Source organism: Nicotiana sylvestris, chromosome 7 (genome assembly GCF_000393655.2).
Source record: "Nicotiana sylvestris chromosome 7, ASM39365v2, whole genome shotgun sequence".
In the NCBI taxonomy this organism is placed as follows: Eukaryota; Viridiplantae; Streptophyta; class Magnoliopsida; order Solanales; family Solanaceae; genus Nicotiana; species Nicotiana sylvestris.
The window spans coordinates 45,561,420-45,633,115 of NC_091063.1; the positions used below are offsets into that span (position 1 = coordinate 45,561,420).

Sequence of the window (71,696 nt, forward strand, 5' to 3'; positions counted from 1 at the left end):
CACTGATAACTTGCAACCTCTTACGTAATACACTGTCACTAGGGCTCACATCTTATTGGGGAACATCTGAAGTGATTTTCCTGATCCACCTAGGGATAATACTATACTTCAATAACCATATTTCATTGCATCCCAACGCGATTCATCTTATGGGGGTATTCTAATCCCGTGCAATTAATGAAATCCCTTTCTCGTTAAATCATTACTCAATCAAAGGCCTAAGAATCATCCTCTTATCTATCACAATTACACCCTTATTCTACCGCCAGGGCAACATTCCATCTCTTCTAAATGCACCTAGTCTTAGACTCCTCTGGGTTCATTCAGGCTGTATAGAGTTTTTTATTCATATGGAAATCATCAGCTCCCTTGTTTTGATGGGTTTAATCCCGAGGACATACATATTCTCGTCACCTTCTCACTCATCTTTTCATATCCTTACTCCTATCTACCTAAAACCTTGTTGCTCTACAATACTTTACCTTAGGACCTACACCGATCTATTTATACTACTCCCAACCTTCCTTTAACTTGATAGCACCATAAATTTCCTTTTGTGCCTTCTCAGTTGTCCTTAAATGTAAGCAATTACTTTTGATGGTCGTTCTATCACTTGTTGCATGAATACTTGGCTTGTCCTTTTTGCCCACGAATACTATAATTTCTTGTACCTTATATGATCTCAAACATCACCTTTGATAGCTTCTTTTTTTACCATTCATTAGCCATGATAGGTGCCACTTTCTTATGGAGTGTATACAATATTGTAGTGAGACTGTTGTTACAGGATCATTTACTCTCTAGCTCACTATGCTTAGGTGGAAACCTTCTTCCTTATTTCCTCAACTAGTCTTTCATTGTAGTACTTAGGGAGACCTTCTGGCTCTTGTAAAGTTGCGAGCTTGATATATCGTACACCCGAAGGTAATTTTCGTTATTCTTACTTGCCTATAATAATCCTTAGTTACATAAATTTATGCCTTTGTGCTCGTAGGGTTACTTCTAAGCTCAAATTTTTATTGTCTCCTTAGTGACACTCTCTCTTATTTTCATAAACCTTTAAAAGTGGTACCTTTAATTGCCTCAACTCCTATCTGAATTTTTTTCAAATGATTGCGATCTTGTATCTGCGAGACTGAATTCATTATGCTGCAGTTCACTACATTTATCTTGCATGATCTATTGATTTATCCGTGACCTCTTGTCTAGCCATAACTGGGCTCTTCCTAAATCAACTACTAATTACTCGTTGGTCCATTCTCATATATATATATATATATATATATTTATTTATTTATTTATTTATTTATTCTGCATTATCCCTCTTGGGATATATCCTTTGTCTTAACTTATCTCTCATCACTAGCTCCAGATGTATCAAATGTCCATTCATACTTATTTATCAATAACATCCTGGACGGAAACTTTTACTGCCTCTCCCCGGTGTCGTGCTTGTATAATGTTCTGGATTCGCAAAATATCTGCAGGAACTGAATAAATGCAACATCATCCCTTTCTCCTTTTTACCACATTCTTCCTTTACCATTCCATAGTTAACTGAACCGCTTAACTCCGACTTAATACCATATCACACCATATTCCCCCCTTCAGGGGAGTACTAAGATTTAGTACTACGACGATCTACCTATACTTGTTTTACCTTTTCATATTCGGCGTCTTTTCACATTATCAATGAACCTTAATCACCTTATGGTAACCTTCTGTACCAGGGATAACTAAATTTCTTACGCACGAAGGTGACACCTACGGTAACTGGCACATTTAGTCCCTTAAGATTAACTCTGCTCAGAGTGCTTGCTTTAGGTAAGCGACTTCCTAAATAACCTTTAAAGGTTATTCGTCTGTTGTCTATTCTATTATTGTTTGGAGCACGATCTTTGAAATTCTCACGATGTCGACCATTATCAAATCCTCCGGTCCCTAATTCATGTTCGGTTTTATCTTGTTCACCAGCCCATACTGATTTTTATTACTCTGGGGTCTAACCTTTCCTCCTGGTAATCACGTTGAAGTCACCAACTCATTTCTCGAAATAAAAATATGATTTTATGGCTTATACTCTTTTATTGCCTTAAGGCTTGTCACCTCTTGTATTTTCCTTCACTTTGACTATAGACTCTGTCATCGTGTCATATTTTGATTTACTGTTATCACCCCTATATCACATCTTACTCATGATGCTTCATTTATTTTCTTCTTATTCTCCGGATAATATTCTTTTTGTCTATCACTTTATTCTGAAAACTTCAACAAAAAGTTCTTTCCCTATAAGCTCCCCTAGCTTCATCTCATTAGAATGCCTAACATTCTTTTTTTTTACTCGGGGCTAGAGTCATACTAAGGTAAATATTTGTCCCTTCTAGGATCCCACTGCCTATATTCTGAAATTTTTGAATATTCCAGTATTCGTATCTGATTGTACTACTCTAGAGTTCACCATCTGGGTGTCTTAGAAGGATATCTTTTACCACATTTGTACCATCTTTCGGAAACATTGGTTAATGATAACAACCTATCCACAATTTTTGGGTTACTCTAACTCCAACTGGATCCTGATATCCCATCTTTCTCTTAAATAATATCTGTTAGCTCCCATAGAACATAACTGAGATGGGTGTGGCCAATTGTACTTACCTCTGTCATTGATGAAGGTACCAAAATGCTTATATTTCTCTGCCTGATTTGAAAATATTGATAATCTTCATTATCTGGGTGCCTTGTACCCCTCTTCACCTTACTTCTTTTACTTGTTGAAACTTGTATCTAGCTTCTGAATCCCTCATAGATTTTCACCATATTCGTGAATAGATATCCTTGCCTTAAGGCTCCTTATTAAGAAGCATACACATCTTAGTACACACACGATCTGTTGAAGACCTCATATTTACTCATCATAAGTATGATGTGAAATCGAGTTCCTCTGACTCAACTCTTTCACATCCACATGTAATCTCTTACCAACTATCTTTGTGGAAGTAGGTATCGTTGTATTATGACTAAAGTCGAATTTAGGAGTTTGAATTCTTACAACTGAGCTCTACTGCACGATCTAGAGTAAGAAGAAAGAGTGACAGACCTAAATGCCCTGTAGCCTCCTGCTTATAAGTGTGGTGCACAACACACCCATAAACAAGACTCTACTAGACACGGCTTGTAGACTCCCTAGGACAGAACTGCTCTGATACCACTTCTGTCACGACCCAAACCGAAGGGCCGCGACGGGCACCCGGTGCCTTACTCAACCGAGTACCAACGTAACATATCTTTCTTATCATGTTATCATGAGTAAATGAGCTAGAAAACCCGTCCTGAGATAACAAGAATAAAACATAAGGGAATAGTCAACATATGAAGACCCAACATGATATACAAACTAATATATGTGACATACGGGCCTATAAGGCCGACATGACCATTAGTAAACTCGAAACATAGGCCGACAAGGCCATACAATTATCCATACACCTGACATATGTCTACAAGCCTCTAAGAGTACATAAAATCATAAAGGTCGGGACAGGGCCCCGCCATATCAATCAATACATATCCAAAGCATACTGACCAAATAGGCAACTCCGGAGCAAGTGGAGTGTACCAACACCTTCGCTGAGCTGATAGCCTACTAGGAGGACTGTCAACCTATCAATCGGGACCTGCGGGCATGAAATGCAGCGTCCCTAGGCAAAAGGGACGTCAGTACGAATAAAGTACCGAGTATGTTAGGCAGGAAAGCATAAACAAGAACAGTAATGTAAAGAGAGAGATAGAGGAGATACAACATGTAACATCAGAGTGCCTTTGGGGGTTACTGATATGAAATGCATAATACATATATATACATAAACTTTTTAAAACATTCGCCTTTGTGGGCATCATCATCATCATATCGTACCCGGCCTCAAAGAGGACTCGGTAAAAGCGTACCCGACCATCAAAAGGTTCGGTAGAATCGTACCCGGCCATGTAGAGCTCGGTAAACCCAACTGATCAGTGGTTGCACAATAGGTGTCATACCCGGCCGACTATAGCGCGGCTCGGTATAGTAAAATAGATACTATATATAATGCATGCTAGACTCATGGAATCATCTTCTAAACCTTTTGGAGTGACTTAAGAACATTATGGACATTCCTACCATCAATATGAACCTTAGTAGGATTTAAGGATCATACACACTTGTTTAGAATAATTTTATAAGGAAAGAACAACATGGACAACCTTAGTTGCTAGGAGTAGAGTCATTATGAAATAGCGTATCGTTTATGTTCATTTCATTTTAGACCATGCCAAAAGAAAGAAGAAAGTGCCTTAACATACCTTAAACCCGTTGAGTCCTTAATCCCTTCCAAGCAACTCTTCAAACAAGTCAACTCAATCTATCATAGTATAAGGAGATTCAAAATCAGTGCTGAGCAAAGGCTAAGTCTATAACTTAAGCTAGTAGCTCGTTTACGTAAATTTGGGCAGCATCTCCATTGTAACAAGGGCCTCCTCCAATACCATATACCAACAACAATGACCAGAGCAATCCATCAATACATAATTATCAATATCAAGACACCATATAACCACAACAAGTCACAACTACATTACGACGAGCGGCAAACTCCGATTGGAATCCGTATACCCCTTATCAATCCTTATAGACTTCTTACTTCAACATAAAAGTATCATTAACTTGATAATGAAGTCATTAATCAATGATTCCAGCCTTATACCATATATTTATAACAACGAAAATAATCCACAACTTCAACTATCCCCAACTAGCAACTTTATTCACTAGTTCAGGTCTAGCCCATCCATTTAACTTAATCAATATCAAGATAACCTTAGGCACAAGCAAGAACATAATATACATACCTCCTACAGTAACTTCAAGTCAAAATCCAAGTTATATTCATTTTACAACAACCCTTAATAGCAATACAACACCATAGAAGTGACTTAAGCTAGTCCAAGTATTATCTTATAGTTTATCATCCTAACAACTTAACCAACATACAAGCAAGCTTAAGCACAATTAGTAGGTTGTTATACTCACCTTATACAGCAGCAACAACTTGGAATTTCATCCAAATACAGCCCACAACAATCCTCAATGACAACACAACCTCAAAGAGGTGTTGTTCTTCACTAGAACTAAGTTTTGATGTTGAAATATGGTGTAATCACTTTGGAATCACTTCAAACCCTTGTGATATATGTTTAGGAGGGTTAGGAGAAGTTTGGAGACGAACTTTAGTTGAAAAATGAGCAAAAATAGGCGTCCAAATCGTTTATAAATTGAAGTAGGTCAACCACCGCCTAAGTGGGTCCCATTGGGAGCTGCTTGCGCGGTCTCGCGAAAATGCGAATATCTCTCTACTCCGATGTCGTATTGACAAACGGTTTAATGCGTTAGAAACTAGACTCGTAGACCTTCAATTTGGTAGGTAGAACAACCCATTATTCCAAGTATATTTGGAGAAATGCTCAGATACATTTGACCTAAATTTCAGCAAATTTATGAATGTAACTTGTGATGACCTTTGCCAACTCTTGTTCCACAACTTGCTTGCCTTCAAAATGTAGAAAATGAATATCATACGACTAAAATAACTCATAGAATAACCTCCTTATCATGTTAATAACCCTAGTCTCACCCCAAAGTACATGTTATAACATTCGAAACTTGTCGACTTTCGACGAAACTTATTTTCTTCAATTGGTTTAGCTTCTAAGATTTCCAACCCTCTTGGTAATCATTATTCATGATCTTAAATATTTGTAACCTCCAAGGTAACATTATTAACTTACTTTATTTGCTTCCAAATAGAATCTCATTTCCGAGCTTACATCAATGACTTACGATGTACTCTCACGTATGAAAACTTGGGGTGTAACAGACATGTACACTGACACTTACATTCAGAATATGCATTTAGGTTATTTAATTCTTCTCATAGTTTTTTTTTAAATTTTTGTGTAGTATCCAATAATATCTAGAGCTCCTTGGCTTAAATCATTGATTTCCCTTTGAAGCTGATAGAGCTTCGCACGGTTGGTTTGAACCTGTCCTCCAATTCCTCCCAGGGTTCCTTAGCGCCAATGACATATTGCAAGCTATCTGCCAAATCCTTTGAAAGCGAGTTCAAAATCCATAATGTGACCATATCATCGCAATGCTCCCATTGTTCAAAGGTCGGAGCGTTAGAATCCGGCTTTTTGCATTTTCCTGTGATGAAACCTACTTTGTTTTTCACAGAGAGAGCCCTCAGTACTCCTCTTCTCCAAGATCTGTATCCAGTTCCGTCAAACGGTACCGGCATCAATATAGACCCAGCACTCTCAAGCGGGTGCATCTAAAGGGAATTAGTCAAATCCAAAACATCGTCTTCTTTAGACATGATTCAAGCAGAGAATTACAGAGATAGAGGTAAATTTGCAGTCAAAATAGCAAAAATATTAAATTTGGGACGAACCCTAATTTCTCACCACAAATCTTCAATCAAATGAGCTAGAACTGAAATAACATTGAGAAACTGCGAGAGTGAGGTTGACATCGAAGCCTCAGCTCTGATACCATGTAAAATTGAAGTAGCAGCATGAGTTGAGCTCAGAAGGAGCTCCAATAGAGGAACATATGTGTGAACCTAGAAAGAGAAATGTGGAGGAAGAGCTTCCAGATTCTGAGAGAATGAAAACTATCTCATTGATTAATATATTTGCACGTGTATTTATACAAAATAACTAATAGCTAATCATTTCTCTAATGCTAACTAACTAATGCTAATATCACTAACTAAAAATTCTGAGTTGTAACAATTGTTGAGTTGTAACATATACATGTAGTAGTGTGTCAGTGTGGTTAAATACGTAATCTCAAAAAGGTAAAATAGTTCATATTCTAGTCTGATTAGTCGGCTCAAATGTAATTTAAATATTATTTAATTATATTTTTAATACCATTTTTTGTAATAACCAATTCTAACTATCCTATGCACCTCCACCTTGATGATTTGATCAAAGTTGCATTGATAATTTATATTGTAAATTTGTAATGAAAACAATCAATTACTCGTTATAATGCGATTTTCCAAAGGTAGACGTTAAGATGATCAACCACATAACTTAAATATCCAAGTAAGAAGAAAAAGTCATAATATTGAGCTCACTAGTCTTGACACTTCAATGTTGATATTTTTCTCTTAAAAATGTAATATGCCTATTTATTGAAATTTGTTATCCAGCTAAGAATTTAATTTTTTCAAGCTCTTAAATTTAATTTCAAATATTCTTTTTACATTCAAGTACATATTCAACTAATATTATCAAATCCGAATTCGAATCTTAAAACTAGAAAACTCTTATATTAAAGAGACTTCCTTCAATATAAGATAAGACGAGACACACGATGTAATCTGAATTAATCAAGTCAACATGTATTAAATTCTATATTGATCATGAAAAACCTCATATTTTATTTATCGTCCTACAATAAAACACAAATTCCGTATAATTAAATAAATAAACTCATTATTAATTACTTTCAATGACGTGGGCAACGTCGGCCAACCCTAGTTCTAATTATGAGCTTCTTCTGGAACCTTCTACTGGTTTCTCGACTCGTCGGTTCTTGTGGCTCTTTTCCGGACTAGTTTCTTTTCTTTCCCTTTCTCTTTCTAAAAACGTCCAAATTCCTCACAATTTCTGTTTCTTCTTTAAAAAAACTCAAGGAACCTGATTGACCATTTAAAGATCCGTTTTTGTTCAGTATTTATTGAAGGAAAACCAAATAGGTCAAAGTGAAGAAAAGAAAAGTAGAGGGGATGGGGGTTGATTATTACAAAGTATTGGGTGTAGATAAGAACGCTACAGATGATGATTTGAAGAAAGCTTATAGAAAACTTGCTATGAAATGGCATCCTGATAAGAACCCTAATAACAAAAAAGCCGCTGAAGCTAAGTTCAAACAGATCTCTGAAGCCTATGATGTATGTTAATACTTTTCCTCAAATCTTTGCATTTTGAGTTAAAAGTTTCAATCTTTTTACTTTAATAGCTTAATGGGTTCTCAATATTTGATTCGTTGTTGCTAGATTAAAGCTTCTAGTATTCATAGTCTTGCAAAAAAGTTACTTGTTTTAGAAAGGTACAAAAAAGCACTGCAAATTAGAATCTTTTATAGAAGTTAGTGTTTCAAGTTTCAAACTTTTTCCTTTATAGTTTAGTGGGTTCTTAATCTTTGATCATATCTGCTAAATTAAAGCTGCTAGAACTTTTAGTATCAAAGTTGTAATATCTATAGGGAGGCAAACAAAAGCTCTGCAAATTAAATTTGAATATTTTTTAGTTGAGAAGTGTTAGAAGAAAAGTTTGTAAAATCACAAGCTATGTTGCTCGGACTCTCCGAAAATGTCGCCGGGTGCGTGTCGGATTCTTCAAAAGCAGTGTATTTTTTGAGGAGAATCCGACACAGGTGCGGCAGTATTTTGGAGAGTCCGTGCAACATAGATCACAAGTGAAAGTAAACCGTTTTTCCCAAATAGGAAGTAGATCAAAACAAATTGTTAAACAGAGATTAGTACACTTTTCTTCAGCGGCGGAGCCAGAAATTTGGGCACAAGAATGACACACTTCGATTTGAACCTATGACTAAAGTAATTTTGAACCCCCTTTTCCCACTACACTAGTAGTTTCTCTTATGTTAAGGGATTCAACATTCTATAGATATACAAAAAGAAATTATTTTTACCCTATTTACGCAGTATACGACAAAGTAGATTCAATTGAATTCCCTTAACAATAGGTTCCTGTGTTCCTGCTTTTCTTATGCAGCAAGTATCTAAGACAGCTAATTTGTTCCAGATAATTAATCATGAGATTTTCTCTTTGATTGGAGTTGTTAGATGTTTTACAGTTAAGTGTTAACTGATGACTTATTCTTCTGCATTAGGTGCTTAGCGACTCCCAGAAAAGAGCTGTGTATGACCAGTATGGTGAAGACGGGCTGAAGGGTGGGGTGCCACCGCCAGGAGCAGGTGGGCCGGGTGGTGGTTCCCCCTTCTTCTCTACTGGGGAAGGCCCCCAGTCATTCAGATTTAATACTAGAAGTGCGGATGACATATTTGCTGAATTTTTCGGCTTTTCAAGTCCATTTGGAGGTGCTGGAGGAAGGGGACCAAGGTTTGGTGGTATGTTTGGCGATGATATGTTTGCATCCTTTGGTGAAGGAGGAGGCGGTGGTGGTGCTTCAATGTATCAATCAGCTCCAAGGAAAGAGGCTCCGATACAGCAGAACTTGCCTTGTAATCTTGAGGATCTTTACAAGGGTACCACCAAGAAGATGAAAATTTCTAGAGAAGTTGCTGATGCGAGTGGGTAAGTAATGGTTCCATACAATCTGTTTGACTGGTCAATGTTTATCAATCTTGCTGTTGAGCTTCAGCTTTCTACGTGTGATATTGGATATGTAGGTAATAGTGGTGTTCATACAGTCTGATTATCGCTTTGCTATTTGCTTGCCCATCAACTTTTGAACTTATATTGTCTGCGTGTTATGTACTATTGGTTTACGATCATCTCGCAAAACGGTAGAATCTTATCCATTCTAGGTTTCAATGTCAATTACCTGGAATTTAGTGAAAACGTTAGTTATTACTCAATTAACTGAAATACTAACATCTCAGAATTGCCTCCATCCCACTTAGTTCAGCTCGCATAAAGAACTGTCCTGTTGTATAATGGAAAGCCCTCTGCTAGGCAAGTAGTCTGAACGAGGATATCTGTCAAATGCCTGGATTTTATTCATGTAAATTTGGAATCTGGTTAGTGATCATTGCTAGTAGTTCCATTTACATTAGGATACACCAACTTATGGTTGATGTGACTTGGTAAGTTTCTGGCTAACCATATTTAGAAACTTAATAATCCACATCGCATTGCAATGTGACCTTATTATCTTTGAAGGTTCTTGGTCTCATCATCCTTATAAGAGAGCCTTCTTTCTTATATATTGATCTCATCTCTTTGTAGTCATAGGAAGGTGATATGGAGGTAGCTCTTTTATTTCTTTCTGCTGAGAAGCACTTGCTATCCCTCGATCTTTTGAATCGCTTTTCGATAAATCTAATCTTACAATGTAAAATGACGTGCCCTTTCCGTTTTTTTCTTCAAGTACTTCATTGGCCTGAGGTAAAGATAGTTGCGTGATAGAAACTAGGGATAAGGTACTAGTGTAGTGCCCTTTGACCTATCCATTTCTTCAACTTAAAGTTGTCTGGGAAATACCAAGGGTATTCGAACAGTGAAATGGTAAAATTTGTATGTCATTAGGCAACTTGTTAAAACAAGAGGCTGAAATTTCCTAATTCCCTACTTCATAGCATATTACAACAACAACAACAACATCCCAGTGTAATCCCACAAGTGGGGTCTGGGGAGGGTAATATTTACGCAGACCTTACCCCTACCCCGAGGGTCAGAGAGGCTGTTTCCAGGAGATCCTCGGCTCAAGAGAGCAACAAGAGACAATATATTAGTACTATCAATAGACTCATAATACATAACATAAATAACAATATAAGAAATATAGGAAATACGAAAAGGATGGAGAAAAGGATGTAAGGTATACTAATATCCAACAGATACAGCCCTGCATCAGTAGCTGATCAGTAGCATCCTAAGACTAACTCCTAAATGGCTAGTCTCACTCTAGTGCGCTGTAGTAATATTCACAAACTACCCTCTAACTTACAACCTTAATGCTCGACCTCCACAATTCCCTGTCAAGGACCATGTCCTCAGAAATCCTAAGTCGTGCCATGTCCTGCCTGATCACCTCCCCAATACTTCTTAGGTCTCCCTCTACCTCTCCTCGTGCCCACCACAGCCAGTCGCTCGCACCTCCCCACTGGTGCATCAGTGCTCCTCCTCTGAATGTGCCCGAACCATCCGAGTCTTGCTTCCCGCATCTTGTCCTCCATGGGGGTCACACCCACCTTCTCTCGAATATCTTCATTCCTAATCTTGTCCATCCTTGTATGTCCGCACATCCACCTCAGCATCCTCATCTCTGCTACTTTCATCTTCTGGATGTGTGAATTTTTAACCGGCCAACACTCGGCCCCATACAACATAGCAGGCCTAACCACTGCTCTATAAAACTTACCTTTTAGTGACGGTGGCACTTCATAGCATATTGTATCTATTATTTATTTATGATCAAGCTTATTAACTGTCTGTTATACCTTCTTGTAACTATTTAGCTCATTAAATCCTGCATAATTCTCAACAAAAAAAAAAGAGAGGAGAAAATCTTACATAATTTTATCAACTTCTCCTAAAAGCAGTTGACCTATGATATAATGAAGCCTACCTGTAGTGAATTTGCATTATAGGTGTAGGGGGGACCTTCAAACTCATACTGTTGAAGCAGTAGTGCAGTATGTAGTCCTTGTACATACTTGAGATTTTTAATGCATCATCAAGTTGATGGATTTTCTTGAGTACATTAGCTATTTGTAGTATCAGGATCTAAGTTCTGAATTATCTTCCATTGCGTCGGCCTTTTAAGATTCTTTTTTTGTCAGACGTGTTAGATTATTTATACTGTGTTTTGTTTAGTGGGTTTTCTTGCCTACTAAACTTATTCTGTGTACTTTTGTTGCGTGCAGCAAGAGAATGCAGGTGGAGGAGATTCTAACAATCAATATTAAACCTGGCTGGAAAAAAGGTACAAAGATTACCTTCCAAGAGAAAGGGAACGAGCAGCCTGGCGTTATACCAGCTGATCTTGTCTTCATAATAGATGAGAAACCTCATAGAGTTTTCTCACGCGACGGAAACGACTTAATTGTTACACAAAAGATATCTTTGGTTGAAGCCTTGACTGGTACTACAGTCCAACTCACTACTCTAGATGGAAGGAATTTAACCATTCCCGTCAACAGTGTTATTCAACCAAATTATGAGCATGTTGTCCCAGGCGAAGGTATGCCGCTTCCAAAAGATCCGACAAAGAAAGGAAATCTGAGAATCAAATTTGACATCAAGTTCCCTGTTCGTCTGACTACGACCCAGAAAGCTGGGATCAAGGAGCTATTGGGTTCTTGAGCTTTATGCAAGCTTAAAGCTGGTTTGTTGTGATGTGTACATATTTTCATAGAACCATTTTAAATTTATGGAATGGGGTGTTGGTTTTAGGCTTATAGGAAAGATGACACCTTAGCGAAGTAGATTTCTGCGAAATATTTTGCTTTGCATCTTAAGGGTGTTGTTCAGTGGTACCATTCAACAATAGCAATGCCATTTTTGTTTGTCGAATAAGATTAAAAATTTACATGGCAGATTTACCAGTGTCAGCTTGCGTATTGTCTGTCGTGAAATATTAGCGGTGGAAAGAAACTGTGTTGGGGCAAAAGGAACCCTTGAGAAATTTCCTCCTTACATGTAGTGAAGTGATTTTATAGAGCCTGGAGAGCAGTACAATCTCAACTAGAATACTCATGCATTTAGATGAAGCTGTTGCGCAGCTGGTATTCGAAGCCATTCTCGCAACAAGTAGTCTCTGTGATTAGCCTTATATTCTGGTTTCGATGTGTTTGTTTATGACAGCTAGCCATAAAGCTCAAATCCTGGTAATACTATTTTGAAAACTTATGCAGTACAGTTTGTGAGGGATTTAATCATTTATATATCAACTTATAGTAGCATTATAGAATGACTCTGGCATCCTTAGCTTGTTAACCTATGTTACTTTGCTAGTAGTGACCTTGTAATCAGTCCCATTATGCACTTCATTTGCTCGTTTACTTCGTCTTTTTGTTTACATTTGAGTCCCAGTTTTGTGTGTATCCTCATCAAAGAGGGCATTGAGAATATCAAGAGATGTTAAGGTGGCGGGCGATGAAAAGAGAATGAGCATAATTTCTTGCGTAGTTGAAAAATTAGCAGATCTATCTTTCCAAATTCTCTGAGTGAAAAATGAAAATTTAGATCAATATTATGGTATACTTGATTTGCTGGTGATCCTCTTCAATTGAGGTGTCAAATTCAGCTCTTTTAGGTCAGTGTTTGCATTAATTAACCAATGTTGGTTTGCTATTCGACTCCAAATCATTGATTTAAGCACTTTTTAATGTGTCAATGAACACATGAGCATGAGTGGTACTACAACTTGTTCCACTTTGACTTCTCAGAGATTGAATAGCTAGTGACGTCGCTGTTCACAAAACATGATCAACCAAACTAGGAAACGACTTGATTGTCACACAAGATATCTTTGGTTGAAGCCAGGCCACACTTGGAACGTGCTAATTCAAAAAATCGATCCCCTAGTTTTCCCAGCGACGTATATTATTTGGTCAGATCAGTAGCTTCAACGAAAATGAACTGGAAATGAGACAACATATGCACGGCATTGCCACATTAGATTACACACGATGTGATACATATGTTAGTGTAAGAGGAACTACTGTACTATTTTCAAGTTACATGCTGACTATTAACAGTTAGAATAGAACTAATGATGCTTTCACAACAACAATTGTGGATTCTTGTCGAGCGTATTCCTGTAGCTCCCAACAAGAGCGCTGATCGAAGACCTGCATTGAATTTATCCTTTGACCTTCCTCTCTTTCGCACTCATTAGGAGAAATGAAACCATAATGCCCTGTGGGTTTAACTTAGCTAGTGACTACTGCAGTGTTCATGAACTATTCTCAATCACTATACTCGGATGATGATTCTGAATCTTTATTTAGGTTTTCAACAAGTTCTCCATCCATAAATCTATTCCCTTCTTCCTCGGACCCGGCATCAAAGTATCTTTGGACATTTTCATCGGCCAATCCATCTTCCTCATCCTCTTCATCACGGTCATCCTCATAATCATCAACATCATCTCCATAGACAGGTTCAATATAATGTTCACCAACACTGTAATTAACACTGTTCGATACATGATCAGTTTTATTCCTTAAAACACCATAGTCATCAGCCATTAAATCTTCATAATCATTAGCAGTTGCTTGACCATTATCATCTTCAGATCCTGATGTTCCAGGATCACTGTCATTACCGGGTGCCTCAAATTGAGCTGCTGCTGTTTCTTCATCTTCTTTCCATTTTTGCTGACTGGGGATAGGCACTTTTTCTATAGCAACATTTTTGACATTCTTGACTGGCTTTTGCCTATTACGAACAGAGCGGCGGCCTCTTTTACGTCGTCCTTTGCCACGGTCTCGACTTTTCCAGGGTGAGAGGTGGTCAAATCTGTCATTGTACTTTGTTGGTGTTCTCTGAGCAGATTCAGATTTGGATGCACTGAGTTTCCTCTGAGATCTGCCTCCATGGACACGACCATGAGCTCCTCCTCTTACATGATTACGACCCTGTCCTGAATTAGAATGTCTGCCTCCTACCGTAACTGAGAAATCTGGTTCTAGATTTTCATATTCAAGAGGAGCTTCAGCAGATATAATCCCCGCAACTCTCTTCATATCAGCATAATTTGTTTTAAATGTCTGGCATATTGGGAAAGATTCAACGTGTAAATGAAGTCAACCAGCAGAAGCTTGAAAAACTTAATGCAATGCTCTAAAGCAGAAAAGGAAGTATCAGCTCATTGATTTGAAGCATGCAAGCTATTATTTAGTGCCAAAAACAAAGTGGGTCCTTTAAAAAGCGGAATCAGATGCTAAAGTCCTCAACATAGCTAAAAAATTTATAAGAATTTGGAAGCCAAAACCAGCAAAGCATCGACTATAATTAGGATACATTTGGTGTAATTTAAAACATTACCATGTAATTCAATAAGGGGAATGTGTTCATCAATTGTATTCTGGAGTTAGGTTGAAATTTATGTGTGAGAAATGATGGAGGCGTGCAAGAGAAATGAAATCCTTATAATAAAATTACACATTCATTAAAGTGCAAACAACCCTGAAATCTGATAAGCAGCTATCTTTTAGGTCAGAACATCAGAAAGAGATGCTTACAGTGAAATTTGCAGATTCTTTATCTTTTAGAGAATCAGCTTTCTGTTGCTGTGTATAACAGAGGGAGGAATCAAGTTCCATAAGCCTTAGTGCAACAGCAGGTGTTGTGTGAGGAATCCAAGGTAACACCGGCATCCTCTCCAGATTGGAGGTGCTAACAGCCCCCAACAACTCAGTTGTAGTTTCATAATCTGACATTAAATACTCCCTTTTGATAGCACCTTCCAACAACGTCAGAATCTAAGAGATACAAACAGGAAAAGGTGGTTAACAACATTGCATTAAGATTTAGAAAACTTTTACGGTAAATGTGCTAGAAGAACCCAATGGTAGAAAGGAAAAGAAAACAATAAGGTCACATAGGTGTGTTTTTCATTGTTGATGCTTAAGCAGTGAGTCTCAGTAATTATTATGTCTGTAAATGTTCTCTCTTTTTTTATGAAGAGATCTCTGTAAATTTTGGTAAGTTACAATTCAAGTTGATAAGAATGATCAGCAAGCAGGTAGTCCTATGTGTCATAAACAGAAATTATCGACAAACAGAGGACCTGAAGTAGGTCACCAGCTGCTGAAGCAATATGCAACTTTAAACCCCAGGATCTTCGATATACCTCTGACCAAACAGGCTCAAGAGCTTCAGGAGGAATGCAGGCCTATAAAGCAAATATCACCTTCCGTTAATTCAAAAGCTCATACAGATGAAGTCACAAGTAATATGCACGTTCAGAAGTCAATAAGGGAGAGCGCGACCAGATATGATAGTAGAAAAGAGTATGTTACCTCCATTGAAGCTAACTGCGCTCTTAGCAATCTAATTTGAAGAGGAGGTGCTGCGTCCGAGATAAGAGGGCGAAATAGGGCCTCCAATTTGTCTTTGCATTGAGCTACATGCTCCATAAAACATGAACTCTTTGCTGGACTGAATGTCGTATGACAACAACGACAGTGGTTTTCTTCCAAGAAGTAAGTGTCATAGCAATTATTACAAATACTGATCAACTTTTCACATCTCATCTTTCCATACTTCCTTGCACATAAAAACTGGGTATTAACACATTCTTCCCACATCCACTTCTCTAGATCTGCATATCTACTCAAGGCATCAGAGTTCTCCATTTTGTTCCTCCCAATCCCAATACGAAAGGAAGTTGAAGGTTCTGATGTTTCGCAGTTTGAGATACAGATTGTGCTTTTAGGGCTACCAGTTTTTGAACAACAATCATTGCTAGGTACTGTTTCAGAAGTATCCGCTTTGACGGGATTTCCAACTTTAGCTTCAGTGTACATATACCTCCTAGAAGTTTCCTTGAAAGTTGCTTCAATATTTTGAAGCATTGAATGCAAATGAGATTCTCTAATTCCACGTACATCCAAAGAAGCCATTAAAGCATTGAAGTCCTACACGTAGAAGAAATAGATTTTCACAAATGATATTTAGGAGCCTTGTTGATCATGAGCCTATAGTATTTTGGGAGCACAAACAAATGAATGTGGAGACCAATATGTTACTTCATTAGCTTAAGAAATATAACGTCGAACAAATTTAGAAAAGGGAAACATAATCCAAAAAATCCAACTGTGAAAGACAAGGGAGGAATGGCCTAGTGGTAAGGACCCTCCACCAAAACATAAGGATGGTGGTCCAAACCATCAGGAGAGCGATGTGTGAAAAGGCCACTGTTGGCTCCTGGACAGAGGCTTTTGGGATTTTTATTTTACCATATAAAAAGGGGAAAAAGCAGTATGTCTAATGATAATCCACAACTCCACATAAATCTAGATGAAGTATTGAGATAAAATTAACCCCCCCTCCCCAAAATAAATAACAGTAACCAGCCCACAAAAGCTGCTGATACAGAAGGTTGAAATGAAGAATATTTTACTACCTTTTCAGAATCAATTAGTCTCCATCTACCATCACGTAGCTCAACAAAAATCCTCCCAGAGCCTGGATCATTTCGAGAGGGCGACGTGACAAACTGCCAGTACCGGTTACGTCTGCGATCTTGACCAAGGGGCAGAGACCGATAAACAAATGTCTCTTCCGCCCTATGGCTGATATAAGCTTTCAGCTGGGAACGCGACTTTTCAGCAACATATGCAAAATGCTGGAATTGCGAATTATCCTGGCCTCCATAAATCTCTTGCATTGGGCAAGCCTTTTCTACAGCAACATTTCTAGAATTATTGGATTCATCTGGCAATTTATGCATGGCTTCCTGCTGAAGTGAACGTATGGCTGCTACATCATTGTGGCCATCAACAGCAAGAAGAGGACTTTGCCTGGCCTCCCTGGAAGTAACCGAGCAGAACCGTTCAGCGTTGTTGCTAACAGATGGATATTGAACCTTCAGTAAAAACTCCTCTTTGAAACGACGTTTATCGAGCTGCGCCTCAGCCCAAATCTGCTTCTTCAATGCAGATGCAGCTTCTAGTCGCTCCTGAAAAGATTTCACACTAGGTTCACTGATAGGAAAATTGACAAGGAAAACATCCAACACACCATTATCAACAAACCTCTAATACAAGGCGAATAGAATTCCCCTCATTTGCAACACCAATCAACGCGACAAGGGCATCTAGGCGCTCTTCAACGGTTAAATCAGAATACTCCCCTTCTATAAGCCCTTGAACCCATTTCTGACCAGCGTTGCTTTCATCAATCACTACATCTTCTTGATTGAGACTACTTGAATCAGCACCAATTGCGGCTGATTGACTACCAGAAGTTCCTATGGGTTTTAACTCTCCAAAACTTTCTGAATGCATTATTCCGGTGGAATTCTGCAGACAAACATCTCCTGGTGTTTGTGTCAAGTCAAAACGTAAAATTTCTGATACATCTTCAGTAGAATTCATTCCGTCAGTTCTGTCGGTTTTATGGGATTGAGGAGTCTCCGCGAATTTTAACTCCGAGACTAAATCATCAACCTCAGGATCATCAGCAGCATCACTTTCAGATTCATCATCCCTTTCAACCTCTTTCTCAACATCCTCTGCTTCTTCTCCATTCAAACACTCATTTTTGAACACTCGGATTTTTTCCCTAGCAGCAGAAAGAATGGCATCAGCATCAGCAGGATCTTTCCTGTACGGATCACGTAAACAATATGTTGAAGGAGCTGTTCTCTCGAAAAGCTTTGTATCTCTCGATAATGCAGCAGAAATAGACGCTTCAGGTGTCTTGCTGGTTGTCAGATCCCGAAGACCAGATTTCTTCAACCAAAAAAAAGAAAAATATAGTCAGCTAAAAGAGCAGCAGGAAACAGCATCACATGATCAACAAATTATCTAAATCTTTCAACAGCTTCCAGATAATAAGGATCACCAAAAATACCTGAATCTTTTCAGCAACGTCGAGGATATTAAGGCCCTTACTTCCCTCAAGGGAAAGAATATGAAATGCTGCAAATTTGACTGTTCCAGGTGTCAATCGATGCCTAGATCTCCGCGGATTAGAAAAACCCCTCTCTTGCAATTTGGCAACTGCTTTCTCAGCTGCAACTCCACTCCGTAAATTGGAAATGATATCTGCTCCATCATTACCCTGTAGTTGCAACCAAATTGGAGGTGACATGATAAAAGAACCCAACAACAACAACCCAGTAAAATTCCACTAGCGGGGTCTGGGAAGGGTAGTGTGTACGCAGACCTTACCCCTACCCCGAAGGAGTAGAGAGGCTGTTTCCGAAAGACCCTTGGCTCAAGAGAATAAAAAGACAAAAGGAGACAATATTAGTTTCACTACAGAGATCATAGGTAAAATAGGAACATAAAATGCAGAAAAAAAAATGCAAAGCAAAAACGATGGCTAGTAAATAGGTACTGCACCGAAAAGAGAAAATAGTAAGACACGACATTGCCACTAGCTATCTTAGACAAAAACCCTACCAGACTAGGTTCACAAAGGTACAAAGTAAGGCAAGACTCAACTACCTCCTAGCCTACAACCGTAATACTCGACCTCCACAACTTCCTATCAAGTGTCATGTCCTCGGAAATCTGAAGTCTCGCCATATCCTGCCTGATCACCTCTCCCCAATACTTTTTAGGCCGCCCTCTACCTCTTCTCGGGCACTCCATAACCAGTCGCTCACACCTCCTTACTGGAGCATCTGGTCTTCTCCTCTGTACATGCCCGAACCATCTGAGTCTCGCTTCCTGCATCTTGTCATCAATGGGAGCCACGTGCACCTTATCCCGACTCTCATCATTCCTAATCTTATCCATCCTAGTGTGTCCGCACATCCACCTCAACATCCTCATTTCAGCTACTTTCATCTTTTGGATATGTGAGTTCTTAACAGGCCAACACTCAGCCCCATACATCATGGCCGGTCTAGCCACCGCTTTATAGAACTTACCTCTGAGTATCGTTGGCACTCTCTTGTCACACAAGACTCCGGATGCTAACCTCCACTTCATCTATCCTACCCCAATACGGTGTGTGACATCCTCGTCGATCTCCCCTCCTCCGTGGATAATCGAGCCAAGGTACTTGAAGCTGCCTCTACTTGGGATAACCTGTGATTCAAGCCTCACATCCACGCCCACTTACCCAGCTCAGTACTGAACTTACACTCCAGGTATTCCGCCTTCGTTCTGCTCAGCTTGAAACCCTTAGTCTCAAGAGCCTGTCTCCAAACTTCCAGTCTATCGTTAACACCGGCTCGGGACTCATCAATCAGAACTATGTCATCGGCGAATAGCATGCACCATGGCACCTCCCCTTGAATATGGTTTGTTAACGCATCTATCACCGGGGCGAATAAGAACGGACTGAGCGCAGAGCCTTGGTGTAACCCCATTTCAACCGGAAAATGCTCAAAGTCGCATCCTACTGTCCTAACCCGAGTCTTAGCCCCATCATACATGTCCCTTATCTCCATAATATAGGGAACCGACACACTTTTTGCCTCCAAGCATCTCCAGAGAACTCTCTAGGAACCTTGTCATACGCTTTCTCTAGGTCAATAAACACCATGTGCAGATCCTTCTTTCTCTCTTTGTACAGTTCCACCAACCTCCTAACCAGGTGTATAGCTTCTATGGTAGAACGACCCGGCATGAACCCGAACTGGTTGTCAGATACAGACACCGTCATCCTCACCCTCGCTTCAACCACCCTCTCCCATACTTTAATGGTATGAATCAGAGATAAAAGAACCCACATTAACAAAAAAAAAAGGGAAGGGTACCACATTACATATGAGCTAATAAGTTAGATTCAATCTAGTCTTAATCTTTAGAGACAAAACAAACTGGGCATCTGAAGTACCTAATATACTCCCATCTGCCTAAGCCTTGATAGGCATAGTTACCCCGTATATGTATTGGCGGGAGGTGGCAGGTACCTGGTGGAATAGTCAAGGTGCGCACAAACTGGCACAAACACCACCGTTCTTAAAGAGAAAAGGAGTACCTAGTATACTAGTGTATTAAACGCTTTTCTTCCATGATCAGTACTAGAAGATAAATAGGAAAAATGTCTTGCAAAACACTAAATTAACCCAAAACATATATTTTTGTTTGGGGATCCTTGGCGCAGTAGGTAAAAGTTGATGTGTCAAGCCGCGAAAATAGACTCTCACAGAAATGCAAGGTAAGGTTGCATACATAAGACCCAATGTTGTCCACCCTTTTATGGACCGCCGCGAATAGCAGGAGCTAAGTGCACTTAGCTGCCTTTTTATTTTTTTTTTGGGATAAGTAACCCCAAAAGATACATTCAAAATCAACACATCAGTTTGCTAGATTGCTTAAAGGGAATAACATTACGAATTAAATTTTCAAGGAATTATACGAACAAAAGCAAGCAGTTAAATGGGAAAATGCTCAAGGTCGTCTTCCCCCCTTTAAGACCAAGCAAAGATGCTCAAACAGGTCTTAAGCAAACACGTGTCCTTCCACATTGAATATGCAAAAAGTTCACTGAAACAAGCCCATTAACAACCTTTTAACCTAGCTACCAGTGCAAGCTTTTTGCAAGCCAATATTGCAATCGACTGGCATTTATGATTTAATTAAGCTTAACTTGACAAGCCAATTTCTTATGGAGGAGAACAAAAGGAAAAGGAAAGGAAGATCATACCTCATTTTCATCACGTGGATATGCTGGTTCAACACTTTGTTTTTTTAGCTTCGGCCCAAAACCAGCAGACAGTGCAAATTGCCGCAGTATTTCAGGCCACGTCAGGGCATTCAAGTGGCTCTGCCAACTTCTTATGTCAAAACCCCATGCATATGCCTGTTACAAAGTACATCACTAGAACATTTCACAATGAGTGGAAAAAAAACCACATCACATTGCTAACCGGAGTAGCAACAAAGACCAATAACATATAAAAATCTACCCCTTCAACAATCTCAGGATGCCCGCCTCCAGGATTCGCTCCACTGTTTGGGTTTGCTCCTACTGCACTGGCAGGTGTTCTAGCAACATCTTCAATATCTTTTATTATCAATTTGAGAAGAGCAATATGTATCTCTGCGAGCAGCCTGGGATCCTGAAAGTAGTGTGTCCTAATGTTTCATATATGCAATTACCCTGGAAAAATTCAAAATTGTATCCAAATAAAGAAATGAGGAACTTACAAAATCATGAAATGCTTGTACAAACTCATCCAGAGTGAATGGCCAGAGACGAAGAACATCAGAAAAAGTAATTAAGAATCTCCAAACCTGGTGAGGAAGGGCAAAAGAAATCCATAAAAAATAATTATAAAAAAAGAATTCTTAGAAAGTGTCCCTATTCGTACTCCAAGCAACCCAGATGCTTAGAGGGCTCGGTTCACCATGAAATCTTGTCAAGAAATAACCCTGTAGGAGTTACATGGTTTTCATTCACTCCAGTCCAAATACAAGATTTTACTGTTGATAGGCAGGATGCAATGAGTAGCAACAGTGATGGCCATGAAACACAAGGGTTACCTATGGGAGCCAATACATTCATAGTAAGCTATGTTAGTACCCCCTGCCTTCCAAAATGTTATCAGCCTTTAAAATGTTGACATTTTAGGACGGACTTACTTTTGAATTAGTTAGAGATCTTGGTAAAATTACAACTGAAAAGCTTGAACCAAAATCGGGAGAGACCATAGCACACAATGACCTTTTTTTCCTTTTTTGTAAAAGTAGTGTTGCAGCCAACTTTCACATCGACAAATTCACTAGGTACCAACTACCAGATAACTCCGCCAATGATGGTACGGACAAATGGGAAAAATTCACCAGGTCAACACTGCTGGTATCCAAACCTTGATTCTCAACCACTGCACCCCCTTTGGGGCTATTGATGTATTCTATCATCGACATTTAATCCAAAACGCAATGGTATTTTCTTGTTCCTGAATGGTTTTGAGTCGACCGAGATTGCAGAGTTTGCCACTACCAGAGAGGGGTATCCTTTTGGGAAAACCCCAACCTCAAGAATCTAGTAAATTAAAACAAGGCAAGGACCTTCCATGCTCGTGGAAAGTAAAACTGTTGAAGGAGGATCTTACAAAATGTTTAAATAAAAGTTGAATCGTAGAATATCATGCCTTTTATACAAATAGACAACACCAGAATCGACCAAACAAGAGCTCCACCTCCTCAAAATTAAATACATAAAATGAACTGTGTGTTTTAAGAAGAAGCTAGCAAATGGTCTCACCATTAAAAGATTACCCACGTCCTCCTCAGAGCATATCCATGGCTCAACTCCAAATGGCTTTCTCAAGCAGACACTCTTTGGTGGAAATTCAATGAGCATATCTGAAGCATAAATTAATTTTGGATCAAAAGTCAGGAGCAACATATTGGTCATTTCTACTTCTCAAATATTCCTTCAAAACATGAAATAATGGAAAAAGAAAAAGGAACTGTGTTGTTCCCTTGGCTCATAGGTTTCGACTAAAGAGTGCTCATTTGAATGCAAACAGGCCATTCCAGTGTTATCAAAGGCGAAAAGCGCAAAAAAGCTCTAAGGTCTGTTAGGGCTTTAAGCGCAAAGCGTAAATAAAGCATGGGCTTTAAGGAAGAAAGGCTCAAATAGAGTAAAATTACAAATATGCATGTGTAGTCTAAGACTAATATCTATAAGCATGAATACCAAATATATGGACAAAAAAATTGAAGAGAATTTACGATAAAGTGAAATATCAATTGTTTAGTGTCACTTCTTCAGGATTATGCTTATTGGCAAGGAAAAGCATGCCTTAGCGCCTTGATGACAATACTGAAGCGCCCGTTAAGCGACGCTCAACGTGTTTTGAGCCTCGCTTTAGGGCTTAAGTGCGCCTTTGATAACACTGGGCCATTCAGTACATAATATGTCATTTAGCATGTCAATCAACTGTATCTGATAAGAGCATGATACTACTCATGCTCAAAGACCATCCACTCCCACTAATCATACAATAAAAAAGAAATAGAGAATTAAAGAAGAGAGAGAGAGAGATCTGTTTCTATTGAAAGACATCATTAGACACAAACATGCTGTAATCCGCAGGGAAAAGCATGAAAGCACTATCAGAAACAAAACAAAACAAATCATATGTAACATGGAAATTAAAGATTCACTTTTCCAAATGAGGAGAAGAAAAGCACAGTACTTCTTGACTCTTCTATGTTGGACATGCCAGGATGCACTATTCCGGACGCTAATATTAACAAAACTTTCACAAGTTTAAGAATACTTTTTTTCAAGTTAAAGAATTGAAATTCAATTACTTTAACTTCGAATGTGATGTTTTCTATATCCAACTAACTACTACACATAATATTCTTTACCTCCTTATATATTAGACAAGTCAAAGTAACATCTCAAACTATGCACCTAATCAAATAGTGTCACATGTAATGGGATGGTGAAAGTAGTATTCAGTAGTAAAGCCAAAAGCATTCTTTTCATGAAATAGCAGCACATAAAGGGCAACCCAGTGCACTAAGCTCCCGCTACGCACACAGTCCGGGGAAACGCTGAACCACATTGGATCTGTTGTATGTTGCCTTACCTTGCATTGCTGCAAGAGGCTGTGTACCAAGCTTATTTTTCAAGTCTAGCAAGTAAATTTCTGATCAATATACAAGAACAAACTTTTACTGCATGTTAGTATATGATCTGGGAACTACCTCTAAATGCTTCAAGGTTTTGTAGATTTTCACTGTCTAGTGACAAAATTGAGGGCAAACCCTTCTTTGAGGCTGCTAGCTCCATCAATTCCAGGCGCTCATCATCAACTAATTCCGTTGATTCTTTCGCAATTCTTCGGGCAGTAGCCCTTACATTAGCTGCTTTAAGCCTTGCAACCTCTTTCTCTCGGCGCATTTCTTCTTTAAGCCTCATTTTCTCTGCCTACAGGAGGTAAGGGAGGAAAATGAACTCCGTCTCCTGCCTAAAGCCATAGAAAATGGCATATCTCTGATAAAGAAATTTCAAAATTACTTACTTTTATAGTCTCTTTCTGCAAAAACTTCTCTCTTCGTTCTATTTCACGCCTTTGCTCACGCTGGAATCTCTCTTCTTCCCGCTGCTTTTCGCGGAGCAGTCTTTCTTCCTCTTTCCGCCTTTCCCTGTCTTGTCTCTCCATATCTTTCCTCAATTGCTCTTCTCTCTGAGGATAAACAATAAATAAGATTTCGAGTATTTAGACCACCTTCTACTACATTATGATTCTGTCGCAGAGGTTTAGGCCTTGATCTGAAACTTTAACATTCATTGTCTACTAGAACTGTGGTGGACTCAAATGGAAGGTTGGAGTTTAAGTAATCTGGGAGCTAGGGAAAAGAAGCTATGCAAGACATGTACATCTTGGGTTATTATGAAGAGAGAGAGAGAAGTAGGAGATATTTTCTAAAGAATTGAAACTCCGTGGTCAAGGTCATTGATTCTCTTTTGTTTCATTTGTATTTCTGGTTTAAACATAACATACCAACTGGTATAGATTGTTGGCCAGTCTTATGGGATGCTTATATACTGAACCTAGATAGTTTGTAGAGTTAGCACAATATTGGTGTAGCAATCATGAATTTTTTTTTATTTATCAAAAGAATAAATAAGATTTCAAGTAAATAACACATCCATCGCTACTCTCGACTGTATAACATTTTGTGATGAATAGGAGAGAGAGAGAGAGAGAGAGAGAGACCTTTCTCCGCAACATGTCTTGCTTCTCAAGCTCTTTCCGTATTCTTTTTTCATGGGCCTCCACTTCCCTTGCAATTCTCGCCTCTTCGCTCTGCAAGATATATGTGAACTATGAGGCCAAAACCTAAAAACAGGCTCTATGCAAGCAAAACCCTATGCAAGGAATTCATCCTTGTTACAGCAAAGCCCTATGCAAGGAATTCTGTCTACCTTTCTAGGGAAAAATTTTAAAAGATGATAACAAAATTTCATATGTAAGGTACAATATGTTTTTTTATAAGGTAAAATTTTATATGAAGGGTACAAAGCTGGTACAAAAGAAATGAAACTCATACAAAGACCAAACAGAAAAGCTGCAACTCTTTGCTTTCTAACAACTCTAGAAAATCCATGTATTAGTCCAGACTAAAAGATTGATAAGGTAAAATATGTTTTTATACACGCTCCTATACAAATTTTAAAAGAATATTAGCTTAAATAAGAAGAAGAAGAAGAAGAAGAAGAAGAGTAGGTATCTGTTGAAACCTTTCGCTTTCTCTCCAACCGTTCCTCATCATGGATGACTCTCGGCATAAACGGACTCTCCAATGCCATCATTGGCTGACCACCATAATGAGCCTCCACTTCTATGTTCACAAGAGATCTTTGGGGAACAGCATCAGCCTCTGCAGAAGCTGGAGATTTGTGACCCTGCTTCCCTTGAGGCAGAAGATTTAAAGTCGGGATCTGACCAGGAATACTGTATCCAGAGGCCACTTGTTCACTCCCATGCATAAATGACCTCCCAGTTGACAACATGGTTCTGGTGCTCTGAACTTCAATTGAACTGTGATAATGAGATGGTACAGATTGTTCATAGGCATCGCTTCTAATTGATGGTTGTTCTGGAAGAAACTGGTATTCGTGCAAAGTCCTTGTAGTACCCTGGCATGAAATTTCTGAATTGTTAATTATCCTCAGTACTATAGGAGTTAATCCTACATCTACATGTCATTAAGATCCTTCTGATCTAAATCAGAAAATGCTATACCTCACAAACATATAAAAACGACGAGGGTCTTTTGGAAAGAGCCTCTTTACTCCTCCGGGGTAGGGGTAAGGTCTGCGTACACTCTACCCTCCCCAGACCCCACTAGTGGAATTTTACTGGATTGTTGTTGTTTTTGTTGTTGTCACAAACATATAAAAACATCTTTTCCTTTTTCATTTATCTAGCTCCAAAGTTTAGTTATTTTAGAAAAAATATAAAGCAAGCATTTTATGTGCCTTGACAAGCCCTTAACTATGCTATGCTCTTCTTTCCTTCATCAGTTTGTGACTGTTTCCAACCCTTAAAGATACAAAAGCAACGAAAGGATTAAGACAAGAAAAGAAATGCAAAAAAGAGTTTAAGGAAACATACATAACTGTGTGTTCACAATCAGAGAGATGGCTAATGTCTGACACAAGTCTCGTGTCTGTATTTGTGCAACTTGGCAATATTGCTATTCAACAAATCAAGCAAGTCTAGAAGTTCAACAACAACAACAACAACCTGGGGTACAGTTGAGATCTTTCACCTAAGACCAACCTACACTCTAATTTATTTTTCAATCAATAGTAGATAAAAGGTATCAGCCTCTACTAAGAAAACAATTGTTTAGATAGTAAAAATTTATTAATGTAGTGCAAGTGGTATATAAAAGTAGAACCTAAAGGAAGATATAGTTCTCTATAAACACCACCAATTATCTAAAGCTAATAGGAACCTCGGCGAAGATTTCTACTAATGTTATTCTAATCATCTTCCATGCTTTTTAACTGATACAAGCACCAAACAATACTTTGTATGCTTCATTCTTCATACAAATGTTACATCTCATCGCGTCTCTAATCAGACTTATTACTTGTTTTATGAAAGATTGCTGACCTTGATTGAATTAACATCTGGTCTCTCATAGATTTGGGCTTCAAAAGGTCTCCCAACCGGCTTGTGCTGCATAGCTGCCACTGTTTCATGCAAAACGGAAAGCATTCATCAACTCTGAACATGCCTTCATAACATTAGGGGCTACATATGTAAGAATATACAACTGAGCAAAATAACCAACAGAAATGAAAACCAGGAAAATTGACCAGAACTCATTCTTTACACTTTCTGAACTAGCAGGAGCATATCAACTTACAGAAATGCAATACACATGAGAGACTGGTGAGACAGATATATCGACAAAAATTTGATATACTACTATGCCTATACAACTTCTACCCTCAAAGGAAATCACATATCCTTTAAGTTTATCAGTGTTCATCCAATTGAGGCTGCAATTAATTCCCTTAGGGCTAGGCCATGGAAAGCAGTCGGCATCTCTTCTTCTTCTTTTTTTGGTCTTGGAAAAGTAATATGGAAAATCAGGCAGTTTTACAGGTAGATCAACAGCACATTTTTCAAAAGAAGAAAAAGCAAAGAAGTATATTCCTGCTAATCCTCAAATAAATCCAACATAAAAGACAGTAAGGGGCCGTTTGGTTTGTGAACAAGGAATTAAACAATGATAGGATAATTTAGTGGATATATATTTATTTGTAGATATTGGGTTTATTGGACTAAAAATAGGATATAATGGTATAATATAAAACAATGTGTTTAGTTAAACTAGATAAACTTGGATAAAGTTTTAACTCCAATTTAACCTTAGCTTTTTGAAAATACTATGGGAAAATTGCTGTGGAGAAGGGCAAATGTGTCTTTTTGTTGTTCTATGCCATGATTAGTATAGGATTGTTGTCCCATTAGAGTGTCGTATAAAAATAATGCCACAATTATAGTATAAAAAATCCCAGGATCATTAATTCCAGAATCAACAATTCAACCAAAACTGGGATAAAATAATCCCCCATTTGATCCCAGGATTACTTTATTATCCTTGTAATTATGACTCCTAATTGCTGATTCATGTGCACAAAGGTGTCTTTTCTCAAGACTAGTTTGCCATTAGCACTTCTCACCACCAAAAGTTAAAAAAGCTCGCTGTATTTTAGATGAAAGGTAAATGGATATGTTACTGAGGACCAAGAACTGGAAAGTCTTTGAAATTAACTATACATGTTTTTTCCAAATAGAATGAAAATTAACTTTCATCATGCTTTAAGTAATCAACCGGGCATAGTTCCAGCAGCAAGGTTGAGGCCAGAAAAGCAATTAAATCTCCCCCATTTGTCTAATGTACCATTTTCCTAGCGGATGGTTCACATTTGTTTTTTTGGAGTCGCTTGGGCTGGGCTGAGGGAGCTTCGTAATGGCTTGTCTAGAGCCCGCCAACAAGACCCAATCCTAGCTTTGGACTTACTGTTAATGATAATAAAGCTCTAATTTCTTCTTTTGAAGATTCTAAAAGAATTACTCGACCATAAGAAGGTGGCATGGAAAGGGGACAAGTAGCATTGCCTGGTTCTTTTTTGTTTCCATATCTCAGCAAGTAAGTGATTTGTAATATAAAATCTTTATAAATTTTTATAAAAATTTATTCTCATTGTTTCGCTCAAAACTATTTATGCAGTTTCATAATTATTCAGGAACACTTGGGAGCGACACGCTGCTGCTCTATACTGTAAGGAATACAACATTTGGCCTTCACATCATGCCTCTTAGTGGATTAACATAAATGAAACTAGGAAATTTGCTTTAGAAACGCGACGTTACTTAACATGACTGTTAGTTAGTTAGTTGTTATGTAAATAAGCATAGTCCTACGTGGTTGTTATAAATAAGGGTACTTATATTATAGTTAGGGTACATTAATAATATAATTTTCCCGTGTCATGTTCTCACATGTATCAGAGCAGCAGTGAGAAAACATCTGGGAAAGGGAACCAAGCCGAAACAGTTGTTGTGCTTCAATTCCGGCGACTTTTTAGGGTTGTTTTTTCGCCAAAACCAATTTCCATCGGTGCTGTGCAAAAACCACCGCCACAAGGTCCCCCAACCCCCGGAGACCAAACCCCAGCAAATACCTCCGGCAGTCGACGCCTCACGCGCCGCCACGCCGACCGGAGAGAGTTTTTTCCGACAAGATCTACTCCACGCGCAGGCGCATGGAGCCCTTTCCGACCATTTTTTCAAAACCCTTCTTTAGAACAGTTGGATCGCCCTATAATTCCGAACCTACCCATAATTTTCTTTTTTGATCCGAGCACTTTGAAAATTTTCCGGCAACCACAATAGTTTTCCGGCAACTACAGTATTTTTTCCGGCAATTTTCCAGCAACTACAGTTGATTCTTTGTTTTATTTGGTGCTAATTTGCTAGACCTCTTTTCAATCCAACAATGTCTTTGGGAGTCGATGTATTTGGGTCTAAAAACACGGGTTCTGGAAGTTCCGATATTATGATTACCTCAGAACTTTTAATGGGAAGTTCAAACTACTTAGCTTGGGCTTCGTCTGTCGAGTTGTGATGTAAAGGTCAAGGTGTTCAAGATCATTTAACAAAAAGGGCTAGCGACGGTGATGAAAAGGCCAAAGCACTTTGGGAGAAGGTCGATGCTCAGTTATGTAGTAACCTGTGGTGATCTATTGATTCCAAATTGATTCCCTTGTTCCGTCCATTCCAGACATGTTATTTAGTTTGGGAAAGGCTCATACTTTATACACTAATGACATATCTCGTTTCTATGATGTAATATCGCGAATGACAAGCTTAAAGAAACAGGAATTGGATATGTCTACTTACTTGGGACAAGTAAAGGCAGTCATGGAAGAACTTGAGAAGTTGATGCCAGTTTCTCCTAGTATTGAAAAGCAACAAGAGCAACGACAGAAGATGTTTCTAGTTCTTACACTCGCTGGACTCCCTAATGACCTTGATTCAGTATGTGACCAGATTTTGGCTAGTCTGACTGTCCCCACAGTTGATGAATTATCCTCTCGAATACTTCACCTTGCTGCAGCACCAAGTCACCCAATGATCTCATCACAGACACTTGACTCCTCTGTTTTTGCATCCAGATAGTGGAAAATCGAGCATCTCAAACTATGGAGAACAGACGATGATGAGGTCGTTTTGGAAGATCTAAACTCAAGTATTCTTATTGTCATAAACTTGGACACACTCGTGAAGTGTGCTATTCTTTACATGGTCGACCACCCAAAAATGCTTATGTTGCTCAGACCGAAACTACGGGTAACTAGGGATTTTCTTTATCTGAAGGAGAATATAATGAGTTTCTTCAATATCAAGCAAGTAAGCAGACATCTCCACAAGTAGCCTCAATTGCTCAGACTGATACTTCTATTGCTGGTAATTCTTTTGCTTGTCTCCCAATCTAGTACTCTTGGACCATGGGTCATGGACTCAAGCGCTTTTGATCATATCTCTGGTAATAAATCATTTTTGTCGAATATTGTGTATTCACAATCTCTTCTCACTGTTACTTTAGCCAATGGGTTTCAAACTAAAGTAAAAGGAGTTGGACAAGCCAATCCCCGATTTCTATCACTCTAGAAATGTCCTTGGCTGCCCTTTTAGTCTTGCATTTGTTAATCGTTTGACTCGTGCCTTCCATTGTGGTATATATTTTATTGATGATTCTTTTATTATGCAGGACCGCAATACGGGACAGACGATTGGCACAAGGCGTGAATCAGAAGGCCTTTACTACCTTAACTCACTCAGTCCCTCCACAGCATGTCTAGTTACAGATCCTCCGGACCTAATTCACAGTCGTTTAGGACATCTGAGCTGATCCAAGCTTCAGAAGATGGTGCCTAGTTTGTTTACATTAGATTTGAGTCGTGTCAGCTTGGGAAACATACCCGAGCCTCCTTTCCGCGTAGTGTTGAGAGTCATGCAGAATCTGTTTTCTCTTTAGTTCATTATGATATATGGGGTCCTAGTAGAGTCAGTTCACCTTGGGATTCTGTTATTTTGTTAGTTTCATTGATGATTATTCAAGATGTACTTGGCTTTTCTTAATGAAAGATCGTTCTGAGTTGTTTTCTATAATCCAGAATTTTTGTGTTGAAATCAAAAATCAATTTGGTGCTTCTATTCGCACTTTTTGCAGTGATAATACCTTAGAATATTTATCCTCTCAGTTTCGGCAGTTTATGACTTCTCAAGGAATTATTCATCAGACATCATGTCCTTATACCCCTCAGCAAAATAGGGTTGCAGAGAGAAAGAAGAGGCACCTCAATGAGACTGCTCGCACACTTCTCATTGAATCTCATGTTCCGTTGCGTTTTTGGGGCGATGCAGCTCTCACACCTTATTATTTGATTAATCAGACGCCTTCACCTCCCATCGAGAATCAAGTTCCGTACTTAGTATTGTTTCCCTAGTCACCCTTTATACTCTCTTCCCCCTCGTGTTTTTGAGAGCACATGTTTCATTCATAACTTAGCCCCTGGAAAAGATAAGTTAGCTCCTCGTGCTCTCAAGTGTCTTCCTTGGTTATTCTCGTGTTCAGAAGGGATATCGTTGTAACTCACCTAATCTTCGTACGTACCTTATGTCAGCTGACGTCACATTTTTTGAGTCTAAACTTTTCGTTACCTCTTCTGATCACCTTGAGATATCTGAGGTCTTACTTATACCGACCTTTGAGGAGTCTACTATAGCTCCTCCTCCACCTTCAGCCACAGAAGTCTTACCCATACCAACCGTTGAAGAGTCTAGTGTCGCTCCTCCTAGATCACCAGCCACAGGAACACCACTCTTGACTTATCATCATCGTCCGCGCCCAACTTCAGGCCCAGCTAATTCATGTCCTGCACCTGACCCTGCTCCTACTACGGACTTGTCTCTTCCTAGTACACCGATTACACTTTGGAAAGGTATACAGACCACTTTTAATCCTAATCCCCATTATGTCGGTTTAAGTTATCATCGGTTGTCATCACCCAATTATGCTTTTATATCTTCTTTGTCATCTGTTTCCATCCCTAAGTCTTCAGGTGAAGCATTATCTCATCTAGGCTGGTGACAGGCTATGATTGACGAGATGTCTGCTTTACATATGAGTGGTACTTGGGAGCTTGTTCCTCTTCCTTCAGGTAAGTCTATTGTTGGTTGTCGTTGGGTTTATGCAGTTAAAGTTGGTCCGGATGGCCAGGTTGATCAACTTAAGGCCCGTCTTGTTGCCAAAGGATATACTTAGATATTTGGGCTCGATTACAATGATACTTTCTCTCCCGTGGCTAAAAGAGCATCAGTCCGCCTTTTTTTATCCATGATTGTTGGTCGCCATTAACTTCTCTATCATTTGGACATTAAGAATGTTTTTCTTCACGGTGACCGAGGATGTAGTTTATATGGAGCAACCACCTGGTTTTGTTGCTCAAGGGAGTCTCGTGGCCTTATATGTTGCTTGCGCCAGTCACTTTATGGTCTAAAGTAGAGGTGGCAAAATGATTAAAAGAAAATAGTTATCCACCCATAATATCCATTAAAAATGAGTTGGATAATGAACTTTTTAAAAACGGGTCGAATATAGATAAAATGGTTAACCAAATGGATAACAAATGAATAACTATTTAACTTTTACATTTGTAAAGCCTCAAATTGGGGGTTCCTCAAGTTTGGAAGACTAGAAATTCTCCCACAAGTGATTATAATTAATAAGACATGGATATCCATATTATCCGTCGGATAACCCATTTTTATCCATCTAAAATACGGGTCGGGTCGGGTAATTCATCTATTTTTGAATTACCCGTTTTCGACCAGTACATATCCGACCTGATCTGCCCGTTTGCCACCCCTAGTCTAAAGCAGTCTCCTCGAGCCTAGTTTGGTAAGTTCAACACAGTTATCCAGGAGTTTGGCATGACTCGGAGTGAAGCTGATCACTCCGTGTTTTATCGGCATTCTGCTTTAAGTCTCTGTATTTATCTAGTGGTCTATGTTGATGATATTATTATTACCGGCAATGATCAAGATGATATTACTAAATTGAAGCAACATCTCTTTCAACACTTTCAGACAGATTAAAGTATTTTCTAGGTATTGAGATTGCTCAGGTATTGTGATCTCACGACGAAAGTATGCCTTAAACATTCTTGAGGAGAAACAAATGACAGGGTGTAGACCTATTGACACTCCAATGAATCCGAATTCTAAACTTCTACCAGGACGGGGGGGGGGGGCTAGCAATCCTGCAAGATATAGGCAGCTGGTTGGTAAACTAAATTATCACACAGTGACCAGACCTGACATTTCCTTTCATGTAAGTGTTGTAAGTCAGTTTATGGATTCTCCCTATGATAGTCATTGGGATGCAGTTGTCCGCATTCTTCGTTATATAAAATCCACTCCAAGTAAAGGGTTATTGTTTGAGGATCGAGGCCATGAGCAGATCGTTGGATACTCATATGCTGATTGGGCGGGATCACCTTCTGATAGACGTTCTACGTCTAGATATTGTGTTTTACTTGGAGCAATCTGGTGTCTTGGAAGAGCAAGAAACAAAATGTAATTGCTCGGTCTAGTGCAGAAGCAAAATATCGAGCAATGGCTATGGCAACAAGTGAGCTAGTTTAGATCAAATAATTGCTCAAAGAGTTGAAATTTGGTGAAATCAGCTAGATGCAACTTGTGTGCGATAATCAAGCTGCCCTTCATATTGCATCAAATCTGGTGTTCCATGAGAGAACTAAACACATTGAGATTGACTGTCACTTCGTCAGAGAAAAGATACTCTCAAAATATATTGCTACAAAGTTTGTGAAGTCGAATGATCAGCTTGCAGATATTTTCACCAAGTCCCTCACCGGTCCTCGTATTAGTTATATATGTAACAAGCTCGGCACATATGACTTGTATGCACCGGTTTGAGGGGGAGTGTTAGTTAGTTAGTTGTTATGTGAATAAGCATAGTCCTACATGGTATAGGAGTAGTGTAGGTATTGTGTATTGTTATAAATAGGGGTACTTGTATTATAGTTAGGCTACATTAATAATATAATTTTCCCGTGTCATATTTCTCACAATGACTACACTTGCAATAAGATTAACAGATCTAATAGTCACATGCCAAGATGCAAAAACCTCCTACTAATCATGCTTGTTGTACGTTGGGCACCTTTAGAAAATATTTTCTTTGATCAAGTAAAAAATAATTTTATTAATAATTTGAGAACTCCTGATAGAGTCTAAGAAAATTATACGATTCTCTACCAAAGACACCTAATCTTATGAGCAAATCGGAACCTCATGGGTGCACCAAAAAGATAATTAAACCAGGATAATCAAATGTGCAAAATCAAGCTAAAAAGAAGCTCTTATTTTTTTTATGACGATAGTGTCTCGACCAACTCGCGCACCTCGACTATTCCACCAGATACCTGCTACCTCACACTATCATAGGTACCGGAAAATTTTGCACACCAAAGCTCAAGGCTCAGGAAGATGGGAAGAAATCATTCTTGCCTCCGTTAGGTTTTGAACCTGAGACAGGTCTCCTCCCACTTCATTGACCACTATTTCTGTCCACATAAGTGCTAGCGGAGCAATATCCCAACCCCAGCATCTTCTCTTCCCCATCCTATAAAGGCCCAGCTAAAAAGTGCAACCTTCACGGTACCCAGCTTGGTCCGTAGTATCAGAACCATCTTAAAGTCTCCCATCATAGACAATTTTCTTTGTGGTCCAGGGATCCAAACTGATAGAAGAGAGAAACTCGATTCCTCTCAAGCTATCAACTTAAAGTAGAAACTCTTTACTGAGAATCATCTACTGCTCCCTAATACCCATCTCCAAGAATCCTAGCTCCATACCAGTAAGATCTGTTTATAGAGCATTTCAAGCAGACTTTGAAACCCTGCTATCTCCTAGTCATGAAGGTTCCTTCTAAATTTGAGATCCCAAGTTACGCTCCCCTTTTAATAGCACTACTTTAGTCGAAGAAAACCTGATAAGTTAATATGCATGTTCAGAAGTATAAATGTTTGCTCATTGTTAACAAACCATTTGAGTTACATTAAGGTTAAAATAAAATAGAGAACAAAGTCTAATTACTTGTATCAGCAAAGAGGAATGTAAAACTGTAGAGAAATCTCAGCATCTGGAGTCTCAGGCTCTCAACTTATTAGCGTACATCCATATTAGAGTGACCATATTAGAGTCTCAGGCTCTCAACTTAGAGATATCGTCATTGAAATTTAAAGATGACACCTCTACTCAGATAAATTTGTACTCGCTCACTTCTCACTTTCCAAGCTTCCTAAAAGTGACTCAGTCAAAAAAAGTAGGCTGCCACCACTTGTATCACTTCCTAAAAATTCAAAGTAATTACATCAAAACATTGCACGGCTAGGAATAGCACACACTTGTTAATTTTCTGCAAAATTTTGTTTATGGTTAGTATTGCCGAGTAGAAGCCTTATGCCATCAACATATCAAAGAAGGTGCAAGTAAATAGGAAGACTTGAGCACCGCCTGACTATCTTCAGTCGGCAGAACAGGATCAGAAACATCAAAAAGCACCTTGATAGGCAACATAGTACGAATTTGAGGAGTATAGGTCCAATGCCAGAAACATAGCAAAGCAGATGGAAGTAAATTAACACATGAGTATTACAAACTATCACAGTTGAAGAATAAGATCATAGATATCACTAAACACTTTTGATAGGCCTACTCAATAGTCATCAAACTTCACATACATTGCAAGGCTGCAGTTCTTATAAGAGAAAGGCAATGACCAAGTATGGGAAGTAATTTACCGATTGGTGCACCAAATGCACCGGGTGGTAAGGGGTCAAACTCCATTCCTAGGATAGGCCCATCTTCCCTTAACGGCTGCCCCAACTGTGCCTCCACAAATGCGATTGCCCGAAGCTCGGATATGGCCTGAGGTGGCTCATAATATCTCTTCAAAGCTGGCATTTCAGTTCTAAACCTAGGAACTGCAGTTCCGGGTCGATGAGCAACTCGCTGTTGATGGTGCTGTTGTTGCAGCTGCAAGTCCATGAGACCAAGCGGACTTACTCTTGAACCAGAACCAGAAGCATGTTTCTTCCCAGTTTCACCACTCACTGCCATTTCATCAACCATTGCTACAGGTGAAGCTTCCTTCTTCTGCCGCTTCACCGGCGTAGTAGCTTTCCTGTCCTTGAGCCTCCTATGACAGAACCACATCTGCAGTTGCCTATCAGAGAGCCCTAATTTTACTGATAACTCTGCTCTCAATGCTTCTGAAGGATAAGTTTCAACTACACAAAAAAAAAATTAAAATTAAAGTCAAGTCCATCAAATAAACAGCCTAAAACTCCAAATGCAACAAGAAAACAGCATTAATACCAAACCAATAAACAATTAAAACCCAAAATAGGGAAGATTAATAAAAAGTAAAGATTGAAAAGAGAAAGATAACACACCAGTATAAGTGTTCTCAAGAATCTCTAACTGAGAAGCTGTTTTCATTTTGCGCTTAACCTTAGGCTCCCCCCCTTCTGGAAGCTTCTTTTTCTCAACATCAGAACTTCCACTGCCTCCACCAGCAGCAGTAGCAGCAGCAGCAGCACTACTATCAGGCTCCATTCCAACAACAAAGATCAAATTTCTAACTTCTTTCCAAATAAATTACACCTCCAATGATCAAAATGAAACTAAAAAATAGCAGCAGCCACCATTTGGGGCACATCAAAATCTCATCTTTTTAACTTCTCTCTCTAAATTAGGGTTAGAGCAGATAGATAGAAAGAGAAAAGAGGAATTGGGGGTGTTGCTTTTGGTATTGACGAAAAGACAGAAAATTAAACACACCCACAAAGTTTATTACTCACAACTGAACGCATTATCTATTCTCTCTCTCTCTTGCCCCCAAAAAGTAAAAAAGACTGTGATTGAGATGTGTGGTGAGATTTGAGGAATATCGATAATAAATAACTCGCCTCTCTTGAATTGATATTATTATTATTGCCAACAGCAGTTGTACTAGTACTAGTAGTACTAATACAAAGTAGATAGAAAGAAACAAATGAAATTAAAGAAGAATGATGAACACACAAAAACCCACCCATCAAAAATCTTTTCTTTTCTTGAAAATTGTTACACTCACATGCAAATATGAAATGAATATAGTATATATTTGACTCTGTCATTCTCCGTGTGACTGATGTAAAAGAGATTAGACAAAAAGAAAATGAAAAAGAGAAAGAAAAAAAAAGGGAATTTCTTGGTATAAAATTCTTGTGGTATAAATATATGGGATGACTTTAAGGGTTAGTATTGTCAGATGCTTTGAAATCCAACGCTTTGATTCACAAATGGGCTTGTGCCTTTGTGCTTTCAGAGTTTTCTTCCTTTCTCTCTCTACAACTCTCAACTCTCAACTCTCTCTCTCTTCATATATAAAAGGACCGACCGGTTTTTTCTTCTCATTTTGTTCGTTACTTTTGTACTAAGATCTGGTCGAGGATTTCAGGTATAAACGAATCGCCTTGTTGAGAGTGTTACACACTCGCCACAGTTGCCGTTGGATGGGAAGTAAAAAGGTATCTGAGAGCGCGTGTGTCCAATGTAAAGACAAAGTCGAAAGCGAGATGAGTTCAGTTTCTTTCCCGCATTATGATGTGGGGTCCAGCTAATGGGAGTGTTTGCATTTTTATCGTTAATTTTACGGCGTGTTAGTGGAAAAATGATTTATCTTAATATAAAATATGCAGCTGAGCATGGTTTGATTAATGAGTCAAAGGGGTCTAATTAGGGGTGCTTATCGGACGGATAATTACGCTTAGCAATTCAACGTATCAGTTATCGGATTATAAATATACTAATCCACTGGTCATCTAATAAGACAACGGACGGATTGGTAGTGGATTAACAATTCTCGAGTGATTATCGGCGATTTATCGGCGGTTTATTGGCTAAACCAAGTAGAATTTTTTTGAAGAATCATTCATCAATACCAAACGGTTTCAAATCCATATCAAAATTTTAATACCATCTGAGATCTAACAGTATTTTTTAAATTGAAGAGTCTTCTGCCAAGTTCCAATCTAGATCATATTCAAGACTACTCGTACACTTATGAATCAATCAAATTTTCAGTACCATTCGTTCTTCACAATAAATCCAAATTGTAAAACCAAAAATCTAGAAAGTCAGTCTTTAATTTGTTAGATGCATGCAAAAAAGGACATAAAACCATACAATCTAAGATTATGCAAACACGTGTGGAAGAAGAATTAAAAGGAATGCATGAGATGAAAATATTTTAAAAAAAATGAGAAACATAAAATATTTTTATGCTGGGGAGACATTAAAAAGTGAAACACAGAGTGTGCTGCAAATGACTCCAACAGCAGCGGACAATGTCTAAAGGATTTCATGTGTTTCTTCGGATAGAAAGGATGTAAGCAATTTTGCTTACTTTACGCCTATGACCCTATTATTTCGTGAAGGTAGAAAAATTATTTTCGAGATTTTCAGTTCAAGTAAAATATATTCTCGATATTCATGAAAAAGAGATACAAATAATGGACGGTAGCGCAAGGAAGAAATCCGTAAAAGTGTTGTTTGACTGTCTTTTCTCGGTATTAATTGACAGTCATTTTTAATACAATTTAAATAATTGGAAATCCAGAAGAAAGAAAACGAGATAGTTTCCACACAATTACAAAGGTACTACAAAATTTTCATACAACTCTATTCTCTAACTTGTTTGAACATGTAGTGTAGGTTAGGGTGAACTACTTTCAATGTAAAGAAAACCTTTTCAAATGTTTGGTAAACATATTTAATAGTACTTTAAGTTTTATATATTGTGTCTAAAAGTACATTTGAAACTTCCTAAACTGATTTTCATTCTTTTTGTGGTACACATTACACTACTACCTACTTAAACTTTTACGTGGAGTCCAATTTTGCGTCACCTGTTGAATTTGTATTCTTTTTAAAAAAAAAATTAACTGATACCCAATTATTTAATAACTTCATATACATATACTTTTCTCTTCTTCTTTACTGTTGTTTTCTTCTTCTTTGTGCTTAGAGTTTCTTCTTCTTCTTAGTTGAAAAATAGGTTTGTTAAATTTATTATTGTTCTGATAGTTTGATGATTGAGATTTATTGTTTATAATATTTGAAAATTATGTTTCAAATTTGAGCTCATTTCTAGTAGATTGGCATTGAATCATGTATTGAATTGTCTGAAATTGCATTGAAAAGATTGAACTGTTTCAAATCCGAACGGATACACTTTCCAAAATTTTATGCAATACCATTATAACTTCAATGGTGGCCCCAAAAGTGAGTATATATGAAAATGTCCCACCGAGTACTTCTACATAATTTTTAATGAACTAATTTCCTTTTCTTTTTTCCTGTCTGGAAAAGTGATTCCGGAGATAGTAGCACTTCGTAATGTCGTATGAAGTAGACCAACGCCCATATTTGTATGGTATAGGGCCGCCCTAGACTTACATTCAAATTAAGTAAAAATAGCACGGGCTAGTCAGTTTTTGGACTAGTTATTCAAAAATAGCCAGCGTTATATTATGCTGGACCGGTATATTATACTGGAACTCCAGTATATTATACTGGAGTATTTTTTCGGATTTTGAACAGTATTTTCGTTCAAATTATCTTTACATGAAAAGTGGCTAAATTTTGATTACTTTTAAAATTGTGATTATTTTTGAACGATCACTTGTAAATCTGGCTATTTTTGAATTTCTCCCTCAGATTAATAGGCCTGAAGTTCGTTAATGGGCAGAATGTATTGAATCAATTTGGACTCCCTGACAAACAAATGGGACTTTTACCTAGTTATATTATATTAGAAACTTATTTACCAATGTTTTTTATGTTTTGTAGTTTTTAATAAGTATTTAAATTTTTCTTACAAATTATGTAGATTACTCCTTAAAAGACTCTCAGCCCATTATTAGTGCCTTCAATTAAGGGATTCAATTATATCCTTTCCTTTTTTTCCCGTTCCTCTTCTCTCTCCTTTTTTTTTTACAATAAAATTTCTTAATCTACGTCCAGAATCTCTATCTCCTCTCTTCCCACCATTGCCGATAATTTTATATTATTAAATCATATTTGCATCATTCTTTTGCTGAGAGACCGGACAACACTGAAAATGAAGAAATATTCAGGAATTGTATGATAAATGTATCATAATTGTATTTAAATTGTATCAGATACATCAATACGTAAAACGTAATTGTATCATAATTGTATATAACTTGTAGATGGTACATTAATATCCAAAATAATACATGATACAATACTAATAATTAATATATAATTATCATATATTTGTGATACAAACTGTGAAATTCGTCACGATCTCACAACTGCTCATAATTCAAATATAAATTTGATACAATCTTGAAAGAATTCTTACACAATTTTGATACAATTGTGATACAACTTAAAATCGACTCTAAACTTAAACTGATACAATATCGAATTATACTTGTATTAATATTGTATCATGCATTATTTTAGGTACATATTGTGTTACAATTGTGATACAATTCTAAATTATGATACAACTTTGATCTTCATCTTTTTCAATTTTTAATTTAAGACATCCACCTAGAACCAACTATAAACTTAAATTATAATACAATATTGTATTTTAATAGTATTAGTATTGTATCAGAATTGTCTTGGGTATTGATGTATCAAATACAACTCAGATACAATTTTGATACCTTTATTATACAATCGTAATACAATTCCAAAACTTCATCTTCCTCGAGTTTCATTATGAAATTCAACCTAAAACCAACTTTAATATAGAGTGAAGCTTACCCATAACTTGATTGTAGAGCAAATCTTCAAATTTCTTCTGTATTATATAAATAAGAAAGAGATTTTGAACGATTAAAGATAGAAATCATATATCAACAGCTTTGGAATAGGAAAGAATCTGCAATTATGGGAGATAACAATGGAAGAGGAGTGAGTAAGCGAGATTTTTGGGTTAGAACGATTATGGTTATCAATGGCTTTCTTACTGTGGGTAAGTACAAAGAGAGGTGATGATTTTGGGGTTCAGTGGATTTCTTACGATGATGATTTTGGGTAAGCACAAAGACAGATATAATTTTCCTTAGAAAAAGGAAGAGTATCTTAAATGTAGGGGATTATGTGTAATTGATACCCAATATTTAAGGTATGTTTCATTTTCTCCTTTCTATGATTTTGTATAAAACTAGTAAATATAGGTATATAAAGTAATTAATAAGGAATCTAAATAAAGGTAGTAAATAGGTTTCTATTATAGTATAACTAGGTAAAAATCCCAATACGAATCTATCACAGTGGGCCTAGTTGATGGGCATATTATCAATAAACTAGCTCTTGGTTTCATTGCCCAGTGGACAATGTGATGAAATGATGGGATTGAGAAAGGGACGGGTCGATCCTATTTGAGCGAGTTAAAAAGAATTGAGTCAGTAATTACATTATGAATCAATTCATCCAAAATTTGTTTAAATGAAACGGTTATGATTTAAGCCGCTCAAATTAACCCCCAGAGTATTCAAAGTTTCTCCATTTTATTTTGAGCATGAGTTACTTCAGAGGAATTGCATCATTTGACCCTAGAAACCTCTTAAAAGTTACTTATCTTGCAAATTGACATCACAAAAGTTTCACTAAAAGATATCTTTTTCCTCCTTTGCATTCACATTTGATGCAAAGAAAATTTTAATTTTTTTATGACCTTATTTCTCCCTAATTCCGTTCTTCCTTATAAACCAAACACCCCAAAAAAGAAAAATTATGTTCATCCCTCTCCTCTCTCTCACTTCCAAGTTCGAGTAAAGATAAATATTTAGACACTTGGGCAACTTTCACTAGTATAGTAGTATTAGTAGCCGTGATGCTCGTACATTATTAAAGAATATTAATTATATGAAAGTGTGATCGATCTGAATTGTTCGAGTACTTCAAATCATATATTTTAACAAAATCATAAATTAAATATTATTTTATCTCAATGTAAGTACCAAAAAAATTATCTCTTTTAGACTTTTATTCGATTGCTCCGAATATATTTATTATTTGAAATTATCAATAATATTTTCGAGTATTATTTTTACTTTATTTTTTAAGTTAATTCAAAGTATACTTAGTGTTACTCTATATCTATTTTTTTTTATATACATTATTTTACTATTCTAAAAATAATAAGTTCAATGGCCTACCCATTAGATATTATCCCATATATTCAATGTTAACTAGTACTAAGTTCGGGGGCAAGTTGTGTTACCAAATTATGGCTCCTTTCAACAAAGTTTCTCCAAATTATTTCAACAATACTAACTCGATCTCATCATCATTCAGGTCGTTTCCTTTAATCCCACAAGTATATAAGGTAATATGTTCATTAGGGTCGGTTGTCCCGTTATATTTGGGTATATCGGGCATGCAAAACTTTTTAGGAATAGGCATCGGAGCCGCTCTTTGAGGGAATGGTTTCTGTATGAACTTTTTGGCATCTAAACCTTTCAGGTCCGGGGGTGTCCCCGATATTTGATCAACACGGGAGTTATAAGTCTCCACCTTTTGTCATTGTCCTCAATCTTCTTTTCCCTGGACTCGCGATCCTCTTGGTGAGATCTTCGAGTATCCTCATGGCGATGGGGTCAGTCCCCGAGCCATTTTCGTTTAACCTCTCTGGTGCCGGTTCAGCACGTCGAGTGTTTTCCGGTTCAGCTATACTCGGAGTTTTATTCTGACTCTGAAGTTGAGCGATGGCAATCTGTTGAGCTTGCAGCATCTCGAATATCACTTGGAGGCTGACTCCCCCATCTCCTATACCTTGTGCTCCTTGGCCCTCAGATCGGGCTTCCCCGTGTATACTTCCTCCGGGGTCTGCACCTAAATCTGCATTTAAAGCAATGTGCGAACTAACATCAACTGGTTCCACATTTGGCACTTCATCAGGGTTTATCGGTGGTACACCGACCCCTACATTGTTGTTTTTCCCATAAAATCCAAGACCTTCGTTGTCATGAACAAGTGCATTTTGCGAGTTTGACATGTTTAATCCTGAGAATCAAAAAAAAATTGACAAGAAAAAATGTAAAAATATAGTGTGTTATGAGAATCATTAATGAAATAATCACTATTATCTTTATCCCCACGGTGAGCGCCAAACTGTTTACCTTGAAAATATGAGTAACAATTAATTTGATTTGTGGTTGTAAAGATATGTGATTTAGTTCAATACTAATTAATAATCAAGAAGTATAAAGTATAAATGAAAGAAATGAGTGAATCAAACCAGTGTTACTAGGCAGTATCGACCTCGAGCTCAGTGACCTCGAGATGGATTAAGGACAATAAAATAAGAATAATAAAGCTAAAAGATAATTCTGATGAACAATGACCGAGAAAAGTAAGAGAGTATGTTCTTGCTAATGATTAGATCCCCTTTACAAATGATTGGGGTCCCCTTTATATAATAGGGGAACCCTAAATAAGGTGCATTTCCATTTACAGTAAAGAATCTTATTGGGACAGTTGTCTAACTGCCTAGTACGGATTCGTACAAATCTGTTCCAGAATTTACGTCATGATTTTGGGGACGTGGCAGGAATTTTGCTCATTTTGTTATAAATCCATAACAACATTACCTCGAGGCCTAGTCATAGTCGAGCCCCGACGTTCCTCGAACACTTAATTCTTCGAGCCTTGTACTCTGTCATCGAGCTGGAGCCTAGTTCATCGAGCTTGAACTCGATCCGTCCTGAATTTGGGCTTAAGGTGATCCCTCGAGCCTAAAAAATCGGGCATACCTTATTTCGACCGTATACAAATTTCATTGCATATTCGAACATTAAATAATTAGCTACCTAAACTATTTTTGGACTTAGTTTATATTTTGTAATTCAAATATGAGTGCAATTAAAATTTTATTATTTTATACAAATAGTTTGGTGCAATTAAAATTTATTATACAACGATACATGCATAAGTCATGTGATTAGTTAGTATTTACATATTTTAAGAATCAAAAATGAAATTATGAAAATACTCAAAAAGAAAAATGGAGAAAGCGATATAAATTGGAAAGTTTCCAACGAGACAAAGAAAAGAATATATATATATATATATATAATACTAAAATTCTTATAATTAAGACGTACACAGTTAAATGTCTATCTTTATTAAGCTGTGTGCAAATTTATAATACAAATAATATGTCAGAAGTAGTGTCTATATTTTAGTTATACTTACTTGAGTTAATTGCAATATTGTCATAACCTCAAAGCACAACAGGATGAGGTCGAGTTAAATAAAAAGAAGAAAAATAAAGAAGTCCTTCTGCCCACGCCATTTCAGCCATACTCCTAAATTACATTGTATACCGCCTAAACTCTACCCACTCTCCTAAATTACACAGAACTCCCGCGCCTTTTCAGCTTCTTCTGCCCACGATCACAATATACTAAATCCTTTCCATTATTTTTCCCAACTGAAAGATTATCTCAAACCAGTCTCTCACAAGCTATCGTTTGGATGCTTCTCAATTCCACAATCCATTCGGCTAAGTGGTAAGTATTTTTTATCAATCTAATTTTTCCAGTATATTGTAGATATGTTGAAAGCTTGTGCTCATTATGATTGGGATTTGAGGCCTAATTTGATTATTAGTACTCATTTTTTACTATCTAAAGATTTTTAGAAATCAATAAATGCTACTGTAATCTTTTTACATTATCAGGAAAGGAAGTTTGTCAGAAAAATGACTTCAAATCGTGAGTGGATGTACAAAAGGTTAACGAGAGGTTTGTATAATCCAGAATTCGTGGTGTTGAGCAATTTATTGAGTTTGCAAAGAATCATCGGGAAGGGAGGGATGGTGAGAGACTAAGGTGCCCATGTAACCGAAAAAAGTGTCAGAATAAATTTTTTGAAGATGTTCTTACGGTCCACGAACATTTATTGCATGACAGCTTCGTACCTGGATATCATATACGGTACTTGCATGGAAAAAATGAGGTTACTAGAAATATAGTTCAACATGAAGAGATGCAAAATTGGGATCAAACTATGAATATTGCATCAGTAAATGTGGGTGCAATTGATGAGCCTGGATCACCTACTTCATACCATAGAATGGTCCTTGACGCCGCTGGCCCCTCATTCGATCCGAATGATATGGATGAATTACTGAATTCTGATGCACAGAAATTTTATGATATGATTGATTCTGCAAATTAAGAGGTGTGGCCTGGCTATGAAACACATTCTCAATTGTCAGTTGTTGCACGTTTATTGCATATCAAGTCTAAACACCATCTATCTGATAGATGTTTTGATGACATTTGTCAATATGTGAATGAGATGATTCCTTCTGATAACCTAATGCCAAAAAATTTCTATGAAACTAAGAAGTTAATGCAGGGAATGAACATGCCAGTAGAAAAAATTCATAGTTGTATCAATGCCTGTATGATTTATTGGGGAGAAGACAGTGAACTTAGCCATTGCAAGTTTTGTCGTCATCCCAGGTACAAGCCTACTAGGAAAATATCTAATTCAAAGAGAAATCTTGTACCATTCAAACAGATGTACTACTTTCCCCTCACTCCACGGTTGCAACGCTTATATGCTTCCGGCATGACTGTTGCACGTATGCGATGGCATGCCGAGCATGAAGTAAAGGAAGGTGCGATGCGTCATTGTTCAGATGCACCCGCATGGAAACACTTTGATAAGATGCATCCATCTTTTGCAGCTGAAAGTCGTAATGTTAGATTGAGGCTATGCACATATGGTTTTCAACCATTTGGACAAACAGGTCAACAATATTCATCTTGTCCAATAGTTGTGACACCATACAACTTGCCGCCTTGGATGTGTATGAAAGAGTCCTATTTGTTTTTTGTCAGCTATAGTTCCTGGGCCGAAGAACCCTAAGCAAAAATTTGATGTTTTCTTGCAACCTTTGATTGCAGAACTAAAAAATATGTGGAGTATAGGTGTGGACATATATGATATCTCTAAGAAGCAAAATTTTAACATGCGAGCTCCTTTGATGTGGACAATTAGTGATTTTCCTGCATATTTGATGTTGTCTGGATGGGGTACTGCGGGTAGGCTAGCATGTCCATATTGTATGGAGAATACAAATGCTTTTACTTTGACAAAATGTGGCAAACAGTCCTGGTTTGACAATCATCGTAACTTCCTTCCACTGGATCATCCATACAGGACTAATAGAAATTCATTTAGAAAGAATAAAGTAGTCACAACGCATCCTCCCCCGATACGGTCAGGTGATGATATATTGAAGGAGATAAATGAATTGGGGTTGAAAAAGGTAACAGAGCTTGGGGCTGATATTATTAATGGCAAAATTAGCAAGTTTTCTGGTTGGAAGAAAAGAAGCATATTTTGGTATTTACCATATTGGAGTACAAATCTCATTCGGCACAATTTTGATGTTATGCACATCAAGAAAAACTTTTTCGAGAATGTGTTCAACACAGTGCTAGATGTAGATGGTAAAACCAAAGATAATCCCAAATCTAGAGAAGACTTGAAAGAGTTCTGTCGACGACCTGAATTACATGCTGTTGGTGACGAATATCCGAAAGCTTGTTACACACTAGATAAGAAGTCAAAAAAAGTATTGTGTGAATGGGTAGAGACTCTGAAATTTCCAGATGGATATGTCTCAAATATGGGAAGGTGTGTGGACATGAAAAAACATAAATTGTTTGGTATGAAAAGCCACGATTGTCATGTATTCATGCAAAGATTGGTCCCTATTGCGTTTCGTGAGCTATTACCACAAAAAGTTTGGGAACTACTTGCTGAGATGAGCCTTTTCTTTAGGGATCTCACTTCTACAGCAATTCGGGAAGAGGATATGGTCAGACTTGAACAAGAAATGCCTGAAATACTTTGTAAATTGGAGCGTATATTCCCTCCCAGCTTCTTTGATTCAATGGAACATCTCCCCGTGCATCTTGCTTACGAAGCAAGGATAGCAGGTCCAGTGCAATATCGATGGATGTACCCATTTGAGAGGTAAAATTTCATTGATATTAAGTCAAGCACTTCATTTTCATCATCATGAATGACTCGCAATTTGAGCTTATATGTTATTTCCAGAAACCTTCAAAAATTGAAAAATAATGTTCGAAATAAGGCACAAGTTGAAGGATCCATATGCAATGCGTATTTAGTTGAGGAAGCTTCATCTTTTTGTTCACACTACTTTGAACCTCATGTTTACACAAGGCATAGAAAAGTTCCACGGAATGATGATGGTGGTACAAGGGAAAGGGATGAACGCGATGGTAATCTTTCTATATTTACCTATCCATTAAGGCATTTGGAAGATGTAAACCAAGATATATGACAGAAGAAGAACTTGATGCAACTCATATTTATGTTTTATTAAATTGCCTAGAAGTACACCCATATATTGAGTAAGACTTCAAGATTTTGTTTTAATTTATAGATGAGCAAAATCATCAAAACACTTAATATATAATTTTCTTGGATGTGATTCAAAGGATTTTTATTGACTCCCTTCGTCAAAATTTCCCACAAATTACGGAGAAAGAAGTGGATAGGAAACTTGATGAAGATTTTGCATCATGGTTTAAAAGATATGTGAGTACTTGTACAATATCCTTCCACTTATACTTACCTCACTTACGAGAAACTCTAATTATTTTTCTTTTATAGGCACGACTCCACATAGATAATCAGTTCATCAAGGCCCTTGCAGAAGGTCTGTGTCGAACAACGCAACCATGGACCGGTTATGTTGTCAATGGCTTTAAATTTCACACTAAAGCCGCAGTTCTTCTAGAGCATCTAACAACAACGGTGTATGCATAAAAGGAACTAATTATAGTGCAGATGATAGTGACTACTATGGTGTGCTAAATGATATCCTTGAATTGGAGTACAAGGATAGTGAGTATATAAAGAGAACTGTTTTATTCAATTGCGAGTGGTTTGATCCCACAAGGAAGGAATGAAGATTCACCCACAATATAAACTTGTGGATATCAACCATGAAAAGAAATTAAAGAAGTATGAACCATTTGTTTTGGCAATACAAGCGGCTCAAGTGTATTATACATCTTATCCTAGCTTACGACGTGATAAGAGTGACTGGTGTGATGTGTGCAAAATAAAAGCACGGGGTATTGTGGACATGCCTCCGTCATCTTCACAGTCAACTCCGACAGATGGTGTTGAGCCATTCCAATCCTAAGAAGATGGTTTAACATTTGGTGTGGTACCTGACAATGAAACTGTTCTCCTGAATGATCCAAATGGTGAATTCATAAACATAAGAGACGAGGATGATGATTTAGATGATGAGGTAGAACTTCATGTTGAATTTGGGTCGGATGAAGATGAGGATGAGGATAATGAGGATGAAGCGCCATATGATGAAAATGACAGTGAATAGAGTCAAAGCGCCTCAATCTCTTCAACTATAGAGTCTGAATGAATGAAACATAGTATATAATTTATTTTTATTACTATTTGATTTTACATTTTCTGAGAAAAAAGTTCCTGGATTTCAGATTTTATGGTTCCTTATTTTTTTTAAACTTAAGTATTTGTATTTAATAGCTCTTTCGCTTGCTTGTTTGACCGGTTACCATCAATCTCATTTTGTGAAGAGTAGTAGTTGTATTTGCAAATGCGGTAAGAAATACTTATGAAGTTGTTTGTCTTTTTAATCTGCCATGTCTAGATTAATACTTGTATGCATTAATTTTTTCAGAGCATTCTGTTCTTGGAGTAATATATAAATTAATTACTCTTGCAATAATATATCAATTAACTACTTATTACAGTATCTAATTAGATTTGATCATAATTCATTAATTATATATTTGTTCATATACATATGACTTTGGAATTGCAAATATGGCACCTAGGGGAGGTGGAGCACGTAGATATGCTGAAAACAGGAATGCAAACACACTGAGATCTCCTGAGATGTTGAGTCCCATATCTAATCAGTCAACATTATCACATGAACCTCCAGTTATAGAAACACCACATTCGGATGCAACTATAAACAGATCCTTACCATCTTCATCTTCTAATCTTGGTACACCTGGAGATGAAATTCAAACAACAAGTTCGTCAAACATAATTGGTGGTAACCGTATCCTAATTACAATCGTCCTTGGAGGGTAAGAGTACAAGTGTTATCTATTTATATTTATTTATTTATTTATTTTTATTTCGTGCTTATCTGGTGTGTATCAGTGCATCTTTGTGAAGTTATGCGAAGTCATACCTGATTGTTTAGCATCTAAAAAGATAGATACATATTTAGACTATTGGGACAGACATGTTGAGGCACAATTTGTTATAGTATGCAGTTAGCGAAATCTTTTTTTATCCTTTTTATATGGTACGTAGGACAAGCACTTCAAATGAACATGTCATTTGATTTTCTACTCTAACAGCAGGGTGCTCTTATCCAAAAAAACTAGAGAAAGCAGGAAAGTTCTTATCTTTTTCAATATGACTAAACAAATGACTCTAGATGAATATACTCATGGAATCGTCTTATAGAGGAAAGCTTTTCTATTTTATTTTATATGAAGTAAGACTTGGTCTTATTAGGAAAACTTTTGGAATAATGTATATGATTTGCCAATATGAGTGCATTAATGTAGTCTTCGTTGCATACCAAAATCTTAATTCCTTCATATTAACTCTAGTTAGGAGGTAACAACTCATTTACTGCAGTAATTGTGTAAAATAAAGATATTACTTACACTTCACACAAAAAATATAAATTGGTTCGTAAGAAGATGGGCAGAAGAATGTCCCTTTTGATGATTATTAAGCATCGCCTAAGTAATTCACGTTATTTCTCAAATGCTTCTTGAAAGAATACGAAGTCTTTAAATGAAATGGAGTAATAAAATAATTCGTTTCTTATTTACTCAAGTCTGGACCCGGGCAATCAAGTCATTCGGTCTGTCACAAAAATCTTCAAGGAGAAACTGGATTATGCAGGACATAATTGGAAGTCTGTTATACTAGAGACAAAAGATTTCTATTGGGAAGAGTTTAAGGTAAAGTTATAGTACTAATTATTATTTTAATAATGGAATTTGTACATTTTAAATTTCTGTTTTATCAATCTTGTGTTTCATCTGTTCTGTGCGCATTCCAGAAAACACTGGTTTGGGGCTTCTGACATCTCTGATCTGATTAATACTAGGGTGGGTAGCCAAACAAAATCTGGTTAGTAGTCTTCAATGTCGAGATATATAGGAGATATCGGATAATTATGATGAACTAATAAATAAATGCATTAGAAGTATGCTTTAGTTGGCTAGGGAGAATGCAGTTCTTTGCTTTGTTAGTTTCTAGACAGATAATTTTAGTAGTCCGACCTAAAATGTGGGAGAAATCATGATATCGTGAATGAGCTCCCAATTATTTCATCTACTGCTATTAATTCTATCGGAAGTGGACCGTTATCCATCTCTTACATCTTTGAGAAACCTTGTAATCATGATTAAGTCCTTATAGTTTGTCATATTGGTGCTTTTCTCTTCAGAATATCCTTCCGCTGAGTACATATGTGATACATTTATCAGAATTTCACGATACTTGAATTCCTCTCATTGCAATATTTTATTTTTGTTGCATAATTAGGGAAAAATAATCATAATCCTTATATATAACAGTTTTTATAACGTCCAAGACTTCTTAGTTTTAGTGCTTTTATGCTGCTATAAATACCTACACATCAGTAATGCAAGATAAAAGGATGAAAAATAGAAAACTTAATACCTTAATATTATACTAGTTAGTTTCCCTTTCTGTCAAATGTACAAATGTCATGAAGTAACTACTGCATGAATTATTTCAACTTCCGGAATATACATATGTTGAATTGTATAGGTTCTGGTCCAAGCATCGTTATTTATCAAGTACCTTGACAGAGCAATTCTAGGACTGCTATGTCCTGCGGCACCAATGTCCGAGAAGAACTAGGGGAAATTTATAATGACCACAACAGTAAAGACGGAATAAGCATAAACTTTTGATCCCATATGTTGATAATAATTATGTCTCGCAAAGGTTTTTGCTATCTTGAGGGATCACAGTTCTTTCTTAGTATTTGGTTGGTGATCTTTGTTTTTAACTTGATTTCTAGATCAGTAATTTTTTTTCTTTAGCTAGGCTAGAAGATCCTTCTCATTCCTTTTAGATATTTGGAGCTATTCTTTTTTTTTTTTTTCCAAATAAGATCGATAATATTTGGAGTTCCCTTTATCTTTCTTGAGCCGAGGATCTACTATACTGGGTAAGTTGTTGTTGTTGTCGTTATCAATATCTTGTGTTATTTTTCATTTGATCTTTTCAAACAGAAACTATTTCAATGGGACACTGCAATTGAAGGTGCCATAAAGGATAAGTTTATGAGCAAATGTGCAGAACGATACACGGGTATGTTATCTGAAGCAAGAGCTTGTGAGAAGAAGCGCAAACATATTCCAGTATCTATTTGGGAGAGCTGGAAGCCTCACTGGGAGACTGAGGCTTTTAAAGCCAAGTCTGCACAATGCTCAAGGAATCGACTAAGTGAAAAAGGTGGTGAAGGGTCTGGTCCCTCACGCCATACATGAGGCTCCAGATCTCACCGAGAACATGCAAGACTACTGGCATATTCATTTTTCTTTAGCCAAGTTAGAATATCTCCAAAGCTAGTGATTATGTATTAATATAGTGAACTTGATTTTCAATTTTAGGCTAAAGAACTAGGAAGACCAGCTCATCCACATGAGCTTATGAAGAAGACACATGTCAAGGCGAACAAGGAGTTTGTGGACCAGAAATCTAAGAGCACATATGTAAGTTACTATAGCTTGGCTGTCATTTTTTGGCACGTAAAAGTAAAGCACCTATTTGGCGATTACATATCTCCTATTACCAATTTTGAGTGAGTGATACCCAAAATCGGTCTTACAATTTGAACTAAGAAATGTGGAAACCTGTAACCTATAACAGTATAAACAAATATAATATAAACTAGCCATATGGATATAAATCGCATGAGCACCCACTGTCTCCAAATTTGATTCGCCTTCTTCCAAGAGCTGGGCAGATCCTTGTAGCTCTTTGAATAATTTATTGATATCTTCATTATTTGGCTTGAAAGCGTAGCACAAACTTTGAGCACTAATCCAAATGAAAACATTACATCCTTCAGTTCACACGATATTCATGCTTTTATGTGATTCCTTGTTGATTTGTTGAAACTCATCTTGATATTCCATTGCATCCTTTTATGTATTATGTTAACTCCCCATATTTGGTAAATATCTTGTGAATCACCTCCCACATTTGAAACTTCGAGTTGTCCAGGTCTATAGCACAATGAGTTTCCTTTATGATTATATAGTGTACCTTCCTAGAATGTAGCGATGTTCAGTATAATATCAATGTATTATTCCCATGAATCACATCCTGGGAAACTATACATATGTAATACAGTGCATATGCCCTTCTGAGAGCCCTCCAAATGTAGCTTCCAAAGTCAGTCAGGAGCGTGGCCAAAGAACTGGGCAGTGGCTTTCCTCTAAGATGCAGTAAATGTGAGTCCCTATTTTCTTTATGGAAAAATGGCAGAAACATAGTGGTTTGGACATGGTTGTGTATTCTAAGCATATGCCCTCTGAGATTGAGAGCACATATAGTCCTAAGTATTTTTTATTTACTCCATGGTTCCATGCTTATGCCTACTATCCGATACTCATTCATGGGAGTGAGTATCAAGTGCTAATACTATCAAATGGTAAGGCATGGATACAATACCTGCAAAAAAGAACACAATGTTAATATAAACAAGACCCACCATGTTCTCCTTCCTAAGGATTTGAACAAGGCAGGCATGTATGGTTATTTCCCCCTTTATTATGTTCACCTTCTCCTCCCCTTTCAATCTCTTGCAACTCTTATCCTTAAGTATGGGCATTGAAGTTTATCGTTATTCACAATCCTTTTCCTGTACTGTCCAGTTGTGCAAAAGAATCACACTCCATAGGACCTACATCAAGAGCATTATTAGCTAAGTTATCAGCCAGTTTGTTGTCTCCGCGATATATATGCGTTATGATAGCGTTACACTCCTATAACAGCTTCCTTATTTCCTCCACATGCTCTACAATTCCCCGTGATGTACTCCACCTTCCTTCAATGACATTTTTCATTAGCATAGAATATGCTTGCACCCAAATAGGAGATAGCAACTGAGCTTTACAATACCTTAGTGCATGAAGGATAGATACTGCCTCTGCTTCTGTGTTTGTAGTTTCATGAATCTACTGCCCATGTACATAAATAATATCCTCTAATGCATCTCGTGTACAGTAACCAATTGAACTCTTGCCTGGGTTCCCTCTCGTAGCACCATCAGTATTCAATTTTAGCCATCCTTCTCTAGAAAACTCCCAGATGATTTATAAATCTGCACATATAAGCTGTATAACATGTCATTGTTGAAAATTATTACTTCTTTATCTGAAAGTATAACAAATTGATGACGAACAAGTAATGCAATTTGTAGGGAAAAATTGTTGTGTACATCAAAACAATTGTTTTTAAGGTGTTGTTATTGACATTTGAATTTTCAGTTTTGTTGCCTTTATGGAGTTTATATCATTTTTTTGTTCAGGATGCCATAATGTCTAAAATTGCGTCTGCGTCTCAGCCTGAAGATGGGTCCAGTGAGCCTCTTGAAGTTGATTACTCACAAATTTATTTGGAGGAAGTCGGTGTTAAGAAGACGCGCATTTATGGTCTTGGTTCTCAAGCTCCTTTCTATGGGGATGTTGGTGCATCCTCTAGTTCGATATCTCCACTTCAAGATATAGACTTTAATGCTCGGGTGAATGAATGTGTCGGGCATCGTTTGCAAGAAATTAAGGAAGAGATGAAGCATGAGATGAGATTAGAGATCAGAGAAGAGATTAGACAAGAAATGAGAGAAGAAATGCGAGAAGAATTGCGTGAAGAAATGAGACACGAAATGCAACAAGAGGTGCGTGAGCAAGTTGATCAACTACTCCAAAATCGTCTGTCGGTCCTCATCGGTGGCTTACCTACACCGCCTTCTCGTAGACATGACTCGTCGTCAAATGACACGATTTATGGCATGTTAGACACGTCTTGGATTCTTGAATTCTGCTTTCAACTTCATGATAGATGTTATTATTATTTTTAAAGTTCTAGTATGTTTTTTGTTTTGTTTAATATTTGTAATAGTTGGTAACACATTTACAATTTGTTAGTAAATTTTATGACGAATTACTAACGTAAATTTTAAAAATAAATAACCATATTTGCTAACGAATTTGAAATTTACTTGTAAATTACCAACAATTTCTTAAACAGAACTTTTCCATAGATAAAATTACCAACCGATTGCCAATATACTTTTAAAATAAACTATCGGATTTAACAACCAAATTGGTATCCATTAGTATAGTTGCTAACGGAATACAAACGGAAATTTTCTTGTTACTATATTTACCAACCATTTACAAACACAATTTAAATAATGAAAAACCAATTTTACTAATTCATTTTCTATCTGTTAGTAAAGTTACTAACGGACTTCCAACCGAATTTTGGTTAGTAAATTTACCAACGAAAATCTTGGACTCAAGATTCAAAAATTACCAACAAATTTATTTGGTGTTTACTAACTGATTTTTAGTTGGTAATTTTACCATCAAATTCAAACTGGTTGGTAAAATTTACCATCAAATTCAAACTGGTTGGTAAAATTACCATCAAGCCTTTTAGCAACGGATCAATATCCGTTAGTACTCTGTTAGTAACTTAAATTGCCAACCAATTTGATCAGTTTACCAACAATTTTTTTTTTTGGTAATTTTTTTTTTTTTTTTTTTGTAGTGTTAGGACATGCATTTTATTTGAAAAAAAATTGTAACTTTTGTGAGTGGAAGAAAAATTTTCACTCAAAAACTAGTTTTCATATTTTATGAACAAATACTGTTTAAAAAGAATAAATAGCCAAAATCTATAGCCAAACAGGAGCTTAGTAGGAATTCAGTCTTCTTTTAGAAGGTAAAATGTGGCCAGTATTCCTACACTTGTTCTGTTTCTTGTGATAATCAAAGACCAAAACTAAAAAGAATGACTATTCATGAAAGGAGCTAATTTCAACCATTTACTTCAGTTCTTTGACTGGTAACTGCTAAGGTCAAAGGAAAAGTTTCACAAGCACATGTAGGACGTCTGATCTAAAATAGTTTAGATTGTCACTTTAATTATTTTGCATACTCTCACATGTTACCTAGACTTTTCTCTTTGTACTGCATTAGGTTATACATGCTGATAATTGTATATTTTTTACACTATAATTATAATTAATTAATAGGTTATAGCAAGTTAGTTGTTTCTTTTACTAGGTTACCCTAATGCATATAATATATACATATAATTAATTTACAAGCGACCGATTTCAAAAGTTTTATATTAGCTTTGTAATTGAAAATAAACTTCCTAAATTGGTAAGATAGGAAAAATTGTGCTATTTTAAAAGTTTTTCCCGCTATGATTGAAGATGTTAATGTAATATACTGGAAGGTTATTACTCTATTATTGAAATGATAATGCACTAAATTGTGATTTCTTAAGGACGGAGTATTATTATGTGACTAATTGATGTATTATGAATTAGCATGACCGTACTGTACGCTTCCGAGTAACAATACTCCTATACCAAATCAGTCGAAATTGTTCGCCTAGTACGGTATATATGTCGAGTAAATGAAACAATGCACGTAAATATTGTAATACTTAAGTTACTCGACCTGGTTGTAATAAGGTTGACTTTGTAATTTTTAATAGAGTAATATTACGCTACCAGTATAAATGCAACTTTAGGAGTCGTTTGGTACGCAGACTAAACTATCCCGGGATTCTAATCCTAATAATCCCGGGACTAATTTATACCACATGAGAGATGGGGTAAAATAATCCCACATTTGATGGGATAAAGTGGAATAAGATGAGATATTCTGGATTAAGTATGGGATTAAATTTATACCTTGTTTGGTTGGAGGTATAAATTTATTCCGGGATAAATTTATACCTCAAACCAAACACAATATAAATTTAATCCCACATCTTATCCCTTATACCAATGACCCCTAAATCTTGTAAGTTCTAAGGTCGGAGATAGTCATCTTCGCATGAGAGCAACGTTGAATTTTCAAACAACATAAAACTTTAAACATGCCAAAAAAATCAAATATTTCAGCTGTCTATGTAAAGGTGATTGCGTGAGTGGACTCAACTGCCTCAATCGCACAACATATATGCTGTAGAATTTGGTACAAACATAGCGGTTTGCTAGAGACTAGACTAGTTAAGTGTGTATGTTTTGTCAAAAAGGAGCGTCAATGATTGCAGAACTTTCCAGTACGCATAATTCTGCACAACACACATAGTAGTATATTACTTATGCACACGTATAATATACACGCATATAAACAACATTCTTTTCAAGTATGTAGAAATAACATTTATGTGATTGAGTAAAAGTTATAAATTGATGTGTCCAAATTCCCTCTAGCTACGTGTCTTTGCTATTGCCTTTCGGAAGGCACAGTTACAGTACATGTATATCCGTTTAGTTCCATGGGCGTAAGTAGTTAATATTTCAGCAGTTTGGTTGGATAATATGTGTGAGTTCACCTTTTGAATTATGAGAGAGTTAGCATAGTTTGTAACATTTCAAAGTGGTGGATTCTGAATATTCTTTGCTCCACTATCCAGTGAGTCACTGACTGGGCATTTTGGCATGTATTTGCACGCTTATAGTATAGTAGGTATATATCAGCTTTGCTTTGATAGATAGACATTACTTTTGTCATATAAAATGGTCCAAAAATCTGATCTCCAAACTGCTGGATTATCGTACTGGGTCCGTCGACTGGACCATGTGCGCCAAGACTTATCGTGACATGCATCTGTAAATATAATTAAAGGTTTGGTTTATGTCTTTCATGACTTTCTGTTTTCAATTTTAACTATTTCTTGCCAACCAAATTTAGCAGAATGCGTACCAAACTGGTTGGACATTTGAATAAGGTGAACAGTCCAATCACTAGCTAGCTGTAAAATGACTACATGCATCGTTTAAGAACTCAATAATTTACCATACATATACTGAAGACCTTATATATATGGTTATATGTTAAAGAATCAGCTTTATTAAAACTTGGCCAAATACCTTAACTTTAGAAAAAAATATTTTTGGGAAAAAAGTACTTTTAACCAAAAAAAAAAGTTTAGCCAGACAAGATATTAGAACCATCACGGACAAATTGTGCATTTGGTAGGGATAAAAATATTTTCCCTTGAAAGTTACTTTGAGAAGTAGATTTCTAGATAATTTTCTAGCCGTTGTTTAAGTTTAAATGTAGGTGACATATGGTTAACGTAAAAAGGTATAGAATAGGGTGTGAAAACATATTGTGATGGTACTTTTGTTAAAGATTAACGACAACAATATTCAAGTGTTAGAGTGAAACAAGTGACATCCAACATTAAACTCATGCTCATAAGTCTAGAAACTTAAGGTTACCGAACATTTAGGGCCCGTTTGGTCATAGATTTTGCTAAATTTTTCAAATTTTTTTGTGGCAAATACATGTTTGTTCATAAAATTTATCCATATTTTAGCAAATTTCCAAAACCCAAAATCCAGATCCCAAAACCAGCTGGGCCCAAAATATTACTATTAAATTTTTTAAAAATTGCCCCAAACCTTTTTATTTTATAAAAGAGCCCACCATTTATTATTTGTAACAATGTTGCGTCTTCTTCTTGGTCATCTGATAGTATATTATGTAGTTCATTATAGAAATGATAATTTTGTACCAATTTTTTTTATGTTCAGGACTATGATTTGTGATAATGATAATGAATGTTATTGATGAAGATACTATTAGGTACTTGTGATAGTTTTTAGAACTCGTGAGTATAAGTCATGCTTCATGTTTTTTCAAAAAAAAAAATGAAGTAAATTATGTTTTGAAAACTGATGTCAAATCACATTTTCATCTTCAAACCAAACTTCACTAGATTTTTCAAAACAAATTTAGAAATCTATGACCAAACGCTAACTTAAAAAATGATTTTATCGAAAATAACATTTTGCTGAAAAAAACATTGTCCTACTTATCAAACAACCAAAAGGCAAATCATATGATTCTTTTGGAAGTTTGGGTTAAAATTCCCATAAGTTTAGCTTTCGAAAAAACAAAGTACAGTATTGTTAAATATGGGAAAACAGAAGTAAACCATGACTCTTTGTGGGAGCTAGGCCGCTCTCTTTTAAAAGATTCAAAGTTCACTTTTTATGTTCAAAGGAAATGGAACTGTGAGAGTCCCCACAGTCACACCAAATTGTGGCAGAGAGACTTTTACTGCTGAATATTCTTCTAAATACTGCTTTCTTTCCCTTTCAATTTGACTACACCTACATGCTCAGTTACTGCATGCTCTTACCACTAACCATAAGGCATGGGAAAAAACGAATTACAGTGCCATTTGCTGCAATTCCCAAAAGTACTGACCCTCATGCATTTACTTCCATTCAGTAAATGAAGGAAAATTGCTTTCCTTCTAGCTTTACTTTGACTAGGAATACATTCTTATTGAGTTTGCAACCAACATTTTACACATGCAATGAACTGGAGGTAGTATTTCACTAATATCAAGTCAACATTTTTAACTAGTTAAGAATAGTGGTGGCAAAATGGAAAAGAAAACAGTTATCCATTCATATTATTCACTAAAAAAGGTTGGATAATGAACTTTTTAAAAACGGATCAAATATGGATAAGAACCATATTATCCACTTATAAAATGGATAACCAATGGATAACTAATGGGTATAACTTTTACATTTGTAAAGACTCAAATCGGGGGTTGTTCAAATTTGGGATACTAGAAATTCTCCAAAAAGTGATCATACTCGAGAAATCATGGATAATATGAATATCCATATTATCCGCCGATTAACTCATTTTCTATTCATGTTAAATATGGGTCGGGTCAGATTATTTTTTCATATTTGTATTATCCATTTTCGACCCGTCCATATCCGATCCGACCCCACTTTTTTGCTACCCCTAGTCTCAAGAACTATGAAACTGAAACTCTGCAAGAAGGTGTATAAGCAGTGGTGGAGCCAAAAAAATTCACCAAGAAGGTATATATATATATATATATATATATATATATATATAATTATACTCATAAAAATAAAATTTTAACTTAGCTACACAATGCCAATGACACCTCCTAGCCTAAAGTGGTTCCGCCATTGTGTATAAGCATAGAGAAAAGATGGCAAAAAAAAGCTTCTCTCTATTAATACTCTTTCTTACCCTAGTCTAGTGAGGTAATAGTCTCAGCTGCTGAATTATTCGACCCTTTTCTAAATATTTTTTTAAACAAAAGGTGAAATGAATATCATGCTAGATCTCTTTACTATAGTGTTCTCTTTTATCTTGTACATGAGAACCTAACTACTAACAGCAACTTTATGAGAGAATTTCTTTTAACTTATATGGTGTACACTGTTTTTAACAATAACAAGAATAGTAGGAGCAATTAATTATCTGGACGATATCAACATCACAATAAACAGTAGGCCCCAAACAACTTTAGACTAAGTTTTCACATTAAACCAGCCCTTGTCCTTTCCCAATCCTACAGTTCCCCAAAAACTCATTTTTCTTCCCTCAGTCCCATAGGCCACTGTCTCATCCACCCCTAAACTAAAGTAGAAAACAACAAAAGCCACATTCTACTCTTATCTCTTTTCTCACAAATTCCCTCCAAAATTTACATTACTTAAACAATTTCAGAAACACTCATTTCACCATTTTTATATGATATAACATAAACAATTAGACATCTTTTCTCTTGCATGAAAAGCCATGCAACTATTCATCTTCTTTTTTAGTACTCTGCCTTTGATCTTTGCTTTAAATCAAGATGGGCTATATCTGCAAAGAATGAAGCTTTCTCTTTCCGACACAGAAGGTGCATTTTCTTCTTGGTCTGAACATGACCCTACCCCCTGTAACTGGACAGGTGTCACGTGTAACGACGCGCCGTCTCCCTCCGTTATCGCCGTTAATCTCTCCGGCGCTTCTCTCGCCGGACCCTTCCCCATTTTCCTCTGCCACCTCCCTTTGCTTTCATCCCTCTCTCTTTCCAATAATCTTATTAACTCTACTCTTCCACTTTCTATTTCTGAATGTCGTAGCCTTACTTACCTTGACCTTTCTCAGAATCTCGTCGGTGGCCCTATTCCTGAAACAATTGCTGATCTGCCTTACCTCAGGTACTCAATTTGAAGCTAAATTTTGCATTTAACTTGTTTTTATCTGTTTAAAAAAGAATGACACATTTTAAACTTTAGAAATAATTTAACTTTAGCTTTCCACTTATTATGACTTGTTTTAGTTTACAGATTTCAATTTTTTTTTTTTTTTTTTTTTTGTAAAATTTCGTACCCAATCAAATATACTTACATAAATTGGGATGAAGGCGGACTAAAATTTAGGACCTGTTTGTCGATCGATTTTCTTTTCAAAAACGTATTTGTCCCTAAAGCATTATAAGTTTTTGGAAATTTTTTTGTCCTCGCTCAAAATACTTCAACATTTTTTCAGGTGAAATGCATATCCAAACATAATTTTAAATTTTAAATACGATTTATTAACTTATCTCCAAATACTACTTATTTTAAAAAATTATTATTTTTATGTCCAAATGCCTACTTAAGTCATATATGTGCATTTGGTCTGTTTAGAGGTGAATGTAGGATCTACAGTCAACGTATTTAAAATGAGGATCAGAGGATGAATTTATTATATGTATATATTTTGAAATTTATATACACATGAAACTGTAAGCAATGATTATCTAGTAGCTATAATCTATTTTGAGATACGTATTTCAGTAAAAACTAAAGTAAACATTTCTCTCTGCTGTTAGATACACTCCAAATAATTGACTATTTGAATAAATGCAGATGGAACAAAATGAATGTTGAACATTAATATAGCTATTACTCCACCTAACTAGTGATCTTTTATTGCAGATACCTTGATCTTAGCGGGTGCTATTTTACGGGAGATATTCCAGCAAGTTTCGGAAAATTCCAGCAACTGGAGACTCTTATACTTACTGAAAATGTTCTTACTGGTAAAGTTCCTGCTATGTTAGGTAATGTAACGAGTCTCAGGACAATTGAACTCGCTTACAACCCATTTGCACCGAGCCAGTTTCCTCCTGAACTTGGTAACTTGACGAATCTTGAAACATTATGGCTAAGTATGTGTAATCTAGTCGGTTCAATTCCACTTAGTATTGAGAAATTGAGGCGATTGAGTAATTTTGATGTGTCCAATAATAGACTCGTTGGGCCGATACCAAGTACAATTTTCCAGCTTAATAGTATTGTCCAAATTGAGCTCTATAACAATTCCCTTACTGGATTTTTGCCTAGTGGATGGTCTAACTTGACTAGATTGAGACGATTCGATGTGTCAACTAACAAGTTAAATGGTACTATTCCTGATGAGTTGTGTGAGTTGTCACTTGAGTCACTCAATTTATTTGAGAATCAATTTGAAGGTTTATTTCCAGAAAGTATAGCTAAGTCTCCTAATTTGTATGAGCTCAAGTTATTCTCCAACAGATTTTCAGGGTCACTGCCTAGTGAACTAGGAAAGAACTCAGCTTTACAATATCTTGATGTTTCATACAACAAATTTTCTGGTAAGATTCCAGAAAGTTTGTGTGAAATGGGAGCTTTAGAGGATCTTATTATGATTTACAATTCGTTCTCCGGGAGTATTCCAGCTAGTCTTGGTAACTGTCGGAGTTTGAGACGTGTCAGGTTTCGGGGTAATCAGCTATATGGGGAAGTCCCTACTGAGTTTTGGAGTTTGCCTCAGGTTTATCTTTTAGACCTTTTTGGCAATGCATTTTCAGGGAGTATATCACACATGATTTCTGGTGCCAAAAACTTGTCTAACTTACAAATTTCAAGAAACAGAATATCAGGGGTTATACCTTGTGAAATAGGAAAATTGCAGAATTTAGTTGAGTTTTCCGCGAGTCATAATGAGCTAACGGGAGAAATTCCAGGCACATTAGTACATCTAGGGCAGTTAGGAACCCTTGATCTTAGTTTCAATGAGTTATCAGGCGAAATCCCCTTGGGAATTCACACAATGAAGCAACTCAGTGAGCTTAACCTGGCTAGCAATAGATTTTCGGGAAAAATTCCAGATGAAATTGGGACTTTGCCAGTGCTTAATTATCTTGATCTTTCGGGGAATTACATCTCGGGTGAAATTCCACTCAGTCTGCAAAGCTTGAAGCTTAATAAGCTAAATTTGTCAAATAATCGGCTGTCCGGGACTGTTCCTGCATTTTTTGATAAGGGTGTTTATAGAAATAGCTTTCTAGGAAACCCAAGTTTGTGTCAAGGTGTTGCTGGTCTTTGTACTGCCAAAGGTGGAGGAAAGCGTGAAGGATACTTGTGGGCGTTGAGAGCTATCTACACAGTTGCTGGCTTTGTTTTTCTTGTTGGGATTGCTATGTTCATTTGGAAGTACCAGAAATTCAAGAAAATTAAGAAAGGAATCACTATATCAAAGTGGACATCATTCCATAAGCTCGGATTCAGTGAATTTGAAATACCTTATGGCCTAGATGAAGCTAATGTAATTGGAAATGGAGCTTCAGGAAGAGTTTACAAAGCTGTCCTTAGCAATGGCGAGGCAGTAGCAGTTAAGAAGCTATGGGAGAGATCAGTTAAAGATGAAACCAGTTTTGGTGCTCTTGAGTCTGATAAAGACGAGTTTGAAATGGAAGTTGAAACTCTGGGAAAAATTAGGCACAAGAATATTGTGAGATTGTGGTGCTGTTGTGATACTGGGGATAGCAAGCTACTGGTATATGAGTACATGCCGAATGGAAGTTTGGGCGATTTGCTGCACAGTTGCAAGGCCAAATTGTTGGATTGGCCGTTGAGGTTTAAGATAGCTTTAGATGCAGCTGAGGGGCTCTCTTATTTGCACCATGATTGTGTTCCTCCAATTGTTCACCGAGATGTTAAGTCAAACAACATATTACTGGATGGTGAATTTGGAGCAAAAATATCAGATTTTGGTGTGGCAAAAATTGTTAAAGCAGCCAGCAAAGGTGGTGCCGAATCCATGTCTGTAATTGCTGGTTCCTGTGGTTACATTGCACCAGGTATTGCTTTGTCCAAACTATATCACTGGCTTTAATCATTTTTATGTATACTTTAACAGTTGTAACTTAGTTTCTGGAAAGGTTGCAATTTCATTTAAAGTGACCATAACTTATATACTAACTAGTAAAATTTCATTGACTGCAGAGTATGCATATACTCTTCATGTGAATGAAAAGAGTGACATTTATAGTTTTGGAGTGGTCATTTTGGAGCTTGTGACAGGACGAAGACCAGTTGGTCCAGAATTTGGAGAGAAAGATCTAGCTACTTGGGTACACACCACCTTGAACGAGAAAGGAGTTGATCAGTTGCTCGACCCAAATATAAATTCCAGCTTCAAAGGACATATATGCAAAGTTCTTGATATTGGTCTATGTTGTCTTAACCATATTCCAGCTAATCGCCCCTCAATGCGCAGCGTGGTGAAAATGCTCCAAGAATCAGTTCCTTATAATGTGCCAGGGATGGTAGACAAGAATGGTAAATTTTCCCTTAGCTTTTTTCCAAAGTCAGTCCAGTGATCCGGCCCTTCCCTGGACCCTGCGCATAGCGGGAGCTTAATGCACCGGGCTACCCTTTAGTCTAGTTAGATCAAGTAATAGAGCAGTAATGTTTTCTGTCAACAATTGGCAAGGAAGAAACTGCATAATGAAAACTAAGTAGCCTTATCTAGAATTAAGCATCTTGCACTCTTTGGATTCTGCAATCCTTTATGATTCTCTTGGATCAAAAAATACCAGGTAGAGTATTGAAAGTTCTTGCTTTTTGACTAAATTCTAATACTAAGACAAATTATTCTTATTTAATGCCTCTAGTTAAGTTTGTTCTGCTTCCTTCCATCTAATTTTCCGGCTCTTAGATTGCTGTTATTATCTTTCTGGCGTTTGTTGTTGATAGTGTTTGTTTCTATGGTTTCTTTTCATCCTTCTTGAGCCGAGAGTCTATCGGAAACAACCTCTCTACCTTTCCAGGGTAGGGATAAGGTCTGCATACACACTACCCTCCCCAGACCCTACTTGTACAATTCCACTTGATTTGGTCTTCATTCGCCGACCCTCATTCACTGAACTGGGGCCTTTAGAATTATACCTCTATAGACAAAGTGCCAGTTTCCATTGACATTGATACATTATATTGACTTGTGTGGCTGACTAAAGATATTTAGAATCTAGTTGGTGACAGTCATTTGGGATATTCAATAATTAGGATAGCTACCTGATTATTTAATGAGGCAGCATGAGTAGTTAAAAAGGTAGTTCTAATTAAGTTAATATGACTGGCTGAAAGGATTTGGGTTTGAATTCTGCCCCGAGCTGGTGGGAACTGGGAAATACATTGAAAATAGCTTCCATTTTCTTCCAACTATGACTTGATATTCATCAATTGAATGATTGATTTGCAATACTGAGGGACCATAAATTTATAATGACAAAGGATTTAAATTCTATATAGTGATCATGTAAAATATCTTTATGATCAGTATAATTTGAACAGTTTCAACAGGTGGCTGGCCAGCCAACTGTTTTAGAGTATCAATTCATGATTAATGTAGATTGTAGATACTTACCTGCAGCTAGTTTAAGTCCCCTAATTGTATAAATATCTTTTATACCTGCTTTTGTAATCTAAACTCCGAAAATAAAATTTTGTAGCCATTTTGTGTGATTAAGTGGCCGTTTGGACATAAGAATCGTAAAATTCCAAAAAAAAAGTGAATTTTTTTGCAAGTGAAAATGGTATTTGAAAATTAGAGTTATGATTGGACATGAATATTATTTTGGATTGTTTTTGAATTTTTGTGAGTGGTCTGAGTGAAAATTTTGAAAAACAACTTTTTGGAATTTTTCAAATTTTCGAAAAATTCCAAAATTCATCTTCAAGTGAAAATTGAAAAATTTATGGCCAAATATTGATTTCGAAAAAAAAAAAATTTAAAAAAAAGTGAAAAAATTCTTATGTCCAAACGGGCTCTTAGAGTTTCCTCCTTCAGCTAATTTACACAAATAGCTACTTTTGTAGTCTTATGTTTAGAAATTAACACTTTTACAATATCGGCCAGTGGTTTGAACTTCTAAATTAGGCACTTGGTCTGAAGTTTAAAATTCAAAATTTAATACTATTCAAACCAGGGATCTAATTTTGAAAGAGTGGCTAATTTATAAAAAAAAAAAACAATACAACGTATGACACAGAAGTGGTCTTCTAGTGTAAATATTACCTTCATGATATGATCAAAACAGGCCAATCCCCGTCTGGACAAGAGATTCACGAGAAAAATCACAATGTGATCCTAATGAGATTTGAACCGTGCACCTAACTTACATTTTGATATTTAATTATCAGCGGCCATACCTGCTAATGCTTGTGAAAAAAACTGATAACGCTTAATGTAATCATTTTTTGAGAAACTTATCACTATTTAATTTGGTGTATGCACGCAATTTAGTTTATTTAACTATATCCAAGAAAAAAAATACTATATGTGCCAGCATTATCATTAAGAAAGTTACTTTTTATGCGGAAAACTAAATAATTAAAATGTTACTTACCAGCAAATTTTTTTTTGGGTAATAACTGTGAATATTACCATAACAACTCAAAAGCTTTACATCCTAAGAGCATCGAGTGTACTAGCTTATCCCAGTACAACATGACCTCAAAAACATCCTTCTAAATACAGGAATTCATCCACTATAAAAATAAAACCAACTAAACGACAAACTAACTACACAATCATCGTATCAACAATGGACATTGTCTTGCTCTTTTGGATTCTACATATGTGCTCAATCTTCTTGCGAGATCTTTCTTTATTTGACCAACACAGAATTCCATGTTCAAGTTGATTTATCTGAAAAATTTTCAGTTCCTAGCTTGCCAGGGATATACTATTGCTCCTATTATTGTTGCCGCTACTTCCTTCCTGAATTGCTTCCAATGCCTCCTTCTAAGCCATTGTAATGTCTCAGGTATTGCCATGCCTGGTAAACTGATGTCAGACCACCTTGCCAGTGCAACTCTCATAGTTTTCACCCAACAACAGTTACCAAACAGATGTTGTTGAGACTCTAATACTCCCAGGTTACACATGTAACACTCAACATTTCCTGTGATAGGAATGTGCATTTGCAGCAATCTCCTCTTCGTTTGCAGTTTTTGTTAATTTACTAACCATAGTACAAACTCGTGTGTGGGTAGCATCACTCCGCTCCATACCAAATTCATTTTCCAGCTTCTTGACATATCCCATAACATTGCATTGTAACTGCTCGAAACAGAATAAGCACCATTACCAGCAATTTTTTGTAAAATAATTATCTTGATGAAAATGCCCAACATGCTTAGCAATTTATAGATGACTTAATTTCAGTTTTGGTAACAAGGTGAATCACATTCTCCTACAAGTAACTCCCTCCATAATTTGTTGGAAAATTTGGAAAGTGAGATGCCAACCCTATTATGAACATGAAAATCCAAACTGAACTCGAATTCTAATTGTATTTTATGTAATATATCTAATTGGTCTAAAGTACAATTCCCTATGTTCCAATTTATGTGATATTTTTTGTTTGTCGAGATTCAAACTTCTTAATTTTGACCATGCATTTGGATATAGGATTTTTTAGTTTTTCAAAATAAAACTTATATATTTGAAAGCTACTTAAAAAGTATCATAAGTTATAATTATTAATAATTTAAAATATTTAAAAAGCATATGAAAAAATCATGATCAAAGAATAATTCGTTTGACTTACCAAAATGCGTACATCTTCACATAAATTGGGATGGAAGGAGTATTTTTTTATTGTTGGTAATATGGTCTAAACTATTAAAATGGAGAGAACAAGAAAAAGACATATTGAAGGGGGGGGGGGGAGGAATTCTTTGGAGAAAGCCAACAATGACAAAGTCATAAAACTCATGAATTGTGTAGAAGCAAAAGCAGTGACATACGAATTAAAACTTTATTGCAAGAATGAATAATTCACTTTCAATTGAAAAAAGATTAATCAAAACAAAAGAAGACTTCTCTCTAGCCTAGAGCTCTCGACGCACGTTAAGCTAACTACACCGAGGGTGGTAGCCATGGCTAGAGGGTGAGGACAACCGAAAAAACAAACAATTGTAATAGTGGGAAGCTCAGTCGGTGCTAAGGTAATAGCAAAAACCCTAGAAAATGGCAAGAAATAGCAAGTTGTAACACCATTAGCAACCCAATTCCTGTCTCTCCCCCCCTCCCCCGGATATTGGCAGCCAAATCAGCTACTGGGGTTAAGAAATTTAATCTTAGTGGAGCTCCATGATCGAAGCCTACCCTGCACTACTATTGAGTAGCGAGAGAGGGTCGAAGCAGCTTTTACCTGATTTAGGGCCGGGATCGATTTTCACAGAGAGCTAGATGTTGGAGTCGGGTATCTATCTAATTTAGAGTCGTGTATGTGTTCCAAATTACACTTCTAAGCATTTTTGGGTTTTTGTTTTACTTCTGCTTTTATCAAACTACAATAGTAAATTAAACTAGAATAAGCTAAGAGTAAAATGTTGCGGGTTGTTCAAATGGTTAAAAGGCACTAGGGTAGTGACTTTTGCCTAGGTGGTCAATTGACGAATACTTGAGTCTAAGGCATGATTGACATATTTGGGGAGTATGATATAACCGTTGCACGATTTTAACCGCTCTACACCTCTCGGTGGTTCAAGTGATTTTGCCCGAATTGACTTTCTCAAGACCAATTGGGTATGCAAATTTGCACAAGCAATCAAGATTCAAGTCGGGTATTACTCTCTCAAGATTTAACCCTTTAATTGGGGCTATCAATCTCTTGAGTACGCCCCAATTCCTTGTTGGACCAATTGCAGAGACTCAAGTTCTCTTTCTCAAGAAGAGATCAAGTCAACTAAAAACAAACTAGTGTTTGCAACCACTAATTCAGCAATTAAACATGAAAATAACTCAAATATCAAACACCCACAATCAATCTAGCACTAAAACACAAGACCCATCAATTACCCATACTAGGGTTGAGCCATAACCCTAGCTTATGGGTTTAGCTACTCATAATTAAAGAAGAAAAGCAAGAAATAGATGAAGAACAACTCATATCAATTAATTACTAAGATAAACAAGAAGATTCAATGTTGAAATGTAGATAAAACTACCCAAAATAGCTAAAATATTCGAACCCACGAGCGCAGCTCTTAGCTAAAACTATCTGATAACCTAAAAATGGTAAAAGAAACTATTTATACTAAGCTAAAAAATCTGGACAAAAATACCCCCGCGGGGCTAGTACAGACCGCACAAAATGGTGTGTGGCCGCACTAAGGCTCTAGGCTTGAAAATCGAATTCTCTGAACTCGGGGAATGCGGACCGCACAGAATGGAGTGCGACCGCAGAGGTTTTTGGTGCAGTCCGCATGAAATGGAGCGCGGACCGCATTGGCTTGAAACTGGCAACTTTCTGATCCTTCTCACTGCAGACCGCACTAAATCGAGTGCGGCTGCGTTGATCCCAGTGCGGACCGCACAGAACCTAATGCGGACACATTGCCTGTTTGCTTGAATATCATACTCTCTGAACCTCACTCATGCAGACTGCACAGAATGGTGCACAGCCGCATTGGGCCTGTTTTGCTTGAGCTTTGTCTTGTCTTGGTACTTGTACAAGTTTCACTCCTTTTTGAGCTGATCTTTGATATCTTGTCACTTTGTTGATCAAACCTGCAATCAAGCACAATTTGTGAACCTTTTGGGACTATTTTGTACAAATTTCTAATCAAAACATAAGCAAGAAGGAGTATAAAAATCCATAGTTATCACTCCACAAGAGCAATTGACAAGAATTCATGAGCAACAACATGCAACACAACCTAAACAACCAGCAATGAGGAATCCTGAGCCGGCAACAAGAGAGAAAATTCCAGATTCCACTTGGTCCGGACTATTCACTCGAAATCGAGCAACAACAAATGGTATTTCTCTTGTTTACATACCTCCAGAATTGGTTGAAGGAAATATTGTGGTCAAACTTGATGAAAGAAACATATAGGGAAACTGATAAATGAAAGGCTGCACTAGTAGTCTATATGATAGGAGAAACGCCAGGGTATAATTTTATGAAGAAGTATGTGACCCAAAATTGGAATATAGTGGCAGAACATGAGGGTTATTATCATGAGGAACGATACTATTATTATTAAATTTCCAATCCATAACAGATTTGAATGAAATTCAATATGCAGACCCGTAAAGTATTAACAACAAACCTATGATATTGAAAAAATGGTGCCCAAAATTTGATTTTAATGCTGAGTTTCTCACAGAATTACCTCTGTAAGTTAAGTTTTCAAGTTTACCCATGAGCTGCTGGAGTGGAGACTCTCTAAGTAGGATAACGGGTGCTATCGGTGTCCCAAAATGTGCAGATGAGTGCACAACAAAGCAAACTAGAATCTTATTTGCTAGAATGCTTATAGAAGTCAATGTCACCAAACCCCTATCAAATGAAGTAATTGCAATAGACCCTTCAGGAAAGACATTTCAGCAGCCAATGGTATTTGAATGGAAACCATATGAAAATTGTCTAATGATAGGACATAACTGTGCTACACAAAAAATGAAGGAATTGAAGAAATAGGAAATCAAGCAGCCCAACACGCCAAAAAGGAGAAGAGGTCCTCAGAAAGTGGTGCCAACTTGGGTGCCAAAGGTTGATAAAAGAGTTCCAGCTGCCTCTACTACTGATCAGAAGGGAGCTAACTATGAAGATACCATTAAAACAGGGTCAACAACCAATAGAGAGTGAAGATAAGTGAGAATTGAACTCACAAGCCAAAAGAGAAACAACTATTGAAAGGAAGGGCAACTATAGAAATCAATGATAGACTTGTGAATCAACTGGTTGAGATTACTATCCCAGTGAGAAATGTGTTTGATGTTCTACAATATGATGATGTTGTGGTAGCACAATTATTCCCTTATGGCATGGGATGGGGCTTTATATTCCATCATTAGTGTCTTGGTTAGCATGGAATGTGAGAGGGTTAAATAAGAGGTATAGGCAGAAAGAACTAACTAGATACCTCAGAGAAAATAGAGTCAAGTTAGCAGGGCTAATAGAGACAAGGGTAAAAGAACATAAAACATATAGAATTAGCAATAAAATTTCTCCTGGATGGGGTTTTGAAGCTAATTATACACATGCAATGACTGGAAGAATTTGGCTACCATGGGACAATAATGTATATTGGATAAAGATTCTGAAGAATGAAGCACAACTTATTCAATGTAATGTGATTAGCAGGAATCAAGTAATAGATTGTGACATGATAATGATCTATGGTCATAATAGTGATCTTCTTACAGACATGCTCTAAGCCTTAGCTTATTTGGGTAGATTTTAGTTCAACACTATATACACAAAACATGCTACATTGTGCAACAATTACTAGTCTTGAGATAAGGGACTTTGCCAATTGTGTGCAACATGCCAACATCTGATGCTTAATGAACTGCCTTGGAAGGGAGACTACTACACATAGAAAAATAAACAACAAGAAAGAGATAGAATCTGGAGCAGAATAGATAGAGCTATGGGAAATGCAGAATGGATGATGCAATTTGGGCATTTAATTAATGAGCATAAACTCCCACATATATCAAATCATTGTCCTATGATGATTGCCACTAACACTAGAGATCCAAAAATCAAATCTTCTTTTAAATTCTTCAATGTCTTAGAAAATATGACAGATTTCTTAAATTAGTGGAGGAATACTAGACACAGAGAAATCACTTGCATAAGATGAGAAATATATGGATGAAATAGAAGGATCTCAAAGAGAAGTTAAAGATGCTAAATGAAACTGAGTTCAAGGGTATTGCAATAAGATTAAATCAAGCAAGAGATGACCTACAAGAGATTCAAACCAAGATAAGCAAAAAATACTCAGATGAACTAGAAGTAGAAGAGAAGAACCTTATTTGCCAACTTGAGAAATGGTCTATGATTGAAGAGAGTGTCATGCAACAAAAGGCCAGGGCAATGCGGCCAAAACTTGGAGATGCCAACACTAGCTATTTTTCAGCTATTATAAGAGACAGAAAACAGAAGAAGCAAATCCTAGAACTTGGCTCTCAAGAGGGAAGGAGACTAGTTGATGTAGTAGATACCAAGAAAGAAATTATATAGTTTCATAAGTTACTTATGGGGACAATTCTACCTACCGTGACAGCAGTAAACAAGAAAATCATGAAAAGAGGGAATG

At 36.8% G+C, this 71,696-nt stretch overlaps 6 protein-coding genes across 6 annotated transcripts; 5 read left to right on the forward strand and 1 right to left on the reverse strand.

Annotated features, from left to right (window-relative positions):
- The first annotated feature begins 7,615 nt into the window (after positions 1–7,615).
- Positions 7,616–12,350, forward strand: LOC104223968 (uncharacterized). Its single transcript, XM_009775509.2, has 3 exons — positions 7,616–7,997; positions 8,960–9,384; positions 11,679–12,350. The coding sequence occupies exons 1-3, from the start codon at positions 7,833–7,835 to the stop codon at positions 12,115–12,117; spliced, it is 1,029 nt and encodes a 342-aa protein (XP_009773811.1). The 5' UTR covers positions 7,616–7,832; the 3' UTR covers positions 12,118–12,350.
- Positions 12,351–13,402: 1,052 nt separating this feature from the next.
- LOC104223969 (homeobox-DDT domain protein RLT2) lies at positions 13,403–37,451 on the reverse strand. The gene is made up of 18 exons (XM_009775510.2): positions 36,490–37,451; positions 35,836–36,324; positions 27,041–27,120; positions 25,657–26,055; positions 25,133–25,222; positions 24,434–24,598; positions 24,117–24,339; positions 22,657–22,757; positions 21,597–21,683; positions 21,356–21,508; positions 21,094–21,249; positions 18,340–18,549; positions 17,520–18,218; positions 16,889–17,443; positions 15,783–16,400; positions 15,551–15,655; positions 15,003–15,242; positions 13,403–14,528 (listed from the first exon to the last, which is right to left on the reverse strand). The coding sequence occupies exons 1-18, from the start codon at positions 36,650–36,652 to the stop codon at positions 13,725–13,727; spliced, it is 5,337 nt and encodes a 1,778-aa protein (XP_009773812.1). The 5' UTR covers positions 36,653–37,451; the 3' UTR covers positions 13,403–13,724.
- A 7,979-nt stretch (positions 37,452–45,430) lies between these two features.
- LOC104223971 (uncharacterized) lies at positions 45,431–47,456 on the forward strand. Its single transcript, XM_070151506.1, has 3 exons — positions 45,431–45,887; positions 45,979–47,122; positions 47,207–47,456. Exons 1-3 carry the CDS (start codon positions 45,431–45,433, stop codon positions 47,454–47,456), a joined length of 1,851 nt encoding a protein of 616 aa, XP_070007607.1.
- Positions 47,457–48,994: 1,538 nt separating this feature from the next.
- LOC138873072 (uncharacterized) lies at positions 48,995–51,729 on the forward strand. The gene is made up of 3 exons (XM_070151507.1): positions 48,995–49,266; positions 50,037–50,163; positions 51,472–51,729. Exons 1-3 carry the CDS (start codon positions 48,995–48,997, stop codon positions 51,727–51,729), a joined length of 657 nt encoding a protein of 218 aa, XP_070007608.1.
- On the forward strand, positions 50,964–54,326 carry LOC104223970 (uncharacterized). The gene is made up of 3 exons (XM_009775511.2): positions 50,964–51,550; positions 51,853–51,954; positions 53,778–54,326. The coding sequence occupies exons 2-3, from the start codon at positions 51,892–51,894 to the stop codon at positions 54,324–54,326; spliced, it is 612 nt and encodes a 203-aa protein (XP_009773813.1). The 5' UTR covers positions 50,964–51,550; positions 51,853–51,891.
- Positions 54,327–59,885: 5,559 nt separating this feature from the next.
- Positions 59,886–64,229, forward strand: LOC104223972 (receptor-like protein kinase HSL1). The gene is made up of 3 exons (XM_009775518.2): positions 59,886–60,497; positions 61,260–63,427; positions 63,573–64,229. Exons 1-3 carry the CDS (start codon positions 60,088–60,090, stop codon positions 63,947–63,949), a joined length of 2,955 nt encoding a protein of 984 aa, XP_009773820.1. The 5' UTR covers positions 59,886–60,087; the 3' UTR covers positions 63,950–64,229.
- Positions 64,230–71,696: the final 7,467 nt, after the last annotated feature.

Excerpts from the sequence above, each read along its gene's own strand:
- LOC104223968 (XM_009775509.2), top strand. The coding sequence starts at position 7,833 with ATGGGGGTTGATTATTACAAAGTATTGGGTGTAGATAAGAACGCTACA. Across the intron at positions 7,998-8,959 it reads AGATCTCTGAAGCCTATGAT|GTGCTTAGCGACTCCCAGAA; the intron begins GTATGTTAATAC and ends CTTCTGCATTAG. Across the intron at positions 9,385-11,678 it reads GAAGTTGCTGATGCGAGTGG|CAAGAGAATGCAGGTGGAGG; the intron begins GTAAGTAATGGT and ends TGTTGCGTGCAG.
- LOC104223969 (XM_009775510.2), bottom strand. The coding sequence starts at position 36,652 with ATGGAGCCTGATAGTAGTGCTGCTGCTGCTGCTACTGCTGCTGGTGGA. Across the intron at positions 26,056-27,040 it reads CAGATGTTAATTCAATCAAG|GGTACTACAAGGACTTTGCA; the intron begins GTCAGCAATCTT and ends ATTTCATGCCAG. Across the intron at positions 15,656-15,782 it reads CGCAGTTAGCTTCAATGGAG|GCCTGCATTCCTCCTGAAGC; the intron begins GTAACATACTCT and ends TTTGCTTTATAG.
- LOC104223971 (XM_070151506.1), top strand. The coding sequence starts at position 45,431 with ATGATTCCTTCTGATAACCTAATGCCAAAAAATTTCTATGAAACTAAG. Across the intron at positions 45,888-45,978 it reads TCAACCATTTGGACAAACAG|CTATAGTTCCTGGGCCGAAG; the intron begins GTCAACAATATT and ends GTTTTTTGTCAG. Across the intron at positions 47,123-47,206 it reads TGGATGTACCCATTTGAGAG|AAACCTTCAAAAATTGAAAA; the intron begins GTAAAATTTCAT and ends TGTTATTTCCAG.
- LOC138873072 (XM_070151507.1), top strand. The coding sequence starts at position 48,995 with ATGGCACCTAGGGGAGGTGGAGCACGTAGATATGCTGAAAACAGGAAT. Across the intron at positions 49,267-50,036 it reads ATTACAATCGTCCTTGGAGG|TCTGGACCCGGGCAATCAAG; the intron begins GTAAGAGTACAA and ends TATTTACTCAAG. Across the intron at positions 50,164-51,471 it reads TCTATTGGGAAGAGTTTAAG|AAACTATTTCAATGGGACAC; the intron begins GTAAAGTTATAG and ends CTTTTCAAACAG.
- LOC104223970 (XM_009775511.2), top strand. The coding sequence starts at position 51,892 with ATGAAGAAGACACATGTCAAGGCGAACAAGGAGTTTGTGGACCAGAAA. Across the intron at positions 51,955-53,777 it reads AGAAATCTAAGAGCACATAT|GATGCCATAATGTCTAAAAT; the intron begins GTAAGTTACTAT and ends TTTTTTGTTCAG.
- LOC104223972 (XM_009775518.2), top strand. The coding sequence starts at position 60,088 with ATGCAACTATTCATCTTCTTTTTTAGTACTCTGCCTTTGATCTTTGCT. Across the intron at positions 60,498-61,259 it reads GCTGATCTGCCTTACCTCAG|ATACCTTGATCTTAGCGGGT; the intron begins GTACTCAATTTG and ends CTTTTATTGCAG. Across the intron at positions 63,428-63,572 it reads CTGTGGTTACATTGCACCAG|AGTATGCATATACTCTTCAT; the intron begins GTATTGCTTTGT and ends CATTGACTGCAG.